This window comes from Hordeum vulgare, chromosome 1H (assembly GCF_904849725.1).
Source record: "Hordeum vulgare subsp. vulgare chromosome 1H, MorexV3_pseudomolecules_assembly, whole genome shotgun sequence".
In the NCBI taxonomy this organism is placed as follows: domain Eukaryota; kingdom Viridiplantae; phylum Streptophyta; class Magnoliopsida; order Poales; family Poaceae; genus Hordeum; species Hordeum vulgare.
The window spans coordinates 175,546,432-175,618,520 of NC_058518.1; positions in this window are offsets into that span (position 1 = coordinate 175,546,432).

The window sequence follows — 72,089 nt, forward strand, 5'->3', positions numbered from 1 at the left end:
CCACTCAAGGCAAGGCCCTCGCGGGAGGCCGAGCCTCGCGAGGAGGAACAACTTCAAGACCCACAGGGGGCCTCCTCGGGACCCCTCCAGAGTGGCGCATATTTCGAGGCGAGGCCCGACCTCAGGAGTCTAGGGGGACACATGGGAAGGACAGACGAGCAGCAGACAACAGGACGGTGCAGTTTCCCTTTTAGTGCAAAGGGGGAAAGGACGCACACGGGTCTCCAGGGAATCTCCCAAAGGTTTTCCATTCTGGTGCTGCAAGGCGACCACCGCCCACCGGCAGGACGGACGCCATCCCTGGACCCTTCCCTACTGCGCTGACAGCCACTTTGTTGGCGAAGACTACTTTTTGACAGGGGAAGCATGTTCCCATGTCCCCCTTTAAAATTGGTCGTTGTGGGATCCCTTCCCACCGAAACGATAAGGGAAGAGGATCGGGGCCGCCACTATATATAAAGAGAAGGTTACTCCAGAGTGGGGGATCCGATCCATTCATTCACCCACGGGCACCACGCAAAGGCCGCCCAGCCTTTGGAGGCCCTCGAGCACTGTATTAGTTCATCCGCCAACCCCCACGAGAGGCAATCCACCAAAGCTGGAGTAGGGTATTACGCTTCTCAGCGGCCCGAACCTGGGTAAACTGCCGTGTTCCGTGTTGTCCTCACCATCGAGTGAGTTCTCTGCCATCCCCATCGAGTAGCGAGTTAGGAGAGGCGAGCCGCAAGAATTCTTTGTATACACCCATGAGTTCAAATCTTTAGGGTTTTGTAGAGCCCAAAATCCGACAATTTGGAATTGCTAATGAAGTGAAAGGTCTAGGTAAACATGCTTCCATGGTTCACACCCAACTAGATCATGTTGCTAAGTCACAAAATGATTTGCTTGCTGAAATGAATGATAATATGAATGATCATGCTATTAGAGTAATGACTACAGGAGGTAGAATGACTCAGCAACTTCTTTACCCAGAAGGTCACCCTAAAAGAATAGAACGGGATTCGGAGATAATTAATGATAATACACCTAGTCCCACTAAGAAGAAAAAGGAAAATAAAAATGATAGGACTTTGCATGCTCCTAGTGAACCTGATATTGAGAAACCTGCTGAGAATCCTAATGATGTTTCTATTTATGATGCAGAGACACAATCTGCCAGTGAACATGAATTTAGTGATAATGATAATAAGAATAATGATGTTCATCTAGAAGATCCACCAGATAGTAATAAGAAACCTAATAATGATGTGGAAATAGAACCCGTTGAAGATCTTGATAACCCACCTCCTACGAATAAATGTTGTGATAAAAAAGACTTTGTTGCTAGAAAGCATGGAAAAGAAAGAGAGACATGGGTTTAGAAACCCATGTGCTTCCCTTGTAAGCCTTGTAAAGGTAAGGACGAGGAAGAATTTGAGCGCTTTGCTGAAATGATTAGACGTGTCTTTTTGCGTGCTCGCTTGACTAATATAGTGAAAATGCCTATGTATGCTAAGTATGTGAAGGATATTATTACCAAAAAAAGTAAAATACATGAAACTAAAATTTTCACTATGCTTGCTAATTATTCTTTTGATGGTGGAGTGCCTAAAAAGTTGGGAGATCCTGGCATTCCCACTATACCTTGGTCTATTAAAAGAAACCATGTTAAAACTGCTCCATGTGATTTAGGGGCCGGTGTTAGTGTGATTCCATTCTCTCTATATAAAGGACTAGGTTTGAATAAGCTTACACCCACTAAGATATCTTTGCAAATGGCTGACAAATCCACTGCTTTACCCATTGTGATTTGTGAGGATGTTTCTGTTGTGGTTGCAAATGTTACTATCTTAACAAACTTTGTTATCCTTGATATGCCGAACGACAACAATATGTCGATCATCCTTTGTAGACCCTTTTTAGTGCTATTGATGACAAGAAAATCAAGATTACTTTTCATGTCAATGGCAAGCAACATACCGTGCATTTTCGGAAGAAGCAAACTTTGGTTGATAATATTAATGTCATTGAGCCTTGTGCCATGGTTATCATTGGAGATTTTCAAATCCGTCGTTCCATTGTAAAGAAGAAATATTACAATCCTATTGTTGGGGAGATGCAAATTCCCATTGAGGTAACCTAGTGATATATGAAAATTCTTCGGTTTCATGTCAACCGGAAATGATTGTTAATAAGACTTTATCAACCTTATTAATGGATGCTTTTTTAAATACATATGACTGATGAATTGAGTATTCACAACTTTCAGAATCACCAGTTTATTCTGTATTCTCTTAGCCTTAGAAAAATAAAATGCCATGATTATCCTGTTTTTTCTGTTTTCCATGCAATAGAAAAATGACCCAAAAATAAAAAGTCTCAGAACGCCACAAAATTTTAACATGATTTTTTCTGAAATATTTAAGAATTTTTGGCATAAAAATTGTAGTAGGGAGGTGTACCTGTAGAACACAAGGCAACAAGGGCGCGACCGCCCCCTCTCGTCATGCCGTGATGCCTTGTGGGCCCCACATGGCTTAACTGCCTCATCAATTTTTCTCATGTCGTCACCTACCTCTAGAAAAAAAAATCTAGCTCTCTCTCTCTCTCGTTCTTCCTATATAAAATGAACTTTTCGATCTCTTTGCTCGGAACTCTGTTTCCGAAATTGTTTGATGAGTTGCTCCTTGGTATGTGTCGTGGGAATGATCCCGACAATAGTACCAGGGGTACGAACGAGGGCCGAAACCTAGCTACGATGCAATGGTTGCACTCAGATGAATGAGTTCGGGCCCAATTCGGGAGTGGTATCGACCCTATGTCTCGAGCCCCCCGGAGGCTAGTGTTTTCTTATGGGAGGTGTGAGATTACAGAATGCTCAACCCTTCTCGAGGAGCTCTTGTGCAAATTATATAGAGTGCGCCACGACTGACCGAGTGCCATTATAAGAGTGAGTTAATGCTAATAACTACGGAAGGTACTAGTAACATCAACTCTAACTTTGGTGTTACTAGTAATGTTGGTTTTCACTGCACTTCATGTGGTAGTTTAAGTCTGTGGCCGTTGCAGTCTCTTTGTCATCCACACCTTGTTGTAGTCCGAGTCTCGAGGCACGTCTGACTGACCGAACATGATCTGAGTGACCTTATGCAACCGAGTGAGAACCTATTTTCCCCACTGAGACCGTGGCTGCACCGGTAGCTTTCAGGACATTCATGTCCATGTGGGGCCTTAGGTGGGTCGTGGAATGCACGTCCGTGGGTCTACCCCTAATGTACAACCCCACTAGTAGCCCTCGAATCGGTTGAGGTTTCACTGGCCGAGTGAAAGGCACTTCTTAGTGTCCTCGATGTCTCGGAGACGCCGGGGTCGTAGCTCGGGGCTACTTCACTCGGACACTCAGTAAACCACTATGGATTCAAGAGTGAAAATTCCCGAGTGTTTGAGCATGTCTACATGCTTGCAATCGGTAGAAATTGTTTATCTTTCGGGAACACAAGTTGTTGATTGAGACGATCGTGAGCCCGGAGCTCCGAATGCCGAGTGGAGAGTTTGGACGGATCCCACTCCCGCTATGGTGAGGGTGATTAGGTCACCCTCTCGTTTATCCGAGTCATTGGGGTCCCATAGAAGGATGAGTCACCGGATGATCGGCTCACCTTGTTCCGTGCCATGGATGTGGAATCCATTTAGGTTATGAGTGAGGCGGTATTTCCGTGTTTTTTGAATTGAGAGAGCGCGCAAGTGGGAGCGGAAACGGCAGCGACATGGGAAGTGGAGGACGTGGTGAGGCGCCCTGATTCTTGTGCCTAAGATATCGCTATCGTGCAGCACACGTGCTGTTCTAGGGATCTTGTGGATCTCCTTCATGTAGGCGAAAGACTCGATGGGGAATCCTCGGGTGGCGTATAAAAGGGGCAAAATAGAGAGAGGAGAGGAGCACGCCATGAGATTCGGGACATTTCCCTCCTCTCCCCAAACTTTGTTGCCGCAACAGAGAGTTCTTCCCCGTCCCCACTCTACTCCCGCCTCGACCATCTTGCTGGGCGACATGGTGAAGGGCGCGACGACGAAGGCCGAGAGAGCCAAGAAGGGTTCATGCGGGTCTTCGTCGAGTGTCGGAGCACTCTCGCCGGGCTGGATCCACGGCGACTAGATGACATCCTGCATCTCCAAGGGACGCCTGCTGGAGCTGGAGAGCGAGGGGATGGTTGTCCCATGGAGCTGGCGACTGCTGGAGGAGGGTGAGTGGGTGCCCGCACCGAGAGGGGACGAGCGAGTGCTCCTTGTCGCCCATGTGAAGAGAGGATTTCTATGCCCCCACATCCATTCTTCTGCGCGTTCCTTGATTTCTTTGGTGCACAGCTTCAACATCTCCCCCCATTGCCATCTCGTACTTAGCTGCTTTCGTGTCTTTGTGTGAGAACTTCCTCGGTTGCTATCCGCACTAGGTATTTTTAAAGCACCTATTTACTTGCCGAGTGATGACGGTGAAGAAGTTTTCTCAATGGGGGGGGGGCAAACGTAGTGCATCTCTGTGGGGGTTTAGGAATACAACTTAGAGGGAAGAGTAGTTTCCTCGAGATGTCCTTCCCCGATTCTGTGAAGGGTTGGCAGGACTCCTGGTTTTATTGCCAGGACGTCCCAGTCGGTGAGGGTCAGTCGGGTCTTCCACCTTACTCGGCTGAGCGAGTCGAGTGGTCTCCTTCTTTGACCGTGTCGAAAGAGGGGAACGTGGATGAAGACATTCCGGTGATCGTGTTGGTTGCACTGTTACGGAAGGGTGTCAACGGGATGGATCATCTAGAAGTCTTCTTTCAGTGGGGGATCCAACCCCTCCATGCTAGATCGCACCCCATGTGGAGGTATGGAGGACCGGATAACCCAACTCGCGTTCACGCGGAGGAGATTGGGGCCGCAGAGTTCGAGAACAAGCTCAAAGCCATAACTCCCGTGCGAGACAACCCTAGGGGCACCAGGCTGGTGCCTCCTTTCTCGAAGGACAATCCGTCGAATGAGGTAAGCTTTCATACGTTCGATCTGAGTGAACTTCATTGTTGTCTTCTGTCTTTGTTTGTAAACTTGTTTTCCCCATTCGGCAGGCCTTTACGACGTTGGTCAATTCCGTGTAGGCGGTCGATCGCACGCCAATTAACGTGGCGAGTGACACCGAGTGTCTAGAGGGCTCTAAAGATGATGAATATGCCGATGATGAAGAGGAGACCAATAAGAGTGATGATGACGATGAACATGGGGACCAGGCAGAATATTCTCCGTCCAATGGTCCCGCTTGAGGCTCGCACCAAGGTGTTCCAGGACCCTGGTGTCTGTGCCGGGGGCGCCAAGACCTCGAGGGTGACAAAACCAATTGTGTCGGCCATGCCGACGTGCAGTTCCAAACGGGGCCAGAGTGAGCCCGAGGTGTCGCTGAAAAAGGCCGCTAAGCAGCCCAAGACCATGACCTCCAAGCCTTGGAAGGCCGTCCCACCGTGCATCAATGTTGACGTGCCAGTGCATTTGGTGTAAGTATTCTTGCCGAGTGGTCTGTATTTATCGATGACGTACCCTGAGTGATGGTTGATTTCCTTGTTGTTTTTGTTGTAGGCCTCATACATCGACTGCTTTGCTGGAGCCCAATACTTCAGATAAAGGACAAGCCGACGCTGATACGTCTCGAACGTATCTATAATTTTTGATGGTTCCATGCTATTATCTTGTCAAACTTTGGCTGTTTTGTATGCATTTTGTATATTTTTTGGGACTAACTTATTAACTCAGTGCCAAGTGCGAGTTCCTGTTTTTCCGTGTTTTTGACTTTTTTCAGGGGAGAATATCAAACGGAGTCCAAACAAAAAAAATCTTCGGAATGATTTTTTCCGGAACAGAAGATACGCAGGGAGCTTGAGAACCAAAGCAAAGGGTCCCGAGGGAGGCCACAAGCCCCCTAGCCGCGGCCTAGGGGGGCGCTTAGCAGGATTGTTGCCCCCCCGTGTCTCCTTTGCCCTACCTCTTCCGCCTATAAATACCCAAAAAATCTGAAACCACGAGAGAGAGCCACGAAAATACTTTTCCGCCGCCGCAAGGTTTTGTCTCCACAACGTCCTATCTGGTGCACGTTCTGGTGCCCTGCCGGAGGGGGGATTCGGACACGGAGGGCTTCTTCATCAACACCATTGCCTCTCCGATGATGCGTGAGTAGTTCACCACAGACCTTCGGGTCCATAGCTAGTAGCTAGATGGCTTCTTCTCTCTCTTGGATCTTCAATACAAAGTTTTCCATGATCTTCATGGAGATCTATCCGATGTAATCTTCTTTTGCGGTGTGTTTGTCGAAATCCGATGAATTGTGCATTTATGATGAGATTATCTATGAATCTTATTTGAGTTTCCTCTGATATCTTATATGCATGATTTCATATCCTTGTAATTCTCTTCGAGTTGTGGGTTTCGTTTGGCCAACTTGATCTATAATTCTTGCAATGGGAGAAGTGCTTGGTTTTGGGTTCATACCGTGTGGTGTCCTCACACAGTGACAGAAGGGGTAGCGAGGCACGGATCGTGTTGTTTCCATCAAGGGTAAAAAGATGGGGTTTATATCTATTGCATGAATTTATCCCTCTACATCAAGTCATCTTGCTTAAGGCGTTACTCCGTTTGTCATGAACTTAATACACTAGATGCATGCTGAATAGCGGTCGATGTGTGGAGTAATAGTAGTAGATGCAGACAGTATCGGTCTACTTGTCTCGGACGTGATGCCTATATGTATGATCATTGCCTTGGATATCGTCATGACTTTGCGCGGTTCTATCAATTGCTCGACAGTAATTCGTTCACCCACCGCAATACTTGCTATCATGAGAGAAGCCTCTAGTGAACACTATAGCTCCCGGGTCTATTTCACATCGTATTTTCAGCCCTACACTTTTACTTTGTTACACTTTCCGCCTTCAGATCTCAACTTGCAATCAATCGTGAAGGGATTGACAACCCCTTTGTAGCGTTGGGTGCAAGTTTGCTGTTTTTGCGTAGGTACTTTGGAGACTTGCCTTGATACTCCTACTGGATTGATACCTTGGTTCTCAAACTGAGGGAAATACTTACTGCTACTGTGCTGCATCACCCATTCCTCTTCAAGGGAAAAACCAACGCAAGCTCAAGAGGTAGCAAGAAGAATTTCTGGCGCCGTTGTCGGGGAGTATCAAGTCAAGAATAGTGTTCCTCCAATGTGTCAATTGCGGGCACCGAGGATTATTCTAAGTGAAGCTTATCCAAGTAAATGTCGCAAACTCATCTCTTGCATTTACTTTTTTGCCTCTCGTTTTCCTCTCCCCCACTTCTGAAAAACAAGAAAATTACAAAAAGTATATGCCTTTTTTTTTCACCCTTTTCTCTCGCTTGCTTTCTGTTTGCTTGTGTTGCCATGTGCCTTCTATATGCTTGCATCTTCGCTTGCTGAAAATCTATTGATATGGATCCTCATCCACTTGCTAATCTCTTTAAGAGATCCAATTATGTTGAAGCAATTTCTAGTGAGTTGAGTGCACTTGACTATATTTATGAAGTTTTGCTTGAGATGCGTGAATCTAAAAATTGTGATGAAGAAATTTATGAAGTGATTCACGAGGGCTCCTTGAATGAAAAGCATGATTTCAATGGTTTCACTATGAATTCTATTAATGTCAACCATGCTAAAAATACGCAAAACCCTAAGGTTGGGGATGCTAGTTTTGCTATGTCCACTACTTGTTGCAATGATCATGATTGGGGTAATGATTTTTCTTTTGATCTTGAAAATTTGTTTAAGCCTCATGATGAATATGATATTTGCAATAATACTGAAAGTGGGTCTAGAGAAGTCATGACTTTAGTTGATGATAATCCCACTATTTTTGAAGAGCGTCAACTTTGCATGCATTTGGATTATGAAAATAATATCCTATGTGATAGCTATATTCTTGAATTTTACTATGATCCCACATGCAATTGTTATGAGAGAGGAAAATATTGTGGTAGAAATTTTCATATCACCAAATCACCTCTCGTTTTGTTGAGATTGGTATTGTCTCTTTCTTCTTCCTTGCATATGGTAACTATTGGTTGTCTTGACAATTTGTTTTCTATAAAATGCCTATGCATAAGAAGTATGTTAGACTTAGATGTGATTTTCACATGCTTTATGATGCTCTCGTTGTGCTTCAATTCTTGTCGTTTGTGTGAGCATCATTGAATTATCAATGTCTAGCTAAGGGCGTAAAACAATAGCGCTTGTTGGGAGGCAACCCAATGAATTTATCTTCGCTTTTTTGCTTTCTGTTTTGTTGTGTCCACACCATCATAATTTTGTTATGATTGTGTTTTTTATGTTTCTTTTTGTGTTTGTGCCAAGTAGAACCTTTATGATCAGTTTTGGTGATGGTTGTTTGATCTTGCTGAAAAAGACATAAGCTTTGCGCTCACGAAATTATTTTTCATTCCTATACAGAAAGAACTTTTGAGTTGAATCTTTTTTATGCTGGTTGATATGCCAATTTCCCAAATTGTCATAATTGTTCAGAATTTTTGAGATACCAGAAGTATATGAAGTATACAGATTGCTACAGACTGGTCTGTTTTTGACAGATTCTGTTTTTGTTGTGTTGATTGCTTATTTTGATGAAACTATGGATAGTATCGGGGGGTACTAGCCATGTAAAAGTGAGAATAAGTAATATAACACCAATATAAATAGAAATCAAGTTTTCTACAGTACCTAAATAGGTGGTAGTTTGTTTTCTTGTGCTAATGATATCACGAGTTTCTGTTTAAGTTTTGTGTTGTGAAGTTTTCAAGTTTTGGGTGATGTTCTCATGGACAATGGGATAAAGAGTGGAAAGATCTCAAGCTTGGGGATACCCAAGGCATCCCAAGCCAAATTCAAGGACACCAAAAATCCTAAGCTTGGGAATTCCCCGGGAAGGCATCCCCTCTTTTGTCTTCAATCCATCGGTAACGTTACTTGGAGCTATATTTTTATTCACCACATGATATCTGTTTTGCATGGAGCGTCATGTATTATAGGAGTCTTTTCTTTTTGTTGTGTCACAATCATACTTGCTGCACACCTTTTTGAGAGAGACATGCATCCATCATGAATTTTCTAGAATACTCTTTGAGCTTCGCTTATATCTTTTGAGTTAGGCAATTTAGCTCGCATGTGCTTCACTTATATCTTTTGAGCTAGATAAATTTGCTCTAGTGCTTCACTTAGATCTTTTTAGAGCACGACGGTGTCATATTTTGGACATATAAGAACTCTCGATCTTCACTTATATCTTTTTGAGAGTGCTCTCTCTGAGTAACTTGGTAATTGGCTTGTGCTATGAACGTAGTCCTGAAGTTGATAGGCATCCAAAGAGGATACAGTAAAAACTTCCATATTCATGTGCATTGATTAGTAAAGAGAAGTTTGATTCCTCTCAATTAGTTTTGAGACATGGATTTGGTATTATTAGAGTCATGTTAGTAGGGTGTTGTGAATCTAGAAATACTTGTGTTGAAGTTAGTGATTCCCGTAGCATGCACGTATGGTGAACCGCAATGTTAGGAAGTCGGAGCATAATTGATTTTTTTATTGTCATCCTTTGTGTGGCGGTCGGGATCGTGCGATGGTTAACACCTACCAACCCTTCCCCTAGGACTATGCGTTTAGCACTTTGTTTTGATTTCCAATAAAACTTTCGCAATAAGTATATGAGTTCTTCATGACTAATGTGAGTCCATGGTATAGATGCAGTTTCACCTTCCACCATTGCTAGCTTCTCTAGTGCCGCGCAACTTTCGCCGGTGCACAAAACCACCATATACCTTCCTCAAAACAGCCACCATACCTACTATTATGGCCTTTTCATAGCCATTCCGAGATATATTTCCATACAACTCACATCGTTCCGTCTCATGACTTGCGCCGTCACTAACATTTTTCCATTGCATGATCGTAAGATAGCTAGCGAGATGTTTCAACGTCATACGCCAAGCTAGATCGTTGCACATCCCGGTACATTGCCGGAGGCATTTCCTATAGAGTCATCATTGCTCTAAGTGTTGAGTTGTGAGTAAATAAAAGTGTGATGATCATCATTATTAGAGCATTGTCCCATGTGAGGAAAAATGAAAAGAGGCCAAAGATGCCCACCAAAAAAAATATGGAAAGAAAAAATGAAAAGAGTCCGTAGAGACCAAATAAAAAAAGAGAGAAAAAGAGAGAAGGGACAATGCTACTATCTTTTTCCACACTTGTGCTTCATAATAGCACCATGTTCTTCATGATTGTGAGTCTTTTGTTTTGACACTTCCATATACTAGTGGGAATCTTCATTATATAACTTAGCTTGTGTATTCCAATGATGGTCTTTCTCAATATTGCCCTAGGTCTTCGTGAGCAAGCAAGTTGGATGCACACCCACTAGTTCTCCTTTTGAGATTTCACACACTTATATCTCTAAGTGCATCCATTGCATGGTAATCCCTACTCATTCACATTGATATCTATTGATGGGCATCTCCATAGCCCGTTGATACGCCGAGTCGATGTGACCATCTCCTCCTTTTTGCCTCACAACCTCCACCACACTCTATTCCACCTATAGTGCTATATCCATGGCTCATGCTCATGTATTTCGTGAGCGTTGAAAAAAGCTTGAGAAAGTAAGAGTGCGAAAACAATTACTTGGCCAATACCGGGGTTGTGCATGAATTAAATTCGTTGTGTGGGGATGATGGAGCATAGCCACACTATATGATTTTGTAGGGATACCTTTCTTGGGCCTTGTTATTTCGAATCTTGTGGCAGGCCACATTAAATTCGTTGTGTGGGGATGATGGAGCATAGCCACATTAAAGGGTCCCGGGGCAGGCCACAAGCCCCCTAGCTGTGGTCGGGGGGGGGGACGCCTAGCAGGCTTGTGGGCCCCCCGTGGCTCCTTTGCCCTACCTGTTCCGCCTATAAATCTCCGAAAAATCTGAAACCACGAGAGAGAGAGCCACGAAAACACTTTTCCACCGCCGCAAGCTTCTGTCTCCGCAAGATCCCATCCGGGGCACGTTCTAGTGCCCTGCCGAAGGGGGGATTCGGACATGGAGGGCTTCTTCATCAACACCATTGCCTCTCCGATGATGCGTGAGTAGTTCACCACAGACCTTCGGGTCCATAGCTAGTAGCTAGATGTCTTCTTCTATCTCTTGGATCTTCAATACAAAGTTCTCCATGATCTTCATGGAGATCTATCCGATGTAATCTTTGTTTGCGGTGTTTGTCGAGATCCGATGAATTGTGGATTTATGATGAGATTATCTATGAATCTTATTTGAGTTTCCTCTGATCTCTTATATGCATGATTTCATATCCTTGTAATTCTCTTCGAGTTGTGGGTTTTGTTTGGCCAACTTGACCTATAATTCTTGCAATGGGAGAAGTGCCTGGTTTTGGGTTCATACCATGCGGTGTCCAAACCTAGTGACAGAAGGGGTAGTGAGGCACGCAACGTGTTGTTTCCATCAAGGGTAAAAAGATGGGGTTTATATCTATTGCATGAATTTATCCCTCTACATCATGTCATCTTGCTTAAGGCGTTACTCCATTTGTCATGAACTTAATACACTAGATGCATGCTGGATAGCGGCCGATGTGTGGAGTAATAGTAGTATATGCAGATAGTATGAGTCTACTTGTCTCAGACGTGATGCCTATATGTATGATCATTGCCTTGGATACCGTCATGACTTTGCGTGGATTTATCAATTGCTCGATAGTAATTCTTTCACCCACCGTAATACTTGCTATCATGAGAGAAGCCTCTATTGAACACTATGGCCCCGGGTCTACATCACATCATATTTTCAGCCCTACACTTTTAGTTTGTTACACTCTCCGCCTTCAGATCTCACCTTGCAATCAATTGTGAAGGGATTGACAACCCCTTTGTAGCGTTGGGGGCAAGTTTGCTGTTTTTGCGCAGGTACTTTGGAGACTTGCCTTGATACTCCTGCTGGATTGATACCTTGGTTCTCAAGCTGAGGGAAATACTTACTGCTACTGTGTTGCATCACCCTTTCCTCTTCAAGGGAAAAACCAAAGCAAGCCCAAGAGGTAGCAGACGCCAACATCCCTTCCTCCAAAGGTAATTCTTGAGATGATTTGTGTTTCATTTGGGACTTGAGATTTTGCCTTGAAATGATCCTTTGAATGCCTGTCAACACGTGTAGGGCCGTGAGATATGATCAAACTTGACCAAACCAGTCCTCTGGTCATTGATGAAGCGTTGAAGCAAGACGTGACTCCCACCCGAGTGGTTAAGCCCTCGATGTTGGAAATATGCCCTAGAGGTAATAATAAAGTAATTATTATTATATTTCCTTGTTCAAGATAATCGTCTATTATCCATGCTAGAATTGTATTGATTGAAAACTCAAATACATGTGTGGATACATAGAGAACACACTGTCCCTAGTGAGCCTCTAATGGACTAGCTCATTGATCAAAGATGGTCAAGGTTTCCTGACCATAGACATAAGTTGTCATTTGATAACGGGATCATATCATTAAGAGAATGATGTGATGGACAAGACCCAAACTATAAACATAGCATATGATTGTGTTAGTTTACTGCTACTATTTTTTGCATGTCAAGTATCTCTTCCTATGACCATGAGATCATGCAACTCCCGGACACTGGAGGAATGCCTTGTGTGTATCAAACGTCACAATGTAATTGGGTGACTATAAAGGTGCTCTACAGGTATGTCTGAGGGTGTCTGTTGGGTTGGCGTGAATCGAGACTGGGATTTGTCACTCCGTATGATAGAGAGGTATACATGGGCCCACTTGGTAATTCAACATCACAATAAGCTTGCAAGCAATGTGACTAAGGATTTGGTCACATGATCTTGTATTACGGAACGTGTAAATAGACTTGCCGGTAACGAGATTGAGCTAGTACCGACGATCGAATCTCGGGAAACTAACATACCGATGGACAAAGGGAATAGCATATGGGATTGATTGATTCCTTGACACTGAGGTTCGACCGATGAAGATCTTCGTAGAATATGTAGGAACCAATATGGGTATCCAGGTCCCTCTATTGCTTATTGACCGGAGAGTGTCTCGGTTGTGTCTACATAGTTCTCGAACCAACAAGGTCCACACACTCAAGGTTCGGTGACGATATAAGCATAATTGAGTCATAGTGTTGGTGACCGAAGGCTGTTGGGAGTTCCGGATGAGATCGCGGATGTGATGAGGAACTCTGGAATAGTCCGGAGGTGAAGATTGATATATAGGATGCAGGTCATCAGAGTCCCAAGTGTTCCGAGGTGTACCAAGGGATTCATGGAGTGCCGAAAGAGGTTTCGAGAGGCCCCGACAATGGTTGGGGGCCTCATGGGCCATGGAGATGGTGCATCGCAGCCCACCAGGGGGCTGGGCGCAGCCCCTCTCCCCAACTCACTTCGGCCGAAGGGGGGGGGGTGGGCTCATACTTGGGGCGCCGATAGCCCGACTTGGGTGGCAAGGCACCCAAGTGGGAGGGGACACTTAACCCTAGCCGCCGCCCTTTCTATCCCTTGGCCGCCGGCCCCTAGGGGGGAAACCCTAGGGCGCCCTCCCCTCTCCCTTCCCCATATATATAGAGAGGTAGAGAGAGGGCAACCACACGCCAATCTTGCCACGGGGCTGCACCTCCTCTCCCTCGTAATTTTTCTCCTCCAAAACCCCACGACGAAGCTGTGCTGAGCTGTTACCACCAACACCTCACCACACTTTCGTTCTGCCGGAGGACTTGGGCTACTAGTTCACCATCGCTCCCGATCGAGGAGGTGAAGGCGTCTCCAAGATGTACGTGTGTTGAACGCGGAGGTGTCGTCCGTTCGGCACTTGATTGGGAGATAGCGAGACGGTTCGTGATTGGATCGCAAAGACGTACCACTACATCAACCGCATTCTTGAACACTTCCGCTTAGCAATCTACAAGGATATGCAGATTCAATCTCTCCTCTCGTTGATGGTCATCACCATGGATAGATCATGTTTGCACGTAGGAATTTTCTTGTTTCCCATGGAACGTTCCCCAACATTTGGTTGCCAAGGTTCTGACTTCCGTGGTTCTCGGGACTACCTCAACTAGGGCATCACTTAGAACTGGTCCATCGCCTCCTCCCATGGCCAATATTTTCTAGCTGGATAATATCCTAGAGGACCAAGAAGGCGCACGCAAGGAAGTCCTGGCTCAACCGGGGTTAATGGTTGGATGACTGAAGGAGGAATATGATGCTAGCGAGGCTGTGGAGAAGAACATCAGGGTTAGTTCCTTTGTACACATTTTTTTGTTTTTGATACCAAGTTGGTTTTCTCCGAGGCACACCCACTGGGTGTTCACTTTCAATGGGGCGCGGTGAGCGCACCCACTGGGTGTAGTCCCTGATACTTCCATTGATTAAAGTAGTCGGCGGTAGTCTTAGTTCCTGTGTTGACTCGAGAGAGGTTGATGGGGTATCGGGCCCTTTGTCCCTCCTCTTATCCTTCTAGTGGGGGCGTGCTGAGTGCACCCATTGGGTGTAGTCCCTGAGACTACCGGTGGCTAAAGCAGACGGCGATAGTCTTACAGTTATCATTTGTGTACTTCACATAATTGTATTTGTTCATGACAGACTACCTACGAGCTAGGGAGCTGTAATGACGCCATGGAGCATGAGGTCAGGACCTGCATCTCAATCTTCGTGCTGAAAAGGCCAAGAGTAAACCCTTGGAATAGGAGAAAGTGTAGTTGAAGGTAAAAGTTTCCCATCCGACTATCTTATGGTTTGACCTTTCTCCCCATCCGACTGAGGATATTTTAGTAGATCGCCTTTCTGAGAGGCTGAAGACTTCTATTTCTTTACTTACCATGAAGGAGGCCCTCGAGAAGAGGGATGCATATGTGGCATCGGCCTGGAAGGAGGCCAATCAAAAAACCAAACTAGCAGAAGCCAATCTCAAGACAATCGAAAAGCTTGAAGAGGAAAACCGACTCTTGATGGTTGCCGCGGAGAAATACATTGAAGAACTTGTCGAGCTAAAGAAGCATTATTCCGAATGGGAGACTAATACATCTCAAATGTATCTATAATTTTTGATGGTTTCATGCTGTTATCTTGTCATCTTTGGATGTTTTATGTACCTTTTATATCTTTTTTGGGACTAACTTATTAATTAAGTGTTAAGTGCCAATTCCTATTTTTTTGTGTTTTTGGCTATTTTCAGATCTGATTATGGAACGGAGTCCAAACGGAATAACATCACCGAAATGATTTTTTACCCGAACGGAAGAAGATCAGGGGGCCTGTGGGCCAAGCCAGGAGGGCTGCAGGGAGCCCACAAGCCCCCACTCCGCCACCAGGGGGGAGGCGACGATGGCAGGGCTTGTGGCCTCTTCTCTCTTGGATCTTCAATACAAAGTTCTCCATGATCTTCATGGAGATCTATCCGATGTAATCTTCTTTGGCGGTGTGTTTGTCGAGATCCGATGAATTGTGGATTTGTGATCAGATTATCTTTGATATATATTTGAGTCTTTGCTGATTTCTTATATGCATGATTTGATATCCTTGTAAGTCTCTCCGAGTCTTGGGTTTTGTTTGGCCAACTAGATCTATGATTCTTGCAATGGGAGAAGTGCTTCGTTTTGGGTTCTACCATGTGGTGACCTTTCCGAGTGACAGTAGGGGCAGCAAGGCACACATTAAGTAGTTGCCATCAAGGGTAACAAGGTGGGCTCTGTCATTGATATGAGATTGTCCATCTACATCATGTCATCTTGCTTAAGGCGTTACTCTGTTCTTTTGGACTTAATACACTAGATGCATGCTGGATAGCAGTCGACATGTGGAGTAATAGTAGTAGATGCAGACAATATCGGTCTACTGTTTTTGGACGTGATGCCTATAGATATAATCATTGCCATAGATGACGTCACGACTTTGCGCGGTTCTATCAATTGCTCGACAGTAATTTGTTCACCCACCGTCTACTTGCTTTCATGAGAGAAGCCACTAGTAAACACTACGGCCCCCGGGTCTATTCACATCTATCGTTTACACCTCCGCTTTTACTTTGCTTTGTTACTTTGTTGCTTTCAGTTCTCACTTTGCAAACAATCTATAAGGGATTGACAACCCCTTCATAGCGTTCGGAGCAGGTTCTTTGTGTTTGTGGAGGCACTTCTGATAATCCTCACTAGATCGATACCTTGGTTCTCAAAACTGAGGGAGATACTTACCACCGCTGCGCTACATCACCCTTGCCGCTTCGAGGGAACACCAATGCAAGGCTCCAAGGCCACGGGGAAATCCTTTGCATATTTGCCTAGGAAGTTCCTAAAGGCGTAGCCGTAGCAGAAGGATCCCTGGTGCCGTTGCTGAGGAGAATCAAGACAAGAACAGTCTCCCGTCAGCACGTGTTTCTAGCGCCGTTGGAAGGTATTTTGTTGCAGTAGCAGAAGTATTTCGGGCGCCGTTGCTTGGGAAGAGAGATCTATCCAAGTGGGTCTCACAAACTCATCTCCTGCATTTACTTTTTTGCGAGTTGCCTCTCGGTTTCCTCTCCCCCACTTCACATTTGCCGTTTTCTTTTGCCTTTCTCCTTCGCCGTTTTATTTTGCTTTTTGCCTTTCCCTTTTCGCCCGCCTGCTCTTAGGTTTGTTCGTGAGAGACCTTTCCTCATGGCCAAACCAAACTATTTCAGAAAATTGGAGGAGATTGAAACTAATGTCAAAGGTTACATGTCTTCACAGTTTGACCAAAATAGTTACTTCCGTAGGGAATTAAAAGAGCAGAATTCCTTTTTGGTCTGTTTGAATAAAGAGGTTGATGACATGGCCAATGATTTCCTTGCACTTAATTCCCAGCTTGCTCATCTTGAAAAATTGGTGGGCCAAATTTCTGACAAGCAGGCTACCTTAGTCAATAAGATGGAAGCTAAACCTGAAATTTGTGATGCAAATCACGAGGATCTTAAAGTGCTTGGTGTGTCTTCTCTTGAATCTTTGTTTTCGCATGTCAAACCTATTTATGGAGGGGCTGGATATGAATCCACTTTGGTTGAAAAACGCCCCAATGATTCGGAGTCCACCCATCTTGATGATAAAGGTGTGGAGAGTGGAGTAGAAGAAATCAAAATTTTGGGTAGTAATGAAACTCCCACTTTGGATTTCAAGGAATTCAATTATGATAATTGCTCTTTGTTTGAATGCATTTCTTTGATGCAATCCATTGCAAACTCTCCACACGCTTATAGCCAAAGCAAAGCCTTTACCGCACATATCGTAGATGCTATGATGAAATATCTTGAAGAGAAGCTCGAACTAGAAGTCTCTATACCTAGAAAACTTCATGATGAGTGGGAACCTACTATCAAAATCAAGATAAAAAACTATGAGTGCAATGCTTTGTGTGATTTGGGTGCTAGTGTTTCCGCGATTCCAAAGTCTTTATGTGATATTCTTGGTTTTCATGAGATTGAAGAGTGTTCTCTTCATTTGCATCTTGCGGATTCTACTTTCAAGAAACCCATGGGAAGGATCGATGATGTTCTTATTGTTGCAAATAAGAACTATGTACCCGTGGATTTTATTGTACTTGACATAGATTGCAATCCTTCATGTCCCATTATTGTTGGTAGACCTTTCCTAAGGACTATTGGTGCTATCATCGATATGAAGGAAGGTAATATTTGATTTCAATTTCCTTTAAAGAAGGGCATGGAGAAATTTCCTAGAAAGAAAATAAGATTGCTTTATGAATCTATGATGAGGGCTACTTATGGTTTGAGCACAAAAGATGATTATACGTGATTCCGTCACCTTTCGCCTAGCTAAGGGCGGTAAACAAAAGCGCTTGTTGGGAGGCAACCCAACGAATCTATCCTTTTTCTTTCTGTTTTGTGTTTTCCACACTTTCATAATTCTGTTATGATTGTGTTTTTTGTGTTTCTTTTTGCGTTTGTGCCAAGCAAAACCGTTATGATTAGTCTTGGGGATGATCGTTTGGTCATGCTGGAAAAGACAGAAACTTTCTGCTCACGAAAAGAATTTTCATTTTTTTTCTGTAAGAGATTTTGAGTTGATTCTTTTTGCTGCTGATTTCTATGCAAATTATTCAGACTGTCGTAATTGTTCAGAATTTTTGAAGTACCAAAGGTATACGAAATATACAGATTTCTGTAGACTGGTCTGCTGTTACAGATTCTGTTTTTGTTGTGTTGGTTGCTTATTTTGATGAAACTATGGATAGTATCGGAGGGTATTAGCCATGGAAGATTGAAAATACAGTAACCCAACATCTTCACCAATAGAATTTAAGTTTGCTACAGTACCTAAGGAAGTGGTGGTTTGCTTTCTCATACTAATGTTATCACGAGTTTCTATTTAAGTTTCGTGTTGTGAAGTTTTCAAGTTTTGGGTGAAGTTCTTATGGAGAAAGAGATGAAGAGTGGCAAGAGCTCAAGCTTGGGGATTCCCAAGGCACCCCAAGAGATTCAAGGATGCCGTAAAAGCCTAAGCTTGGGGATACCCCGGGAAGGCATCCCCTCTCTCGTCTTCAATCCAGCTGTAACGTTACTTGGGGCTATATTTTAATTGACCACATGTTATGTGTTTTTGCTTGGAGCGTCTTGTCTCATAGGAGTCTTTTATTTTTGTTGTGTCACAATCATCCTTGCTGCACACCTAGAGAGAGATACATGCACACACCGTGATTTTGTCGAGCTTCACTTTTATCTTTTGGTAGATAATTCAGCTCACATGTGCTTCACTTATATCTTTTGAGCTAGATACTTTTGCTCTATGTGCTTCACTTATATCTTTTAGAGCACAACAGCGCGTGGCTTGGTAGTTGATCTATGCTTTGAAAGTAGTCTCAAAAGGGGTAGTTATCCAAAGGGATACGAAAACTTCCACCTTCATGTGCATTGAATAGTTAGAGAAGTTTAATTCATCTCAATTAGTTTTGAGTTGTGGTTATGGTAATATTGAAGTCATGCTAGTAAGGTGTTGTGGTTCTACAAATACTTGTGTTGAAGTTAGTGATTCCCGTAGCATGCACGTATGGTGAACCGCTATGTGATGAAATCTGAGCATGATTAGTCTATTGATTGCCATCCTTTGCGTTGCGGTCGGGATCGCGCGATGGTTTATACCTACCAACCCTTCCCCTAGGAGTATGCGCTGAATGCTTTGTTTCGATTACTAATAAAACTTTTGCAACAAGTATATGAGTTCTTCATGACTAATGTGGAGTCCATGGTTTAGGTGCACTTTCACCTTCCACCATCACTATATTCTTAGTGCCGTGCAACTTTCGCCGGTGCACAAAACCCACCATTAGCCTCCCTCAAAACAGCCACCATACCTACCTACTATGGCTTTTTAAAAGCTATTCCGAGCTATATTGCCATGCAACTACCACCATGACATGTGCCACCACGTCTACATCACCATTGCATGATCGTAAGATAGCTAGCATGATGTTTCCATTAATGTCTATGCTATGCTAGATCATTGTCACGGTACACTACCGAAGGCATTCTATATAGAGTCATAGTTGCTCTAAGTTTTGAGTTGAAAGTGTGATGATCATCATTGATGGAGCATTGTCCCATGTGAGGAAATAAAAGAGGCCAAAGAAGTCCACCAAAATAAAATAAAAAAGAGGCCAAAGAGCCCACCAAAAATAATAATAATAAATAGATAAATAAAAAATGAGAGAAAAACAGAGAAGAGACAATGCTACCACTTTTCCACACTTGTGCATATTAAGCACCATGATCTTCATGATTGAGAGTCTCTCGTTTTGTCAGGACCATATAGCTAGTGGGAAATTTTCATTATATAATTTGGCTTGTATATTCCAATGATAGGCTTCCTCAAAATTGCCTTAGGTCTTCGTGAGCAAGCAAGTTGGATGCACACCCACTAGTTTTCTTTAAGAGCTTTGACTTACTCTTAGCTCTAGTGCATCATTTGTATGGCAATCCCTACTCATTCACATTGATATCTATTGATGAGCATCTCCACAGCTCATTGATATGCCTAGTTAATGTGACTATCTTCTCCTTTTTTGTCTTGCAACCTCCACCACACTCCACACCATCTATAGTTCTATAACCATGGCTCACGCTCATGTATTGCGTGAGAGTTGAAAAGGTTTGAGAAAGTAAAGGTGTGAAGTAATTACTTGGCCAATACCGGAGTTGTGCATGATTTAAATTCGTTGTGCAATGGTGATAGAGCATATTCAGACTATACGCTTTTGTAGGGATAACTTTCTTTTGGCCTTGTTATTTTGAAAGTTCATGATTACCTTGCTAGTTTGCTTGAATTATTATTGTTTCCACGTCAATAGAAAACTATTGTTTTGAATCTAATGGATGTGAACATTCACGTCACATAAGAGGAGTTACAAAGGACATCTATGCTAGGTAGCATGAAAGCATCAAAAATTCATTCTTTATCACTTCCCTACTCGAGGACGAGCAGGAGTTAAGCTTGCGGATGCTTGATAGATCTCAAACGTATCTACAATTTTTGATGATTTCATGCTGTTATCTTGTCATCTTTGGATGTTTTATGTACCTTTTATATCTTTTTGGGACTAACTTATTAATTCAGTGCCAAGTGCCAGTTCCTGTTTTTCTGTGTTTTTGGCTCTTTTCAGATCTGATTTTGGAACGGAGTCCAAACGGAATAAATCCCCGAAATGATTTTTTCCCGAACGGAAGAATATTAGTGGGCCTGTGGGCCAAGCCAGGAGGGCTGAAGGGAGCCTACAAGCCCCCACTCCGCCACCAGGGGGGAGGCGGCGGTGGCAGGGCTTGTGGCCTCCCTGAGCACCCCCTGACCTAGGTCTTGCGCCTATATATTCCCTAAAATACAGCAAAAAATCAGGGGAGCCTCGAAAATACTTTTCCGCCGCCGCAAGCTTCCGTTTCCGCGAGATCTCATCTGGAGACCCTTCCCGGCGCCCTGCGGGAGGGGACTTTGGAGTTGGAGGGCTTCTTCATCATCATCATCGCCCCTCCAATGACTCGTGAGTAGTTCACTTCAGACCTACGGGTCCGTAGTTAGTAGCTAGATGGATTCTTCTCTCTCTTGGATCTTCAATACAAAGTTCTCCATGATCTTCATGGAGATCTATCCGATGTAATCTTCTTTGGCGGTGTGTTTGTCAAGATCCGATGAATTGTGGATTTGTGATCAGATTATCTTTGATATATATTTGAGTCTTTGCTGATTTCTTATATGCATGATTTGATATCCTTGTAAGTCCCTCAGAGTCTTTGGTTTTGTTTGGCCAACTAGATCTATGATTCTTGTAATGGGAGAAGTGCTTGGTTTTGGGTTCTACCATGTGGTGACCTTTCCCATTGACAGTAGGGGCAGCAAGGCACACATTAAGTAGTTGCCATCAAGGGTAACAAGGTGGGCTCTGTCGTTGATATGAGATTGTCCATCTACATCATGTCATCTTGCTTAAGGCGTTACTCTGTTCTTTTGGACTTAATACACTAGATGCATGCTGGATAGCAGTCGACGTGTGGAGTAATAGTAGTAGATGCAGACAGTATCGGTCTACTTATTTTGGACGTGATGCCTATAGATATAATCATTGCCATAGATGACGTCATGACTTTGCGCGGTTCTATCAATTGCTCGACAGTAATTTGTTCACCCACCGTCTACTTGCTTTCATGAGAGAAGCCACTAGCAAACACTACGGCTCTCGGGTCTATTCACATCTATCATTTACACCTCCGCTTTTAATTTGCTTTTCTACTTTGTTGCTTTCAGTTCTCACTTTGCAAACAATCTATAACGGATTGACAACCCCTTCATAGTGTTGGGAGCAGGTTCTTTGTGTTTGTGCAGGCACTTGTGATACTCGTCACGAGATCGATACCTTGGTTTTCAAAACTGAGGGAAATACTTACCACCGCTGTGCTACATCACCATTTCCACTTCGAGGGAACACCAACGCAAGGCTCCAAGGCCACCGGGAAATCCTTCTGTCATGGGCTATGTCTATAGGGACTTCCTTGCCAAATATGCAAAGGATTTCCCCGCGGGAGGATCGCGTCAAGTCAGAAGTACCTGCACAAACACAAAGAGCTTGCACGCAACGCTATGAAGGGGTTGTCAATCCCTTATAGATTGTTTGCAAAGTGAGAACTGAAAGCAAAAAGTTAACAAAGCAAAGTAAAAGTGAAAGTGGAGACGATAGTTGTGAATAGACCCGGGGGTCGTAGTGTTCACTAGTGGCCTCTCTCATGAAAGCAAGTAGACGGTGGGTGAACGAATTACTGTTGAGCAATTGATAGAATCGCACAAAGTCGTGACGTTATCTATGACAATGATTATATCTATAGGCATCATGTCCAAAACAAGTAGATCGATACTTTCTGCATCTACTACTATTACTCCACACGTCGACCGCTATCCATCATGCATCTAGTGTATTATGTTCATAAGAACAGAGTAACGCCTTAAGCAAGATGACATGATGTAGATGGACAATCTCATATCTATGATAAAAGCCCATATTGTTACCCTTGATGGCAACAACATGATGTGTGCCTTGCTGCCCCTTCTCTCACTAGGAAAGGTCACCACACGGTATGAACCCAAAACCAAGCACTTCTCCCATTGCAAGAATCATAGATATAGTTGGCCAAATAAAACCCAAGACTCGGAGAGACTTACTAGGATATCAAATCATGCATATAAAAAATTAGTAAAGACTCAAATATAATTCATAGATAATCTGATCACAAATCCAGAATTCATCGGATCTCGACAAACACACCGCCAAAGAAGATTACATCGGATAGATCTCCATGAAGATCATGGAGAACTTTGTATTGAAGATCCAAGAGAGAGAAGAAGCCATCTAGCTACTAACTACGGACTCGTAGGTCTGCAGTGGACTACTCACGAGTCATTGAAGAGGCGATTATGTTGATGTAGAAGCCCTCCAACTCCAAAGTCCCCTCCGGCAGGACACCGGGAAGGGTCTCCCGATGATATCTCGCGGAAACGGAAGCTTGCGGCGGCGGAAAAGTGTTTTCGTGGATGCCCTGATTTTTTCTGGGATTTTAGGGAATATATAGGCGAAAGAGTTAGGGCAGGGGAGCGCCAAGGAGGCCACAAGCCTAGTAGCCGCCGGCCCCCCTGGTGGCGGCTACATGGCTTGTGGCCCCCCTGTGGCTCTCCTGCCTCGGCCCTCAAGTCCCCCGATCTTCTTCTGTTCTAGAAAAAAATATTTCAGGTATTTTATTTCATTTGGACTCCATTCCAAAATCACATCTGAAAGAGTCAAAAACACAGAAAAAACAGGAACTGGCACTTGGCACTAAATTAATAAGTTAGTCCCAAAAAATATATAAAAGGTACATAAAACATCCAAAGTTGACAAGATAACACCATGAAACCATCAAAAATTATAGATACGTTTGAGACATATCAAGCATCCCCAAGCTTAACTCCTGCTCGTCCTCGAGTAGGGAAGTGATAAAGAATGAATTTTTGATGCTTTCATGATACCTAGCATAGATGTCCTTTGTAACTCCTCTTATGTGACATGAATTTTCAGATCCATTAGATTCAAAACAATAGTTTGCTATTGATGTGGAGACAATAATACTTCAAGCAAACTAGCAAGGTAATCATGAACTTTCAAAATAACGAGGCCAAAAGAAAGTTATCCCTACAAAATCATATAGTCTGGCTATACTCTATCATCCTTGCAAAATGAATTTAAATCTTGCACAACCTCGGTATTGGCTAAGTAATTGTTTTCACACCTTTACTTTCTCAAACTTTTTCAACTCTCACGCAATACATGAGCGTGAGCCATGGTTTTAGCACTATAATTGGAATGGAGTGTGGTGGAGGTTGCAAGACAAACAAGGAGAAGATGGTCACATTAACTAGGCATATCAATGAGCTATGGAGATGCTCATCAATAGATATCAATGTGAATGAGTGGGGATTGCCATACAAATGATGCACTAGAGCTAAGAGTATATGAAAGCTCTTAAAGAAAACTAGTGGGTGTGCATCCAACTTGCTTGCTCACGAAGACCTAAGGCAAATTTGAGGAAGCCTATCATTGGAATATACAAGCCAAGTTATATAATGAAAATTTCCCACTAGCTATATGGTGGTGACAAAATGAGAGACTCTCAATCATGAAGATCATGATGCTTAATAAGCACAAGTGTGGAAGGATAGTAGCATTGTCCCTTCTCTGTTTTTCTCTCATATTTTTGGTGGGTTCTTTGGCCTCTTTTTTTTGGTGGGCATCTTTGGCATTTTTTTGTAAATGGGCTTTGCTGGCCTCTTTTATTTCCTCACATGGGACAATGCTCCATCAATGATGATCATCACACTTACAACTCAATACTTAGAGCAATGATGACTCTATATGAAATGCCTTCGGTAGTGTACCGTGACAATGATCTAGCATGGCATAGACATTAATGGAAACATCATGTTAGCTATCTTACGATCATGCAATGGTGATGTAGAAGCTGTGGCACATGTCATGGTGGTAGTTGCAAGGCAATATATCTCGGAATAGCTTTGAAAAAGCCATAGTAGGTAGGTATGGTGGCTGTTTTTAGGGAGGCTATATGGTGGGTTTTGTGCACCAGCGAAAGTTGCATGGCACTAAAGAAGGTAGTGACGGTGGAAGGTGAAAGTGCATCTAAACCATGGACTCAACATTAGTCATGAAGAACTCATATACTTGTTGCAAAAGTTTTAGTAGTAATCGAAACAAAGCATTCAACGCATACTCCTAGGGGAAGGGTTGGTAGGTATAAACCATCGCGCGATACCGACCGCTACACAAAGGATGACAATCAATAAACTAATCATGCTCAAACTTCATCACATAGCGGTTCACTATACGTGCATGCTACGGGAATCACTAAATTTAACACAAATATTTCTAGATCCACAACACCATACTAACATAACTTAAATATTACCACAACCACATCTCAAAACTAATTGAGAGGAATCAAACTTCTCTAACTATTCAATGCACATGGAGATGGAAGTTTTCATATCCCTTTGGATAACTACCCCTTTTGAGACTACTTTCATAGCATAGATCAACTACCAAGCCACGCGCTTCTGTGCTCTAAAAGATATAAGTGAAGCACATAGAGCAAAATCAACTAGCTCAAAAGATATAAGTGAAGCACATGTGAGCTGAATTGTCTAACCAAAGGATATAAGTGAAGCTCGACAAAATCAAGGTGAAGGCATGTTTCTCTCTCTAGGTGTGCAGCAAGGAAGATTGTGACACAACAAAAAAAGACTCCTACGATACAAGACGCTCCAACCAAAACACATAACATGTGGTGAATAAAAATATAGCCCCAAGTAACGTTACCGATGGATTGAAGACGAAAGAGGGGATGCCTTCTCGGGGCATCCCCAAGCTTAGGATTTTACGGAATCCTTGAATCATCTTGGGGTGCCTTGGGAATCCCCAAGCTTCAGCTCTTGCCACTCTTTATCTCTTTGTCCATAAGAACTTCACCCAAAACTTGAAAACTTCACAACACGAAACTTAAACAGAAACTCGTGATATCATTAGTATAAGAAAGCAAACCACCACTTCCTTAGGTACTATAGCAATCTTAAATTCTACTTATGTTGATGTTGGGTTACTGTATTTTCAATCTTCCATGGCTAATACCCCCCGATACTATCCATAGTTTCATCAAAATAAGCAACCAACTCAACAAAAATAGAATCTGTTAACAGCACATCAGTCTGTAGCAATCTGTATACTTCGTATACTTCTGGTACTTCAAAAATTCTGAAAAATTACGGTAGTCTGAAGAATTTGCGTAGCAATCAGAATTAAAAAGAATAAACTCAAAATCTTCTACGAAAAAAAAGAAAATTATTTTCGTGAGCAGAAAGTTTCTGTCTTTTCCAGCATGACCAAACGATCATCCCCAAGACTAATCATAACGGTTTTACTTGGCACAAACGCAAAAATAAACACAAAAAACACAATCAAACAGAATTATGAAAGTGTGGGAAACACAAAACAGAAAAAAAAGTATAGATTCATTGGGTTGCCTCCCAACAAGCGCTATTGTTTAACGCCCTTAGCTGGGCATAAGGTGATGGAATCACGTATAGTCATCTTTGGTGCTCAAACCATAAGTAGCCCTCATCATAGATTCATAAGGCAATCTTATGTTCTTTCTAGGAAAATTCTCCATACTCTTCTTTAGAGGAAATTGAAATCTAATATTCCCTTCCTTCATATCGATGATAGCACCAACATCCTTAGGAAAGGTCTACCAAGAATAATGGGACATGAAGGATTGCAATCTATGTCAAGTACAATGAAATCCATGGGTACATAGCTCTTATTTGCAACAATAAGAACATCATCGATCCTTCGCATGGGTTTCTTGACAGTAGGATCCGCAAGATGCAAATTAAGAGAACACTCTTCAATCTCATGAAAACCAAGAATATCACATAAATACTTTGGAATCGCGGAAACACTAGCACCCAAATCACATAAAGCATTGCATTCATAGTTTTTGATTTTGATTTTGATAGTAGGTTCCCACTCATCATGAAGTTTTCTAGGTATAGAGACTTCTAATTCGAGTTTCTCTTCAAGAAATTTAATCATAGCATCTACGATATGTGCGGTAAAGGCTTTGCTTTGGCTATAAGCATGTGGAGAGTTTGCAATGGATTGCATAAAAGAAATGCATTCAAACAAGGAGCAACTATCATAATTGAATTCCTTGAAATCCAAAGTGGGAGCTTCATTACTACCCAATATTTTGATTTCTTCTACTCCACTCTCCACACCTTTATCATCAAGATAGGTGGACTCCGAATCATTGGGGCGTTTTTCAACCAAAGTGGATTTATATCCAGCCCCTTCATCAATAGGTTTGACATGCGAAATCAAAGATTCAAGAGGAGTCACACCAAGCACTTTAAGATCTTCATGATTTGCATCACTAGAACGCACCCTTTTAAACCATTCATGCCTAGCACGAATTTGGGCGGTTCTTTCTTTGCTCTCATTCATGGAGACACGCATAGCTTTTAATGTTTCATCCAAGTTGACCTTGGGAGGAGCACATCTAACTTTCAAAGCATCAATATCACAAGACATCCTATCAACGCTCTTAGCCAAATCGTCTATTTTGAGTAGTTTTTCCTCTATGGACGCATTGAAAATATTTTGAGAGTTGATGAACTCTTTGATATTACTCTCTAAATCAGAGGGTAATTTGTTGTGATTTCCATAAGTGTTGTTGTAGGAATTGCCATAATTGTTAGAGGAGTTACTAGGAAAAGGCCTAGGAACATAGTTTCCTCTAAAAGCATTGTTGTTGCCAAAATTGTTCCTACCAACAAAATTAACGTCCAAACTAGCGTTGCTACTCTCAATCAAGGAAGATTGTGGCATGTCATTAGGATCTAAAGGAGCATTTCTACTAGCAACCAAATTCATCAACTCGTCCATCTTAGCACTAAGCGAGTTAATTTCTTCTATAGCGTGTACCTTTTTGCTAGCAGGTGACCTTTCAGTGTGCGAGTGAGAGTAGTTGGTCATGATATTGTCTAGGAGTTTTGTAGAGTCCCCTAACGTGATTTCCATGAACGTTCCACCTGAGGCGGAGTCCAAGATATTGCGAGAAGAAAAATTCAAACGAGCATAACAGATTTGTATAATCATCCACAAACTCAAGCCATGAGCGGGACAATTTCTAATCATTAACTTCATCCTCTCCCAAGATTGTGCAACGTGTTCATGATCAAGTTGCTTTAAGTTCATGATATCGTTATGTAGAGAGATAATCTTAGCCGGCGGAAAATACTTGGATATGTAAGCATCTTTGCATTTATCCCAAGAATCGTTACTATTTTTAGGCAAAGAAGAAAACCAAGTTTTCCCATGATCTCGCAACGAGAAAGGAAAAAGCTTCAATTTAATCACGTCATTATCCACATCTCTTTTTCTTTTGCATATCGCAAAGCTCAATGAAGGTATTGAGATGGGATGCGACATCTTCACTAGGAAGGCCAGATAATTGCTCTTTCATAACAAGATTCAGCAAGGCAGCGTTGATTTCATAAGATTCCGCACTAGTGGTGGGAGCAATCGGAGTACTAATAAAATCATTATTATTAGTACTCGAAAAGTCGCAAAGTTTGGTGTTTTGAGCCATGATGACTTCAACAAACCAACAAAAACACAAGCAAGCAAGAAACTGGCAAAGGAAAACGGCAAAAGGCAAAAGAAAACGACAAAGGAGAAAGGAAAAAAGGTAAAGGAGAAAGGCAAATGAAAACGGCAAATGTGAAGTGGGGGAGAGGAAAACGAGAGGCAACTGGCAAAAAAGGTAAATGCAAGAGATGAGTTTGTGACACCTACTTGGATATATCTTGACTTGATCTCTCCTCCCCGGCAACGACACCAGAAATTGGCTTGTTGACGGGAGATTATTCTTGTCTTGATCTTCCTCGACAAGCGATCCTCCTCCCCGGCAACGGCGCTAGAAATCCTTCTGCTACTGCGACAAAAGACCTTCCCTGGCAACGGCTCCAGAAATCCTTCTGTCACGGGATACGCCTATAGGGACTTCCTTGGAAAATATGCAAAGGATTTCCACACGGCCTTGGAGCCTTGCATTGGTGTTCCCTTGAACAGGAAAGGGTGATGTAGCACAACGGTGGTAAGTATTTCCCTCGGTTTGAAAACCAAGGTATCGATCCAGTGGGAGGATCGCGTCAAGTCACAAGTACCTGCACAAACACAAAGAGCTTGCACCCAATGATATGAAGGGGTTGTCAATCCCTTATAGATTGTTTGCAAAGTGAGATCTGAAAGCAAAAAGTAAACAAAGCAAAGTAAAAGTGAAAATGGAGACGATAGTTGTGAATAGACCCGGGGGCCGTAGTGTTCACTAATGGATTCTCTCATGAAAGCAAGTAGACGGTGGGTGAACGAATTACTGTCGAGCAATTTATAGAATCGCGCAAAGTCGTGACGTTATCTATGGCAATGATTATATCTATAGTCATCACGTCCAAAACAAGTAGACCGGTACTTTCTGCATCTACTACTATTACTCCACACGTCGACCACTATCCAGCATGCATCTAGTGTATTAAGTTCATAAGAACAGAGTAACGCCTTAAGCAAGATGACATGATGTAGATGGACAATCTCATATCTATGATAAAAGCCCATCTTGTTACCCTTGATGGCAATAACATGATGCGTGCCTTGCTGCCCCTTCTGTCACTCGGAAAGCTCACCACACGGTATGAACCCAAAACCAAGCACTTCTCCCATTGCAAGAATCATAGATCTAGTTGGCCAAACAAAACCCAAGACTCGGAGATACTTACAAGGATATCAAATCATGCATATAAGCAAAAAGCAAAGACTCAAATATAATTCATAAATAATCTGATCACAAATCCACAATTCATCGGATCTCGACAAACACACCGCCAAAGAGGATTACATCGGATAGATCTCCATGAAGATCATGGAGAACTTTGTATTGAAGATCCAAGAGAGAGAAGAAGCCATCTAGCTACTAACTATGGACCCGTAGGTCTGAAGTGGACTACTCATGAGTCATTGGAGAGGCGATGATGTTGATGTGGAAGCCCTCCAACTCCATAGTCGCCTCCGGCAGGGCACCGGGAAGGGTCTCCAGATGAGATCTCGCAGAAACGGAAGCTTGCGGCGGCGGAAAAGTGTTTTCGTGGATGCCCCGATTTTTTCTGGGATTTTAGGGAATATATAGGCAAAAGAGCTAGGGGAAGGGAGCGCTAGGGAGGCCAGAAGCCTGGTAGCCGCCGCCCCCTGGTTGCGGCTACAAGGTTTGTGGGCCCCCTATGGCTCTCCTCCCTTGGCCCTCAAGTCCCCCGATCTTCTTCTGTTCTGGAAAAAATTATTTTGGGGATTTTATTTCGTTTGGACTCCGTTCCAAAATCAGATCTGAAAAGAGTCAAAAACATAGAAAAACACGAACTGGGACTTGGCACTGAATTAATAAGTTAGTCCCAAAAAAGATATAAAAGGTACACAAAACATCCAAAGTTGACAAGATAACAACATGAAACCATCAAAAATTATATATACGTTTGAGACGTATCATGCCCCACTTGTCGGTGGCCCATCTCTCTCTCCCTCGCTGCCCACAACCACTGACCCGAGGGGCCCGCGCGTCAGGTTCAAACATGACGGCGCGCGCGTGGTAGGCTGGTTGGGTGGCCAATGGGTCGGCCCAGTCCCACGCCAAGCCAGACCGGGGCTGTTCCCCTTTTCTTTTTATTTAAAATTTGATCTTAAATGATTTTTACAAAAATATTTAACTAGTGAAAAATTATGATTCTTTCACTATTATTTTTCTAAAAATGTGTAGTATTTAACAAAACCATTGGATGAATTTTTGTAAAAGTTATTCTGTTTTATAATAATAAAAGGGTTAAATTGGAATAGTTTTGCTTCTGTTATATTTATTTTAAAAATATTATTTCACTAAAACCAGAGATAAATATTTTTAAAGTAACAATATGGATTTATCAGAATTAAACAACATTTTTAAAGTAACTTTGTGATCTGTTTTGGAGTGAGCTACTTATTGCTTTTATTTATTACGACGATAGAAAACCCGTGTGATGAAGGAGTTGGACTTGAAGACTCAGAAGACCCCGGGTACTTAGCTGACCAAGGCAAGCAACCCTTTGACCATGTTTTGAACATATGCTATATTGCATGCTAGTAGAGAAAATATTTCCGTTGCATGTGATCATAAGCATCGGTAAATCATTCAAGTGATGTTATCGATGGCTCCTCCGGAGCACTTGCATTTTGAGCATGATCCTACCACCTATGAGGGTCACGCTAATATCATGTTGACAAGTAGAGCTAAGCATAGTAGCATGAGCATGATGTTGGTATAAATCAAAGGTTTATGAAAACCTCGTCGGGTGCCACTAATGCCCAAGGGTGATGATGAGTTAGGTGGCCACATTTGATGAAGTGGTGCACCGGGTATTTTGTGTGTGTATGGTTTCGGAAATGGGATTAGATTTATGATGTGTCGACCGTCCCAACCTTACATGTACGACCACGTTACCCCTTTTTGGGACGGGGCTTTGTTGATTACTCTGGTCAGTGCTAGAAAAGAGCCTCATTACTAGTGGCGGGAGTGATGTGTGGTCACTCTCGTGATGGGGTCGTGCCAGGTAGGGAGACTATGCCGTTTTTACGTGTTCCAAGCACACCGTTGGTCCCCGCATGGTTGCTACTGTCCAGATTCAGTGCTCCTAAGACGTACAACATGTCGGGTGGGTACCAATCGGGTGGACCTCTTTGTCTAGTATCGTCAGGGGAAAGGCACTGATCGGGTACTTACCTCGGGTATGTTATACCGTGAGTCGTGGGTGACACGGAAGTTTCCCGGATCTCGTGGGTCCAGCGTACTACCTCTGCAGAATGTAAAACTATTCGAATAGTCGTGTCCACAGTCAAGGACAGTTGGGTGGTACTGGTTAAACTGCATCCAGTCGTTTCCATATAAACCAAGTGTGTGTGAGTATGTGGTAAATGATGTTATTATAAAATAGTTGATATGACCAAGTTTGGTGACTTGGCATATAGGGTGAACCTGAGTGTTTAGCCCTTAACAGATATGTTGATATTTGTAACCTGTTCTTCAAATCAACATTCAGCTTATGTTCCACATCCATGATCATGTTTATTTACAACCCAGATGTTATCCGCCAAAGATGCATATTACCTATTATCCTATCAATTGCATTGTTCATATCATGGGCTGTTTGCGAGTACATTCAAAAGTACTCATTGGGTTGCCAATGGTTATATTATTGACCAGACACGGAAGGACCGGAGTTTGGAGAAGAGTATGTCTTCGGAGGCGGCCCTGCGAACTAGGACGCTTCCCAGTCAGAATGCCTGTTGGTGTAGGCTGATGGCATGTGCACCCGCTTAGCCCTAAGATTTCTGCTACTAGTTGTATCAGTGTGATTTGGCCTTATAGGCTCTACCTTGTGAACTTGACAATTCGGTCATGTGATGTAATAATTCGGTACTTGGATGTAAGACTCTTAATATTCAGTATATGTGTGTTTTGTGAGCATTGATCTGTGGGATCACTAAGCACGTTCATTAGGTGATCTCGAATCGTAAGTCGGGGTCCCCACATGGAAATTCTAATTGCACCGGATTTTGCTGAACACGCAGCCCCACAGTGGGATCCATATGTCGTGCGAATGATCCTGACAATACTACCAGGGGTACGAATGACGGGCGAAGCCTAGTTATGGCACAGAGGTTGCACTCGGACGTACGAGTTTGGGCCCCACTCGGGAGTGGTAATGACCCTATGTCTCGAGCCCAGAGGCTAGTGTTTGCTTATGGGGGTCTCAGATTATAGAACGTTGAACCCTTGTCTAGGAGCTTAGGTGTGGCTTATATAGAGTGTGTTAGAGCATATTTCTCCATATGTGGTTTCGGTAATTGATAATAATCCCTATGGCATAATGGTTGCCTTAAGTTATATTTGAAGGATTTGCCCATAGGCACTTCTTGAAGTCCATGTGTTGGTTTCAAAAAATTTATATGATGACCAAGGTGGTATTCAAGGCATTATCCCAAGAATGGTCATAAAGACACAAGGTTGATCAAGACTAAGACAAAGAGCAAATCAAGTTGATGAATACACAAAGCATACAAGATGTACCGAGAGGGATCAAGTGATCCCATGGTATGGTAAGCATTGTCCATTACGCTTCTGTGTACTAACCCATGGTCTTCGTGAGAGGTCTATGTGGGGTTACATGTGTTTCCATGAGCATGCGTCAAGAGGAAGATATCATTCAACCCATGAAGGATGACATCAAGTGGTGATTGTCATCAAGATTGCGGCGTGCAAGTTCAAGTGGAGCATCACGGAAGATGTCATGCTTGAAGCTTGGCGTCCATTGTGGTGGCAATGTACTTGTGAAGATGTGTTGAAGAGTGGCTCACCCATAATGAGTATGGGGGAGCAATCAACTAGTCTTCATCAAGCCAACGCAATCAAGAAAGGTGGTCCATCTTGTGGAATTCAAGATGGACATCATCTAGCTCAAGTGGACTATGTTCAAGGTATAGGTTTGCCCTTGATAGGTTTTTCTTTTTTAGGATAAATTGACGTACTGTCAACGGGGCTCTCAAGTGAGTAGCTTGATCATATTGTTTGTTGAGGGCTCAAACCATTAGCATCCTCACATCATCTTTCTTGGTTCTTGTTTGGTGATTCTCTTTGTGAGTTTTAGAGCTTATGGTCATCTTCAAGACATGCTCAAGTTCATCGAAAACGGAGTCCATATGCTTCTTCTATGATGTTTTCGATGTTGGGAGTTTTTGTCGGTTCCTGATTTCATAGAGGTTTCACATCTCTATATCATTGTAATTTTCATAACTGCATGTTCTTAAGATTTCTTAGTTCAGAGCTTGTCGTCCTGAATCCCAACAAGCTTGTTGTCCTGAATCCAGTAGGCTTGAGTTTGCTCAATTAAGAGCTCGTATGCGAAAGTTATGGCGGTTTTAGTGGCAAGGTAGTTTTTCTCTATCAAGCGGAAGTACCGCCCGGAGTTGAGCGGTACTACCTCTTGGGCGGAAGTACCGCTGAAGTTGAGCGCTACTACCACTTAGGCAGTATTGTCGCTCCCTACTTCCGACCTCACTTCCACTTATGTTTCTAGTTTTTCGATTCTTCTTAACAATTATTTTGGAGAGAAAGTTTGTAGCGTAGTACCGTCCTGAGCGGTACTTCTGCACTATTTCTTCCTTTTGAGTGAGTAGCGGTAGTATTGCTAGGTGGAGCGTAGTACCGCTCCAGCGGAACTACCGCTCCCCGTGTCTCCTGTCTGTTAGCTGCCCGGCCTATACTTCCGTGCAAGTGGAAGTACCGCTTCCCCGAGCTGTACTACCGCTCGTGCACGACTTATGTGCAGAAAACACTCAGATTTTTACCTCTATTTAAGGAGGTCTTCTTCCCCAATGGTCTCCTACCCTTGAGCTCGTATTCCCCCCCATTGTTGTTCTTCAAGCCAGCTAACTCGCAATCCCTCCAATGATTCTTGCTAGTTCTTGAGGGAAAAGAGAGAGGAGATCTAGATCCACATTTCCACCAATCACTTTCTCCTCTATGTGAGGCGAACCCCATGGATCTTGATCTTGGAGTTCTTTGTGAGCTCCTTGTTCTTCCCCTCATATTCCTTCATAGCTTTTGTTGTTCTGGAGGGATTTGAGTGTCAAGGAATTGACTACTTCGTGTGTTCTTGCCATTGCATTAGTTGCATCGGTTTGAGTTCTCCATGGTGATACATGGAAGTGAAAAGTTGTGAAGCTTATTAACCTTGGGTGCTTGGTACCCTGGAGATTGTAATTCGTGGATGCTTTGGCGTCCTAGAAGATTGGTGGTGCCTTAGACCTCAATCATTGTAGTGTAAAGCTCTGGGAAAGCGTTGGGTATCCAATTAGGTTGTGGAGATTGCCCCGAGCATTTGGGATTACCTCGAAGGCATATTCCATTGTGGTGAAGCTTCGTGGTGTTGTTGGAAGCCTCCAATTAAGTTTTGGTGATTGCCCGAACCTTGTTTGTACGGGTTCAGTGACCGCCCTCAAGGGTCCCTTAGTGGAATTACGACATCTTGCATTGTGCGAGGGTGTGAGGAGATTACGGTGGCTTAGTGGCTTCTTGGGGAGCATTGTGGCTCCACAACGCTCCAAAGGGAGATTAGCATCCGCAATGGTGTGAACTTCGGGATACATCGTCGTCTCCGTGTTCCTCCGTTATCTCTTACCTGAGCCCTTTACTTATGCACTTTACTTTGTGATAGCCATATTGTTTCTTGTTATATATCTTGCTATCACATAGTTGTTCATCTTGCTTAGCATAAGTTGTTGGTGCACATAGGTGAGCCTAGTTTTTTTAGGTTTTGTGCTTGACAAATTAAATGTTAGTTTTATTCCTCATTTCTTCAAGCCTAAACCATACTTATTTTAAAGCTCCTATTCACCCCCTCTAGGCGACATCCACGTTCTTTCAGAGTGCGCCACGACCGGCCGAGCGCCATTACAAGGGTGTGTTAATGCTAATAACTATGGAAGTTAATAGTAACAATAGCTCTAACTGTGGTGTTACTCGTAATGTTGGTCTTCATTGCACTTCATGTGGTAGTTTAAGTTTGTGGCTGTTGCAGTCTCTTCGTCATCCGCACCTTGCTATAGTCTGAGTGTCGGGGCATGTCCAACTGATCGAAGATGATTCGAGTGACCTTGTGCAACCGAGTGAGAACTTGTTTGCCTGAGTGAGACCCTGGGAGAGGATATTGATGTCCATGTGGGGCCTTAGGTAGTCCCTGGAATACAGGTCCGTGGGCCTTCCCCTAATGTACAACCCCATCAGTATGTGACTCTTGAGTTCATCCAATTAGTTTTTGTTTTAGTGGTTTATATTTTGCAAACTTTGCTGCACTTGGTGCTACTGAAAATGATCTTGCATGTTTTATTCTTTTCGTTCCAAGTAGTAGTAATGCTTGATATGACTTATTGGTATCCATATGAGTAGTTGCTATCAATCTTGCAAGGTGTTACTCACGTAGTTTTGTGGCCCAAAAATTTCAGAAAATTGTGTGTAGGAAAATGAACTTCTTCATGAGGTGTTATTCAAGGAAGGTTTATTCGAGACGGATCCCTAAGGGAGTTGTTGGGGAGACTCAGGATCGTGAGATTAACATTCTATGCAAAACAGAAGTTTGGCCATGCGAATGGCCACATACCCCCTTCAATGTCAAAGCGGATTTTCATGAAGAATTTGCGCAATTTTCCGCAACTACTGGGCCCACCATCTCCCTCACAGATAAGTGTGATTAATACTATCTCCTCACTAATTCTTTCATGCAATTTTTTTATTTCTCGAGTAGGGTTGATCCTCCCATAGCGCGCTTTGATATGTATGCTGAACATTATGAATTACCTCTTTCTAGATTTTGTGAAATATGCTTGCTTCCCTCTAAAGTGGGAGTGCGTGAGCCTAAGCCCGAGGAATTCGAGGAATTCCTCCTCACCATAACTGTAGGAGAAACTAGAGGCGTATCAATCGCGAGGGCCACTAGTCTGTATTTCCCTACTATGCATTATTTCTCTTTGTTTATAGGAAAATGCATAACTGTTATGGAGGACGGTGGTCGTCTCGGTGCCCCCACTCTTTCTATTTTTGACCGTGCACTTTATAGTGATAACACTTACAATCTAGGAGCTACCAATGCGCGCGACCTAAATTATAACTCAACTAGAGGCAAAATTCATGGCAGCGTTTATGCCACCCACTTGACAAAACATTTTGAGGTTGATTTTCGCCCTAATGATTACCATTTGCCTAAAGTTTATCTTGACCACCAGTCTATGATAGAGCACCAGTTCATTGTGTTGGCTCAGCCACCACAACACATTCATTATAACTTAGTATATAGCCAGAACTCTTGTGATATCATTATGTTGCCCGCACCCTCTTTGTTTAACTTTGATGCCAGGAACAGATACACCATCGTGCCAGCACGCATAATTGCTTACGGGAATGAGTTGGCAGATGGAGAGGCCGAGGCCCAGGCTTGGGATGCTCAGGTTCCTCAACAAAAGTATTTTCCCGGACCTGAAGACTATTATCAGGGGTGATCACCAAGCTAGGCAAATGCCTAAGCATGGGGAGTACATATCTCTCACCGACATTACATTCATGTTCATACACTTCTTGTAAATTGTTGGTGTTCACCCTCGTTCATTGTAAATCTATGTTAGTTTTTTTCCACTTTCTTCTTGTGTGTTTGAAAAACATTAGAAAATCCAAAAATATTTCTCGCTTCTTTTCGGTTTTTCTTTCCCGTTTAATTAGTGATAGTATTAATAGAAATACCAAAAACATTTCCTTCACCTGTTGGGAGCTTTTCCGTGTATATAGTTTTTCTCCTTTTTGTTTTTCCTTTGATTGTTTTATTTCCTTGTGAGAAAAAACAAAAACTCCAAAAATATTTTTGTGCGTTTCTTTTAGTTTCTTTTGTTTTCTCTGAGTTGTCCAAGGACGAAGACCATGATGAGAATGTTGAGTAGCTCTCATATGCTTTGTTGTCGATCTAAAAAAGAGCCAATATTACCATGTCTTCTCTTTTGTTTAAATATGCCTTGCAGATTCCAGCTTAGTCCACGACACACCTGCACTAGGCAATAATGATGATATTTGGTGAAGTGATCGTGGGAAAGTAAACGGGTATGAACTCTTCTTGTTTTTCGTTTTTGTAAATATGCTGGCTTGTTTGATCTTGATTCAGTATATGATGAGTGAACATGTTTATGATGACAATACGATATTATTGTTTCTCATGCCATGCTTAAATAACTAGGAGTTGATAATGATTTATCTTGTGTGTCAACATGCATTAAAATAGTTATGATGTGGTATGGTGGTATGGTATTTCTCTCTGAATGGTTCGAGCAACTTGACTTGGGCCATGTGCAAACATGTAGTTGATTCAAAATCAATGCAACCTTCATGATGTTTAAATTCGGAGTGCTCATATCCCATTCATGCTAATATACAATGTTAATTATTACCAATGCATGTTCATGACTGTTGTTGCTCTCTAGCTGCTCTCTTCCCAATATATTGCTAGCCTTCATCTGTACTAAGCGGAAATGTTGCTTGTGCATCCAAAATCCTAAAGCTAGTTATTCCACATGAGTCCACCATACCTACCTATATGCAGTATTACCGGGCCGTTCCAAGTAATTTTTTCGTGCGCCACCTCTAAATATTCAAACATACATTGCTTTGTGCACTCGTACCGCTCATGGAGTGATGGGGCAATCGATATCTTCCATGCTAAGCAAGTTATTCTCAAGACGGTCATTTATTTACCAGCATCGCACGAGATAGGTTGGTAAAAAGGATGCCCAGTCCTGCATAATCAAAACTGAATTAAAAAAAAATCCTTGGGAAAGTTTATATGTTGGACGACACCCGTGAATTCGGCTAGCCATGGTTGTGTATCAATGGTGGATATGATTAAAACTTTACAATTCTGTTTGGAAACCACCAATAATGAGTTTAGCATGGAAGGTACTGAAAACCTTTTTCTTAACGTTGAGAACACCACTCAAACCATATTTTCAATCCTTCTTTAAAACTTGAGTTCTGGAACCTTTGTAAATCAATGCTTCCCTTTGGGAAGGGTCTATCTATTTACTTTTATGCTGAGTCAACATCCTCTTACTAAAAGCACCAAACCGGAGAGCACTATTGTCATTCTTATGCATTAAGTCTAGATAATGTTGGATATGAGCATGAACTCGATCTTTTCTACCGTGAATTATAATGTTTAGTCGCTTCTTGAACCTCGGAGGTGCTTTGCATTTATGTTTTGCAGTCTTAGAAAGGGCTAGAGAGATACCATGTCACCATATTATATCATGATTGTTTTGAAAAATTGTTGGTATGTGAGATATCTTATTATTGCTTGCTAGTTGGTTATGTACTACCATGATTGAATAGGATGCTTAATTGTTATCATGGATGTGGTTACTTATGATTTGTGATGAAAACCTAAACACTAGCTAAGCATGTATACAACAACAAGAACAAAAGAGTTTGTAATAGTTTTCTTTATCACTTTTAGTTTATCAACTGAATTGCTTGAGGACAAGCCATAAGTTAAGCTTGGGGGAGTTGATACGTCTCCAACGTATCTACTTTTCCTAACACTTTTGTTCTGGTTTTGGACTCTAATTTGCATGATTTGAATGGAACTAACCAGGACTAACGTTGTTTTTAGCACAACTACCTTGATGTTATTTGTGTGTAGAAATAAAAGTTCTCGGAATTGGACGAATTTTTTTGTGAATTAATTCTCAAATAAATAAGGATTTTTGGAGCAAGGAACCACCGGAGGGGGCTGCATCTGGCCCACAAGGCAACAGGGCGGGTCCACCCCTCTTGTCGCGCCCTCATGCCTTGTCAAGCCCACGTGGCTCCCCAACCCTAATTCCACTCGTATAAATTCACATCCTCGAAGAAAAAATCAGAGAAAATATTTCATCGTATTTTATGAGATGGATCCGCCACCACCTCATGTTCTTCCTCGGGAGGGCTGATTTGGAGTCCGTTTCGGGCTCGGAAGAGGGGGATTCTTCGTCGTCGTCGTGAGCAACCCTTCTCCATCAACAATTTCATGATGCTCACCACCGGATGTGAGTAATTCCTAAGTAGGCCTACTAGATGGTGATGAGGTTTGGATGAGATTGATCATGTAATCGAGTTAAGTTTGATAGGGCTTAATCCCTAGTATCCACTATGTTCTGAGATTGATGTTGTTATGACTTTGCTATGGTTAATGCTTGTCACTAGGGCCCGAGTGCCATGATTTCAGATCTGAACCTATTATGTTTTCATGAACATAAGAGTGACTTGGATCTTGATCCGCATACCCCAAGGTGACAATAACTGGGACTCTTTTCGGCGATTGTCGTAGTTTGAGGAGTTCATGTATTTGCTATGTGATAAAGCTTTGTTCCAGTTCACTATTAAAAGGAGGCATTAATATCCCTAAGTTTCCAATAGGACCCCGCCGCCACGGAAGGGTAGGACAAAAGATGTCATGCAAGTTCTTATTGCAAGCACGTATGACTATATACGGAATATATGCCTACATTATATTGATGAATTGGAGCTAGTTATGTGTCGCTCTAGTGTGTAACGGTTACATGATTGATGCCTCCATATCCTTCCATCGCTGATCCATATGCCCATGCTTTACAAATAATGAATTTTGCAAAGTTACTACTGCTCATGTTACTGTCACACGTGCTACTTAATTGCTACTCTTACTGTTATTACTAAAATTTCTCCTATCACTGTTAGTGCCACCACTATTATTTGTCGTGCTACTAAATATTTTGCTGAAGAGAGATAACTCAGGTGTGGTTGAATTGTTAACTCAACTGTCAAGGCCTCTAAATATTCTTTAGCTCCCCTTGTGTCCAATGAATAAATTAGGATGAAATAGTACCCATGAAAATTGTCGTGATCCCCTATACTTGTGGGTTATCAGACCGCACAGGGTGAGGCGCCCCGAGTCGAGGTGGCCATGGTGGTGTGCTATTCCCATTGATCCAGGTGGAGAACCTTGCATTGGAGGTGGCGCACGAGTTTGTGGTGGTGCTTCACCATTGTCCTCACAGCTGGCTGCGACTTCCCAACCCATTTGCCATGGCCATAGAGGGCAGAAGGCTCTTAGGCCCGTGGCTTCGGGCGAAGGACTGCAGTAATGGACCCACCTAGGTGGTGGTCGACCTTTCCCCTGGCAGCACCATGTTCCCGATGCTGGGGTGGAAGTCGCTCGTTCGCTCCCGCGACCTGGGTATGGGGCATCTCCTCTAGTTCAAGTTTGACGGAGCCGTCACGCTCTTCATGAAGTTCTAGGGGAGCTCCGGCAGCCGGTGGAGTGTTGCCTAAAAAGATCGAGTGGCAGCAACCTCAACTCCTCCAGCAAGAGCAATGACGACAATAGCTCCCCCAACGTCAACCTCGAGGGCGACGACTCCGAGAAGGCTCGATGACACTGTAGCCAGATTTTGAAGAAGGGTTGTGCCTTGGCTTGGCTGGTTCGGACTTGGCGATCCATCCGCGAGGCCTCATTTCCGGATCAATTGCCACATCGTAGTGGCAGATCTCCTTATGCGTTTAGATTGTACCAAATGTAATCCTGCAGAAACGCTAAGAAAAGTTGTCGGATACTAATGTCAACTATGCAACTTTATTGTTGTAGATGCTGTTTGGCCTCCAAGTGCAGAGTTTTGTAGGACAGTAGCAGATTTCTCTCAAGTTGATGACCTAAGGTTTATCAATCCGTGGGAGGTGTCGGATGAAGTTGGTCTCTCTAAAAAAACCCTGCAATCAAATACAAGAACTCTATTGTGTCCCGAACACACCCAATACAATGGCAACTTGTATAGGTGGAGTAGTTAGGTGAAGAGATAGTGATACAAGTGTGGTATGGATAGTAGATAGAGGTTTTTGTAATCTGAAAAAATAAAAATAGCAAGGTAGCAAGTGGAAAACAGCAAGCAAAACTTTATCTAAATGCTTGGAAATAAGGCCTAGGGTTCATACTTTCACTAGTGCAATCTCTCAACAATGCTAACATAGTAGAATCATATGATCATTCCTCAACGTGCAACAACGAATCACTCCAAAGTTCATAAGTAGCGGAGAACGTAAGATGAAATTGGTGTAGGTAGTAGAACTACCTCAAAGTTATTCTATTCGATCAATCTTTTGAGCTATTCCTATAAGTGTCACAAACAGCCCTAGTGTTCGTACTAGAATAACACCCATGATACATATCAATCAACCCAAATGTCACCTAGATACTCCAATGTCACCACAAGTATCTGTGGGTAAATTATGCGACATGCATCAAACAATTTCAGATCTATCATATTCAATCCAGCACAAAGAACTTCAAAGAGTAACCCAAGATTTCTATCGTAGAACGTAGTATGAAAACATGCGACCAACCCGTGTGCATAGATCCAGAAGGTCACGAGAATCCACAAGTTGGTGCCATAACATATATCAAGTGAATCACTAGAACACCCCGTTGTCACTACGGGTATACAAATGCAAACCATACATCAATTGTTCTCAAAACAAAATATTCAATCCAACATAACGTGATCTCAAAGGGAGAGATTTAATTCATCACAACAAGATGACAAGGGAAGAACACCATATGATCCAACTATATTAACAAAGCCAGTGATACCACAAGATGGTGCCATCTCCAGAACACGAGAGAGAGAGAGAGAGATCAAACACATAGCTACTGGTACATACCCTTAGCCCCAAGGCTGAAGTACTCCCTCCTTGTCATGGCCTCCACCAAGATGATGAAGATGGCCACCAGAGATGATTTGCCCCCTCCGGCAGGGTACTCGAAAGGCTCCAGATGGTTTTTTGTCAATACATAGAGTTGCGACGGCGGAGCGTAAGTTCTGTCTTTATTTCTGGGGTCTCTGGTATGTATTGGAGTTTGTAGCGTTGGAATCACACCAAACGGAGCCACATAGGCCCACAAGCGATCATGGCACGACCAAGGGGGGCACCATCTTGGTTTGTGGCCCATAGGTGGCTCCCCTATGGTGGTTTTTCGCTCCAATATTGGTTATTTACTCTAGAAAAAAATATAAAAAAAGTTCCAGGCGAATCCAAGAAATTTCCTTTATACACAAAACAACACCATGGCAATTATGCTGAAAAGATCATTAGTCTGGGTTAGTTCTAAATAAACCACATGAAGTGCATCAACACCATATAAAAATATTGTAAACATAGGTGAATATGGCATGAATACTTCATAAACTATCGATACGTTGGAGACCTACCAGCATTCCCAAGCTTAATTCCTACTCATCCTCGAGTAGGTAAATGATAAAAGAAATAATTTATGAAGTGTGAGTGCTAGCATAGTATATAAGTTTGATCAATGATAATTGCAATCACTTTTTCTAACATCATTACAAACAACGTTTTTGTGAAAATTATCATGGTTGAGTAGCAATCACTTCACATGTCATCGTTCAAACAATGCATTCTATTGAAACTTAACAACCCATGTTCTTAGTCACCAAGCAACTTCAAATGCATCATCAATTCTAAGTAAGAGCTCCACATACTCAATCATCATATAGTATTCTATGATTGCTAATACTCAAGGCATATTTTTAGAACAAACAACATCCATCTAACAAAAGAAAGATAGGGGCTTAAAGTTTCGCCTCCCAACATACTTATCATAAATATATTTGTCAACAATGATGAATCATGATCAAATATATTGGCTAGATATATATGTTTGGATATTTCCCCACCACATGGTGCTTGCCAACTAATAGATTGAGGTTGGAATAAGAAGTTAATTCAACATGAAATGTAAGTAACATGATGGTAAATAGATTATCCCTTCGCAGAGGGAAGAAAGGATTTGCGGAGGTGCCAGAGCTCATTGTTTTAAAATAGAGATGAATATGTAAGTTGGGTGGTGTGCCTTTCATGTAAATGTTATGACAAGAGTTTTCAAAATCTTACATGCTAATCACTTACTGGCTGTTCCCAAACAGAACAAAAAATTTCTCCCCATCAACCATTAAAACGCATTCCATGGCTAACCGTATCAACGGGTGCCCTCCAAACATTCAGCTCTCTCGGGGGGGGGGGTTCTTGTTGATTTAGTTTTCTATTTATGCAGGACTGGGCATCCTTTTTACCAGCCTCTCTCGTGCAATGACAAGTGAATAAACACTCATCTTGAGAATAACTCGCTTAGCATGGAAGATATTGACTGCCGCGATCGCTCCATGAGCGGTACGGGCACACAAAACAAATGTTTATTTGAACGTTTAGAGGCGGCACATGCAAATTTAATTGGAACAGTAGTGAAATACAATATGTAGGTAGGTGTGGTGGACTCTCATGGAAGAAACTTGGTTCAAGGATTTTGATGCATAAGTAGTATCTCTACTTAGTACGAAGTTCTCGCTAGCAAAAGGTTCTAAACAAGCACCACATGTCGGAGGATCCATAATATTTCTTGTCCAACTTGAACTATTTGATCATTTTTAAAATAATTAACGGATATTCACAAGCATAAAAGATGTCCAAGATAATATATTTGTATGTGGAAGTTCTTTTTCTTATACTTAGTCATTCATGAATTGCTTGTATGACCAATATTGTGATTGTCAAATTCAATAGATTTTCTTTATAAACCAAATGTGAAACTACTAAAAGGCATAAAGAACATTGATAATTTCAAATTTATTGTATCTCATTAATTCACAATTTGCTGTTAGGATATAAGTGTACCACAAGAATAAACATCAAACTACTCTCAAAAAGATATAAGCGAACAACAATGCATAGTGAAAAAATTAAGTAGCTATATGAGGACTCTCTCTCTTTCAATAAAGATTTTCCAATCTGATATTTATTTCAAAACAGAAAATAAAAAATGCACCCAAGCATAACACATATCATGTGGATAAATAAAAACATAGGTTCAACATAGGCTAACCGATATTTGTTTGATGAAGAGAGGTGGGATGCGTAGCATCCCCAAGCTTAGATGCTTGAGAATTCTTGTAATATTAACTTGGTATGCCTTGGGCATCCCCAAGCTTGAGCTCTTATATCTCTTTCAATCTTATCATATCCCGGTTTAACCTAAGTCTCAAAAACTTCATCCACACAAAACTTGAAAAGAACTCGTGAGATATGTAAGTACACATAAGAATAAATCAACACTTCATGTACCGCAAAGACAAGTTGCATAATAAATTTCAAACATTAGGTACTATATACTATCATTTCCACAATTCATATCCACTAATATAAGCCATGAAAACTCTCGGATAAGTAGATAACAAAAATATGACAACAATCTGTCCAAACAGACTAGTCTATAGAAATCTATTTAAACAATGTGCTTGTATAACTCCAAAAGTTCTGGAAATTTACAATGTGGTAAACAATTTGTATGAGAGCACTATGTCAAACTTTTTGAGGCTTTCCAAGTTCTAGTAAAATCTGATAATTCAAATACTACATAAAAAATTTCTGTTTTTGTACAACACACATCACACATGCTATTCAAGCATTTTAAAGGCAATTCTTGGAGCTTTTTCTTGAAAACCAATACTAGAAATAAGATCTAACAGAGAAAAACAAAATAAAATGATGATCCAAGAAAAATGCATATCACGTGATGAATAAAAATGTAGCTCCAAGGAAGATATACCGATAATGTTGGAGACGAAAGAGGCGATGTCTTCCGGGGCATCCCCAAGCTTAGACGCTTGAGTCTTCCTTGTATATTACCTTCGGTGTAACAACCCAGATACGACGCCCCAGAAGATTCCCCTTTTATTCCATTGTCATCGTATAATTATTTTGTTTTGTGCATTCATTATTGCATCATTTGCATCATCTGTGTTGCATCGGCACCTTGTTGCTGTCATTTTGAAAAGTTGCATTCGTTCGTAGCTGCCAGTTCTTCCCATTCTTGTGTGACCATTTTGAGACCGAGCATACATGCACACGCCCGCGACATCGTTAAATCTTGTTTTTAGAAGTGTGTACAAAACATTCTCGGAGTGGGGGGAAAGTTGGCGTGCAGTCTTAATATAGTATAGGTAGGTCACGTGCCGAATTTCATTGCAATCACAATCCGTTTGATACCCGAACAATTAAACATATAGCAGCTCTTGTCGGTAATTCATTGAACATTTTCAGATTTTAAAAGGGCCGCACTATTTCCCTCTCATCTCAGCCCAAGGGCCTCTACACAGCCTACCTATCCCACCTACCCCACCCCTGTGTTTTGGACCGTCCGATCGAGATACAACGGTCTGAAAACAGATGCAAACTGCCCACCCTAGCCCCCTTGCTATATATAGATGCCTAGCCCTACCCAAAATGGAACCCTAGCTCCCTCCTCGAAATTCGTGCACATACATCCACCAGCTGCAGCCGCCAATACATCTCTCCTCAGCCTCCAATCATGAGGTTGCGAAGCCCAGATCAAGGCCCGCCGAGCCCATCCAGGCTCGAAACCGCGCCGCCGCCGCAGCTCCATGCACAACTCCTCCCCTGTGACAGATAGAGCTCCCCCGAACCGCTCCTCGGCGCCGCACCCTGTCCCCTCACCTCCACCCAAGGAAGCCATTGCGCCATCGGTGACCTTGAGGCTGGCCTTGCTCGTTCCCCGCTTGTTCTTCCTTCCCTTCTCTTCCTATTCGTCACAACTTCTTTGTCTCTATGTCCCCATGAGTAGCTACCATGGACCTTGATCGTAGCCGCTGCCTCGTGGAGTCCCACCAGCCAAGATCTGGTCGGGAACAGGATGAGCCGCCAGCACCGCCCAGATCCGACCATCCCCGGTCGTTCCCTCGCTGCTGACGAGCCGTAGCATCTCCGGCGCTGCTCCGTTGACCTGCGATGCCTCCACAGAGACGACGAGGGCTTCAACTTGCTTCCGTGTAGGCCTCGTGGGCCTCACCCACCGGCCGCGTGGGCCTCTAGCACCTCCAGACTGGCTCGAGCCGACCTCGCCAAGGCCCAGCCAAAGCAGCCTCGCCCCAGCCAACGTCTTGCTCGTGGCCCAGCCGGGCCTCGTCACCGACTAGGCCAAGGCCAACGGTGAGCCCCCGCTTAGTCCCGCCCGTGCGTTGTTTTGATACGTTGCGCTCTCTCTTGCTAGCCTAGTGCGCATATTGCTATATTGCACTCAGTGTACATTATAGAGCCAGAGATCTTAGTCTTAGCCCATGCATGTTTTTTAGGTTCTGCGAATTTATCTATTTAACCAGAGATTACAGAAAAAATGCATTATTTTAAATTGCTCATAATTAAATAACAGTGCATCGGATGGGAAAAATTTATATATGTAAAATGAGTTAAATTTTATATAGTTTCACATTAACCAACTTTAAACCATGATAAAAATGCTTAACCTGCTGTTTGCATTTAATTTGTGCACATGCCATGTTAAAATAATGTATTTCATAACTAATTTCTGTAGCTCCAATTAAAATGATCCACATATGTATCTTGATCAGAAAAATGTGTACAATAACATGGTAGCATTTATTTTACACTTTAACAACTCTAAAATTGTGTTATAGGCAGAACAGTACCAAAATCTTAATTTGCATATGGGGATTTTGCGGAATTATTATTCGTTGTCCCGGACTAATTTAAACTTGTTTATAATTTCCTTTACTTCCATAATATCTTGTTGCATCCATGTTTTAACATGCTTGTGGCTGTTATTTGCATACATTTTGCATTCGAGCCATATCATTTACACCGTAGCTCCGTTTAAATGATCTATATATGTAATTCGACTAGAATGATGTGTAGAATCACATGGTGTAATTTATTTTTCCATTTAATAAATGTAAAATATGTTATTTCAGATCGGGTCATTCCGGAAATGCTCTATGTTGTTTCCGAACTCATTTAAAATGCCTAGATAGTGTAGTTTATTTATGCTTCGGCTCTTGCCATGTTTAAAAATTTTTAATATTGTCGTGTACCCAAACGAGAGTGAACTAAATATTTGAACGCAGAGTTTCGTCAATATGCAACTCGTTGCATGTTGAGCTTCACTTAATGTGTAGGAGTTGATTGTTGTGCCTTGCCATGTCTTCCATAATTAAATGGACATGCATCATATTTGATTGTGCATCATGTCATGCGTATGTTGTGGTCTTTATCTTATGTTGATTGTTTATTTTTGTATTGTTTCTTATCGATAGAGTTACAAAATCACTTCGGAGTGTGAGGATTCGTTTGGCTACATTGGTCCGTCTTCTTCATGGATTCGTTCTTGTTCCAAGCGGGATCACATGCAAGATGATCATTTTCCTAGATAACACTACTATCATTACTATGCTAGTTGTCTCGTTTCTATTGTTGTCTCGGTGCCTATCACATGTCATGTCAAGCCTCCCAACATTGCCATGAAAATCCTCCAACCCCTCCACATCCCAGCAAACCTTTGATTTGCTATGTTACCGCTTGCTCAACCTCCTTATAACATTGGTAGTTGAAGGTGCATATGCTTCCATGTGACAACATGGACATTCTTTTGAATATCACCACATTATTGCTATTTAATTTGATGCACCTACATACTTGGTAAAGAGTGGACGGCTTGCCCTTCTAGCTCGGTGTTTTGTTCCACCTTTGCCGCCCTAGTTACTTGGGGTACCGATGTTATGTTCCATAATTGAGCGCTCCTAACATGCGTGGGGTTGTTATGGGGACCCCCTTGATTTTTGTTTTGGGATAAAACTATTCTGGGAAGGGACAACCTTGGTACTACATTTGCCTAATAACTAATAAGAATAATAGGGACCCGTCGGCACCCGCGGATAATTAATCAACCCTAGGTCCGGTGCTCCTCATGGGTGTTGGCCCAAACCGAGCAATGTCTGGCGCCCCCTGCTCACCAGGGTCTCAGTCAACTCGAAGTCTAGCTCATCCAGTCGTGCCTTGAGAATGAGATACGCGGCTCCTATCGGGTCTGTCGGCACGCATGGCGACCTTGCTAGTTTTGTTTCACCTTTCTCGAACGTCTTGTGCGCAGAATTCCATGGATACTTTAGGCTATCTAGAGGTTGAGGTTTTCCAACGGAATTTCTGAGGAGACTACGGGTCTTCCGTGGTTGAGGTTATTTCATGCAGGTTGTGGTAGTTTGTGATCGACTAGTTGGAGCCCCCCTAGAGGGTTAAATCTTTCTGAGAGCCGTGCCTGTGGTTAGTGGAAACTTGGAAACTTTGTTCAAGACCTCGTCATAGCTAACTTGAAGCAAACTTAATTAAAATATGCCAACGGCAAGCGTAACTGTGACTGTCTCTTCTCGTGAGCTCTAAATCCGAGAGAGGACATAGTGGGGTTATGTTTGACTTGTATGTAGGTGTTGAGGATCATTCATTTGATCAAAGTTAGTTCATGTCCGTTTATGCATAGATCAACCCCCTCTTATTCTTGTACTCATAAGTTAACTACTCAAACAAAATGCTTAGTTGCTTGCTGCAGCCTCACCACTTAATCATACCTCACCCATTAAGCTTTGCTAGTCTTGATACCTTTGGAAATGAGATTGATGAGTCCTTCTGGCTCACAAATTACTACAACAATAGTTGCAAGTATAGGTAAATCGATACTTTGACGTGAACACGATGATTGTTCTATTTGGAGTTTCTTCTTCTTCTTCTTCTTCTTCTTCGATCATAGGATGGGTTGCAGGACGACAGCTTGGGATAGCAAGGATGGACATAGTTTTATGCGTTTGATTTGTTCGTAGTTGGACCGTACTCTTCTGAATGGCCATTTAATGTATGTTTGTATTGAGATGTCCATGATTAGCTTGTGGGGAGTGTAAGCCAATTCCATATACTCATCTCTTCTTTGCATGTACTTGTAACCATATCCATTCTTACGAAATGACGAGATGTGCTACTATCCCTGTCCAGGCCCTCATGCCAAAATAGGGACATGATCGCATCTTGGGTGTTAAAAGTTGGTACCAGAGGAGTACCGACCTAGGAGACCCCTTGATTGATCGAACTTGGCCGAGTCGAGTCGAGTGTAAAAAACTATTTTTACTCTAGTTATATCGGAGAGTATGATTCTTTTTTACATCTCTTCTATGCTCTAGTGTGGAACTACGACTTAGGAATTTTAATTCTACACCTCTTCTCGCTCAAAATGTTTTAGATTCATGCGGCTATTTTGGAATCTATATGATGCTGATGTGAGCGAGTTCTGACCTGGTGCCTCCTGATATAGAGGCGTAGAACTCCAAGGGGTTTTCGGCACATTGTTATCCTTCAACTTCCTTAGTATCTCAGGACGCAGACATTGAAACGCTTCAATACTTTGCTTGGTGGCTAATAGTGCAATGACTTTTCCCCAGTACTGGTGGAGATAGCTCGGATGATCTACCAGGTCTAGTATCGTTTTTTGAAGGTCTAAGGTAGATGAATTTGCGAAACTTCTTGGGTATGTGTTCATAGTTGGGGGAAACGTTTGTAGCAGATTACATTGAGTAGGTTCCTGGACCCGCAACCTGACAGCATAACCAAGAAAGATTTCGTAAATTCTCATGTGGGAATTCAAGTAGTTACCTAGGATTATCTTCGAGCATATGCATGATGTGAGGTTCGGGTTCGACATCTAGTGGTTTGTTTGTTCACGATCTTTTTCCCATAGGAGAGTCTCGACATGCTTCATCAAGGCTTGTAGTTTGCTATGCCTAAGGAGCATATTCAAGCGTCATTTCAATATGACAATTTGATGTACAATCGAGTCCGTGTGAAATTTACCCAGAAAATGTCAAGCAAAATCTGTGTCATATATTTGTTTTTGCCTTAATTTGCAAGCCTCATCCTTTCTTTTGTTGGAGTACGGTAATTTGACTTGCTTCAATGTCAAGTGATGATTTCATGTCTTTGTGAGTGGTGTTCTCATATTTCTATGGGAGTGCTAATTAATTCTTTCGATCAATCAAGCTGTCTTATCAATTATTTTAAACCGGAGTTGTCATGTCAATTCTTTTGCCAATCAGAGTGCTTCTCTTTAATATAATTCAATCTCCCCAATATTTGCAAGATCCATCCTCATATTTTGTTTTCAATCTCCCCAAGCTGTCTTTCTTTTTCCCCACCCTCTCGCCTTTTTTCCTCAATGATTAAATTATCATCCAAGTACCTTTACTTTCGTTGATGCTTCCGCTATCTTTTCAACCATATTGTACCTGGTGATTCATTGTGAAGACACTAAAAAGTTCCAATTTCATCATTCGTCATTCTCGTTTTTCTTCCCCGTGGATTCAGGTCAAGCTCGGTGTTCGTCATATCCTTTTCATTCATTAAATTCTTTCCCATGTTGGTAATGCTTATCCAAGACTCTCTTATTTATTCATTCCTCTCTATTCTATCTGGAGTGCGGAAGAAATCTCAGAAGATTATTTTTCTCATTAAAATCCTTTTAAATTATTTCAAGGCTATCACCTCATCAAGTTTTCATTGGTACGAGAGAACTCTCTCTTTCTTAAAAATTCATTCTACGGTATTTTCTTTTGAGTGGGCCCATAACCCACAGTTTTTCTAGGATCTTACCTAGCTCTTCTAATCTTCTTTGGAGATCTCAAGTTCTTTTCAATTATGACATAAGAATGAAGTCGATCAGTCATATTCCTTTTCCAAGATCGCTTTGAATTATTTCATCGTTGGCTCAATCGTTCCTTATTCATTATTCTAGAGTGTCTCAATAATTCTTGTCGGTGCTTTTGCCATCATTTTGTGCATTGAACAAGAACAAGAACAAGAACAAGAACAAGAACAAGAAGAAGGAGGAGGAGGAGGAGGAGGAGGAAAAGAAGGAGAAGAAAGAGGCGGAGGAGGAGGAGAAGAAGAAGAATAAGAAGAACCAGAACAAGAAGAACAAGAACAAGAACAAGAAGGGGAAGAAGATGACGAACAAGAAGAAGAAGGAGAAGAAGACGAAGGAGAAGATGAAGGAGAAGAAGAAGAAGAAGAAGAACATGATGATGAAGAAGAAGAAGAAGAGGAAGAATAATAGGAGGATGAGGAGGAGGAAGAAGAAGAAGAAGAAGAAGAAGAAGAAGAAGAAGAAGGAGAAGAAGAAGAAGAAGAAGGAGAAGAAGGAGAAGAAGAAGGAGAAGAAGAAGAAGAAGGAGAAGAAGAATAATAATAATAAGAAGAAGAATAAGAAGAAGAAGAAGAAGAAGCATAACCAAGAAAGATTTCAGAAATTCTCAGGTGGGAATTCAAGTAGTTACCTAGGATTATCTTCCAGCAGATGCATGATGTGAGGTCCGGGTTCGACATCTAGTGGTTTGTTTGTTCACGATCTTTTTACCATATGAGAGTCTCGACATGCTTCATCAAGCCTTGTAGTTTGTTATGCCTAAGGAGCATATTCAAGCATCATTTCAATATGACAATTTGAAGTACGATTGAGCCCCTGCGAAATCTACCACAAAAATATCAAGCGAAATCTCTTTTATATATTTGTTTTTGCCTTAATTTGCAAGCCTCATCCTTTGTTTTGTTGGAGTATGGTAATTTGAGTTGCTTCGATGTCAAGTGATTATTTCATATCTTTCTGAGTGGTGTTCTCATATTTCTATGGGAGTGCTAATTAATTCTTTCGGTCAATCAAGTTGTCTTATCAATTCTTTTAAACCAGAGTTGTCATGTCAATTCTTTTCCAATCAGAGTGCTTGTCTTTAATATAATTCAATCTCCCAAATATTTGCAAGATCCATCCTCATATTTTCTTTTCAATCTCCCCAAGTTGTCTTTCTTTTCCCCACCCTCTCGCCTTTTTTCCTCAATGATTAAATTATCATCCAAGTGCCTTTACTTTCATTGATGCTTCCGCTATGTTTTCAACCATATTGTATCCGGCGATTGATTGTCAAGACACTGAAAGGTTCCAATTTCATCATTCATCATTCTTGTTTTTCTTCCCCATGGATTCATGTCAAGCTCGGTGTTCATCATATCCTTTTCATTCATTAAATTCTTTCCCATGTTGGTAATGCTTATCCAAGACTCTGTTATTTATTCATTCTTCTCTATTCTATCTGGAGTGCGGAAGAAATCTCAGAAGGTTATTTTTCTCATTAAAATCCTTTTAAATTATTTCAAGGTTCTCACCTCATAAAGTTTTGATTGGTACAAGTGAAATCTCTCTTTCTTAAAATTTCATTCAACGGTGTTTTCTTATGAGTGGGCCCATAACCCACAGTTTTTTCCAGGATCTTACCTAGCTCTTCTAATCTTCTTTGAAGATCTCAAGTTCTTTTCAATTATGACATAAGAATGAATTCCATCAGTCATATTCCTTTTCCAAGATCGCTTTGAATTATTTCATCGTTGGATCAATCATTCCTTATTCATTATTCTGGAGTGTCTCAGTAATTCTTCGTGGTGCTTTTGCCATCATTCTATGCACTGTAGTCCGAAGAAGTGCTCCTCTTAAATCTTTGCCCATCCTTTTGAAGATTGTCATCTCAGCTTTGTGCTCTCTCTCAAAATGTTTTCGATCATGACAAATTATTTTCATATCTATTCGGTGCATTTATGAGTTGTTTTCATTTCTCGATCCTCCGAAGGCCATCATTTCAGAAGGTTTCTTGGTTCTCACCTCTCATGTTTCATTCTCAAACTATTCTCAATTGTTGTTCCTTCGTTCGTATCTCAATTATTCCAATGCTTCGTTCAATTTATCAGCTAGTGGATCATGATATCATCGTTCTCAAGCATCTCCATTCATTTGTAGTATCCTCTTTCGTTTCAATTCTTACATGTGTTTCGTTGAAGACTTCTTCAAGTTTGTGCCGTATCTCTCTCTTCGATACTTTTCAAGAAGAATAAGTCATATGCCAAAGTCGTTGTTTGTGATTAATTTAATTTGATGAAGTATAAGCATAACTTAATTCTTATTCTTGTTACATCAAGGTGATTTTAATTCTTCTTCCGGAGTTGTTCATGGTGCCAAAATGTTGATTCTAAGTTGTTTAACCTTTCTTTTCCGGAGTTCCAAGCTTTTCTCAAGTATCCCTTCGTGAAGCTTCATCGAAATCTTGCAAGGCCATAATCTTATCCTTTTCATCCTTCATTTTGTTTGATCATCCTTTTGTATATGGAGGTTCTTCATGCTGGTTCATCAAGGAATTTGTTCATTCCAAACTGTTCTTCGAGATTCTTGTTGGAGAGGCTTAAATATTCATTGTCTTGCATTCTAAGTGCAATTCTTCCTCCATTTTCCTTTGAGGTGGTATTATAGCATTCTTGACTCATGAGGAGTCTCGAAGAGAATTTATTTCAACAATGAGATAATTAAACCCATCATTTGTCTTCCTTGGTGCTACCTTGGATTATATCTCACCTTAAGCGTTTCCCTAAGGATCATTGCTCTTATGGTGCTTCTCGATGATCCAATTATTCTCTTATCCTCTTGGTGAAAGAAGTTTTGCATATCTTGTTGCTTCTAAGCAATCATGTTTCCGTCAGTAGCTAGTTGCCACCTCATAATTTTGAGAGGGTTTTCCATAAGCCCACAGCAAGCTTATTATTTTCGTTGTTGATTTTCCAAAAATTCCATTAAATTCTTCTTGTAAGGATGCTCTTCAATTCAATTGTGATAGAATTAGTCATTTTCTTATCTGTTCTTTTCTTTCTAGTGATCTAGCTTATATTCTCTTGATCGGGAGTTGTTGTGGTGTTGTTTTCTTCGACCTTCATCTCGATTTGTCAAGATCATGTTCTTTCCTTGTTTGTTCATTTAACCAGAGTGTTGTGTCCTGTTGTAAAGTTCTTCCGTCTTATCAAGTTCTACCTCATTTTCCTACTGAAGAGCTGCCGGAATTTCTTTTGAATTCTTGCTTGTTCTTCATAATTCTTCATCTCTTTGCAACCTTCAAGATTTATTGGTTTCACCCGTTTGTCAAAAAAGCAACTAAGTTCTACTTCTTCCTCCTCTCTTCATATTCCCCTTTCATTCTAAGATCTTGGGTTCAGATCCCTTGTTAGTGGCGGAGAGTTGTAACATCCCGAAACAAACGCTAAAGAAGATTACCCTTTTATTCCATTATCGTCATATGATTCTTTTGTTTGTCACATTCATCATCGCATCATCCGCATTTCATCGGCACTCTGTTGCCACCATTTTGAAAACTTGCATTCATTCGTAGCTGTTGGTTCTTCCCGTTCTTCTCATGACCGTCTCGATACTGGCGCACACACACACACATGAAAGTGCGTTATATCTGCTAGAGGGGGGTGAATAGGCTATTTTTACAAATTCTTCACTGAGGAAATTCCTAGTGAGGAAATTCCTCAGTTATGAATTGAGTGCAGCGGAATAAGTACTTAAACAAATATGCAAAAGTGACTATAGCTTAGTCCTCAGAGTGAGTTGAAGTGTTCGGTTTGCACAGGTCACGTGAACACGATAACCAGGTAATGAATTGTTGGGGAACGTCGCATGGGAAACAAAATTTTCCTACGCGCACGAAGACCTATCATGGTGATGTCCATCTACGAGAGGGGATGTGTGATCTACATACCCTTGTAGACCATACAGCAGAAGCGTTAGTGAACACGGTTGATGTAGTGGAACGTTCTCACGTCCCTCGCTCCACCCCGCGAACCGTCCCGCGATCAGTCCCACGATCTAGTGCCGAACGGACGACACCTCCGCATTCAGCACACGTACAACTCGACGATGATCTCGGCCTTCTTGATCCAGCAAGAGAGACGGAGAAGTAGAAGAGTTCTCCGGCAGCGTGACAGCGCTCCGGAGGTTGGTGATGATCTCGTCTCAGCAGGGCTCCGCCCGAGCTCCGCAGAAACGCGATCTAGAGGTAAAACCGTGGAGATATGTGGTCGGGCTGCCGTGGCAAAGTTGTGTCAAATCAGCCCTAAAACCTCCGTATATATAGGGGGAAGAGGGGGAGCCTTTCCTTGGGGTCCAAGGAACCCTAAGGGCTTCGGCCGAGCCAAGGGGGGGAGATCTCCCCTTCCAAACCGAGTCCAACTAGGTTTGGAAGGAGGAGTCCTTCCCCCTTTTCCCACCTCCTCTTTTTTTTTCTTTTCTCTTTGATTTTTCTTCCCATGGCGCATAGGGCTCTTTTGGGTTGTCCCACCAGACCACTAAGGGCTGGTGCGCCACCCCCAATGCCTATGGTCTTCCTCGGGGTGGGTTGCCCCCCCCGGTGAACTCCCGGAACCCATTCGTCATTCCCGGTACATTCCCGGTAACTCCGAAAATCTTCCGGTAATCAAATGAGGTCATCCTATACATTAATCTTCGTTTCTGGACCATTCCGGAAACCCTCGTGATGTCCGTGATCTCATACGGGACTCCGAACAACATTCGGTAACCAACCATATAACTCAAATACACATAAAACAACGTCGAACCTTAAGTGTGCAGACCCTGCGGGTTCGAGAACTATGTAGACATGACCCGAGAGACTCCTCGGTCAATATCCAATAGCGGGACCTGGATGCCCATGTTGGATCCTACATATTCTACGAAGATCTTATCGTTTGAACCTCAGTGCCAAGGATTCATATAATCTCGTATGTCATTCCCTTTGTCCTTCGGTATGTTACTTGCCCGAGATTCGATCGTCAGTATCCGTATACCTATTTCAATCTCGTTTACCGGCAAGTCTCTTTACTCGTTCCGTAATACAAGATCCCGCAACTTACACTAAGTCACATTTCTTGCAAGGCTTGTGTGTGATGTTGTATTACCGAGTGGGCCCCGAGATACCTCTCCGTCACACGGAGTGACAAATCCCAGTCTCGATCCATACTAACTTAATGAACACCTTCGGAGATACCTGTAGAGCATCTTTATAGTCACCCAGTTACGTTGCTACGTTTGATACACACAAAGTATTCCTCCGGTGTTAGTAAGTTATATGATCTCATGGTCATAGGAATTAATACTTGACACGCAGAAAATAGTAGCAATAAAATGACACGATCAACATGCTACGTCTATTAGTTTGGGTCTAGTCCATCACGTGATTCTCCTAATGACGTGATCCAGTTATCAAGCAACAACACCTTGTTCATAATCAGAAGACACTGACTATCTTTGATCAACTGGCTAGCCAACTAGAGGCTTGCTAGGGACAGTGTTTTGTCTATGTATCCACACATGTATATAAGTCTTTATTCAATACAATTATAGCATGGATAATAAACGATTATCTTGATACAGGAATTATAATAATAACTATATTTATTATTGCCTCTAGGGCATAATTCCAATAGTCTCCCACTTGCACTAGAGTCAATAATCTAGCCCTCACATCATCATGCGAATTACATTGTAATAAATCTAACACCCATACAGTTCTGGTGTTGATCATGCTTTGCCCATGGAAGAGGTTTAGTCAGCAGGTCTGCTACATTTAGATCCGTGTGGACTTTGCATATATTTACGTCCTCCCCTTCGACGTAGTCGCGGATGAGGTTGAAGCATCGTTTGATGTGTCTGGACTTCTTGTGAAACTGTGGTTCCTTTGCTAGGGCAATGGCACCCGTGTTGTCAGAGAACAAGGTTATTGGATTCAGTGCGCTTGGCACCACTCCAAGATCCGTCATGAACTGCTTCATCCAGACACCCTCCTTAGCCGCCTCCGAGGCAGCGATGTACTCCGCTTCACATGTAGAATCTGCTACGACGCTCTGCTTGGAACTGCACCAGCTTACCGCACCCCCATTAAGAATAAATACGTATCCGGTTTGTGACTTAGAGTCGTCCGGATCTGTGTCAAAGCTTGCATCGACGTAACCTTTTACGGCGAGCTCTTCGTCACCTCCATACACGAGAAACATCTCCTTAGTCCTTTTCACGTACTTCAGGATATTCTTGACCGCCGTCCAGTGATCCATTCCTGGATTACTCTGGAACCTACCTTCCATACTTATGGCCAGGCTAACGTCCGGTCTAGTGCACAGCATTGCATACATGATAGAACCTATGGTTGAAGCATAGGGGACGGATCGCATATGCTCTCTATCCTCATCAGTTGCTGGGCACTGAGTCTTACTCAATCTCGTACCTTGTAAAACTGGCAAGAACCCTTTGTTGGACTGTTCCATTTTGAACCTCTTCAAAACTTTATCAAGGTATGTGCTTTGTGAAAGTCCTATCAGGCGTTTTGATCTATCCCTGTAGATCTTAATGCCTAGAATGTAAGCTGCTTCTCCTAGGTCCTTCATAGAGAAACTTTTATTCAAGTAATCCTTTATGCTCTCCAAAAACTCTACGTTGTTTCCACTCAGCAATATGTCATCCACATATAATATTAGAAACGCCACAGAGCTCCCACTCACTTTCTTGTAAATACAAGATTCTCCAACCACTTGTATAAACCCAAATGCTTTGATCACCTCATCAAAGCGTTTGTTGCAACTCCGAGATGCTTGCACCAGTCCATAAATGGATCACTGGAGCTTGCACACCTTGTTAGCATTCTTAGGATCGACAAAACCTTCGGGTTGCATCATATACAACTCTTCCTTAAGGAATCCGTTAAGGAACGCCGTTTTGACATCCATCTACCAGATTTCATAATCGAAAAATGCAGCTATTGCTAACATGATTCTGACGGACTTAAGCATCGCTACGGGTGAGAATGTCTCATCGTAGTCAACTCCTTGAACTTGTGAAAAACCCTTTGCCACAAGTCGAGCTTTATAAACGGTCACATTGCCGTCAGCGTCTGTCTTCCTCTTAAAGATCCATTTGTTCTGAATAGCCTTGCGGCCCTCAAGCAGTACTTCCAAAGTCCACACTTTGTTCTCATACATGGATCCTATCTCGGACTTCATGGCTTCTAGCCATTTGTTGGAATCTGGGCCCACCATTGCTTCTTCATAATTTGTAGGTTCATTGTTGTCTAACAACATGATTGATAAGAGGGGATTACCGTACCACTCTGGAGCAGCACGTGGTCTCGTTGACCTGCGTGGTTCGACAGAAACTTGAACCGGAGTTTCATGCTCATCATCATTAACTTCCTCGTCAACCGGCATCGCAACGACAGAGGTTTCCCCTTGCCCTGCGCCACCATCCAGAGGGATGAGAGGTTCGACAACCTCGTCAAGTTCTATCTTTCTCCCACTCAATTCTCTCGAGAGAAACTCCTTCTCGAGAAAAGCTCCGTTTTTAGCAACAAACACTTTGCCCTCGGATTTGAGATAGAAGGTGTACCCAACTGTCTCTTTTGGGTAACCTATGAAGATGCACTTTTCCGCTTTGGGTTCCAGCTTTTCAGGCTGAAGCTTTTTGACATAAGCATCACATCCCCAAACTTTAAGAAACGACAATTTTGGCCTTTTGCCATACCACAGTTCATATGGTGTCGTCTCAACGGATTTTGATGGTGCCCTATTTAAAGTGGATGCAGCTGTTTCTAATGCATAACCCCAAAATGATAATGGCAAATCGGTAAGAGACATCATAGATCGCACCATCTCTAATAAAGTACGATTACGACGTTCGGACACACCATTACGCTGTGGTGTTCTAGGCGGTGTCAACTGTGAAACAATTCCACATTGTCTTAAGTGAGCACCAAACTCGAAACTCAGATATTCACCCCCACGATCAGACCGCGGGAACTTGATCTTCTTATTACGATGATTTTCAACTTCACTCTGAAATTGCTTGAACTTTTCAAATTTTTCAGACTTGTGCTTCATTAAGTAGACATAACCATATCTACTCAAATCGTCAGTGAAGGTGAGAAAATAACGATATCCGCCGCGTGCCTCTACGCTCATCGGACCACACACATCGGTATGTATGATTTCCAACAAGTCACTTGCACGCTCCATTGTTCCGGAGAACGGAGTTTTAGTCATCTTGCCCATGAGGCATGGTTCGCACGTGTCAAGTGAATCAAAGTCAAGTGACTCCAAAAGTCCATCGGCATGGAGTTTCTTCATGCGCTTTACACCAATATGACCTAAGCGGCAGTGCCACAAAAATATGGCGCTATCATTGTTAACTCTAACTCTTTTGGTCTCAATGTTATGTATGTGTGTATCACTATCAAGATTCAATATGAACAATCCTCTCACATTGGGTGCATGACCATAAAAGATGTTACTCATAGAAATAGAACAACCATTATTCTCTGACTTAAAAGAGTAACCGTCTCGCAATAAACAAGATCCAGATATAATGTTCATGCTCAACGCAGGCACTAAATAACAATGATTTAAGTTCATAACTAATACTGATGGTAACTGAAGTGAAACTTTGCCAACGGCGATTGCATCAACCTTGGAACCATTTCCTACGCGCATCGTCACTTCATCTTTCGCCAGCCTTCGTCTATTCCGCAGTTCCTGTTTCAAGTTGCAAATATGAGCAAGAGAACCGGTATCGAATACCCAGGCACTACTACGAGAGCCGGTTAAGTACACATCAATAACATGTATGTCAAATATACCTGATTTTTCTTTGGCCGCCTTCTTATCAGCCAGATACTTGGGGCAATTGCGCTTCAAGTGACCCATACCCTTGCAATAGTAACACTCTGTTTCAGGCTTAGGTCCAGCTTTGGGTTTCTTCGTCGGATTGGCAACAGGCTTGCCGCCCCTCCTTGAATTACCCTTCTTGCCATTGCCGTTTCTCTTGAAACTAGTGGTCTTATTCACCATCAACACTTGATGCTCTTTACGGAGTTCAGACTCTGCGACTTTCAGCATCGCAAACAACTCGCCGGGAGAATTGTTCATCCCTTGCATGTTGTAGTTCAATACAAAGCCTTTATAGCTTGGCGGCAGTGATCGAAGGATTCTGTCAGTGATAGGTTCTTGCGGGAGTTCAATGCCCAGCTCAGCTAGACGGTTTGAGTACCAGACATTTTGATCACATGTTCACTGACGGACGAGTTCTCCTTCATCTTGCAAGCATAGAATTTATCGGAGGTCTCATACCTCTCGATCCGGGAGTTCTTCTGAAAGATAAACTTCAACTCCTGGAACATCTCAAATGCTCCATGACGCTCAAAGCGACGTTGAAGTCCCGGTTCTAAGCCATACAAGACTGCACATTGAACTACTGAGTAGTCCTCCTTACGTGCTAACCAAGCGTTTTTAACATCCTGATCAGCCGTAGCGGGTGGTTCATCTCCTAGCGCAGCATTAAGGACATAATCCTTCTTCCCAGCTTGTAAGATTAGCTTAAGATTACGAGCCCAGTCTACAAAGTTGCTACCATCATCTTTCAACTTAGCTTTCTCTAGGAACGTATTAAAATTCAGGGTGACTGTCGCGTGAGCAATGATCTACAACACAAATATATTCAAAGTGGACTTAGACTATGTTCAAGATAATTAGAGTTTAACTAAATCAAATTACTCGCTAAACTCCCACTCAAAAAGTACATCTCTCTAGTCATTTGAGTGGTTGATGATCCACTTACACTAGCTCAAGTCCGATCATCACGTGAGTTGAGCATAGTTTCAGTGGTAAGCATCTCCATGGTAATCATATCATCTATATGATTCATGATCGACCTTTCGGTCTCATGTGTTCTGAGGCCATGTCTGCACATGCTAGGCTCGTCAAGCTTAACCCGAGTGTTCCGCGTGCGCAACTGTTTTGCACCCGTTGTATGTGAACGTTGAGTCTATCACACCCGAGCATCACGTGGTGTCTCGAAACGACGAACTGTAGCAACGGTGCACAGTCGGGGAGAACACAATTTCGTCTTGAATTATTAGTGAGAGATCACCTCATAATGCTACCGTCGTTCTAAGCAAAATAAGGTGCATAAAAGGATTAACATCACATGCAATTCATAAGTGACATGATATGGCCATCATCACGTGCTCCTTGATCTCCATCACCAAAGCACCGGCACGATCTTCTTGTCACCGGCGCCACACCATGCTCTCCATCAACGTGTTGCCATCGGGTTTGTCGTGCTACTCATGCTATTACTACTAAAGCTACATCCTAGCAAAATAGTAAACACATCTACAAGCACAAACGTTAGTTATAAAGACAACCCTATGGCTCCTGCCGGTTGCCGTACCATCGACGTGCAAGTCGATATTATCTATTACAACATGATCATCTCATACATCCAATATATCACATCACATCGTTGGCCATATCACATCACAAGCATACCCTGCAAAAACAAGTTAGACGTCCTCTAATTTTGTTGTTGCATGTTTTACGTGGTGACCATGGGTATCTAGTAGGATCGCATCTTACTTACGCAAACACCACAACGGAGATATATGAGTTGCTATTTAACCTCATCCAAGGACCTCCTCGGTCAAATCCGATTCCACTAAAGTTGGAGAAACTGACACCCGCCAGTCATCTTTGAGCAACGGAGTTACTCGTAGCGATGAAACCAGTCTCCCGTAAGCGTACGAGTAATGTCGGTCCGAGCCGCTTCGATCCAACAATACCGCGGAATCAAAAAAGACTAAGGAGGGCAGCAAAACGCACATCACCGCCCACAAAAACTTTTGTGTTCTACTCGAGAAGACATCTACGCATGAACCTAGCTCATGATGCCACTGTTGGGGAACGTCGCATGGGAAACAAAATTTTCCTACGCGCATGAAGACCTATCATGGTGATGTCCATCTACGAGAGGGGATGTGTGATCTACGTACCCTTATAGACCGTACAGCAGAAGTGTTAGTGAACGCGGTTGATGTAGTGGAACGTCCTCACGTCCCTCGATCCGCCCCGCGAACCGTCCCGCGATCAGTCCCACGATCTAGTGCCGAACGGACGACACCTCCGCGTTCAGCACACGTACAACTCGACGATGATCTCGACCTTCTTGATCCAGCAAGAGAGACAGAGAAGTAGAAGAGTTCTCCGGCAGCGTGACGGCGCTCCGGAGGTTGGTGATGATCTCGTCTCAGCAGGGCTCCGCCCGAGCTCCTCAGAAACGCGATCTAGAGGTAAAACCGTGGAGATATGTGGTCGGGCTGCCGTGGCAAAGTTGTGTCAAATCAGCCCTAAAACCTCCGTATATATAGGGGGAAGAGGGGGAGCCTTGCCTTGGGGTCCAAGGACCCCTAAGGGCTTTGGCCGAGCCAAGGGGGGGAGATCTCCCCTTCCAAACCGAGTCCAACTAGGTTTGGAAGGAGGAGTCCTTCCCCCTTTTCCCACCTCCTCTTTTTTTCTTTTCTCTTTGATTTTTCTTCCTATGGCGCATAGGGCTCTTTTGGGCTGTCCCACCAGCCCACTAAGGGCTGGTGCGCCACCCCCAATGCCTATGGGCTTCCCCGGGGTGGGTTGCCCCCCCGGTGAACTCCTGGAACCCATTCGTCATTCCCGGTACATTCCCGGTAACTCCAAAAACCTTCCGGTAATCAAATGAGGTCATCCTATATATCAATCTTCATTTCCGGACCATTCCGGAAACCCTCGTGAAGTCCGTGATCTCATCCGGGACTCCGAACAACATTCGGTAACCAACCATATAACTCAAATACACATAAAACAACGTCGAACCTTAAGTGTGCAGACCCTGCGGGTTCGAGAACTATGTAGACATGACCCGAGAGACTCCTCGGTCAATATCCAATAGCGGGACCTGGATGCCCATATTGGATCCTACATATTCTACGAAGATCTTATCGTTTGAACCTCAGTGCCAAGGATTCATATAATCCTGTATGTCATTCCCTTTGTCCTTCGGTATGTTAATTGCCCGAGATTCGATCATCAGTATCCGTATATCTATGTCAATCTCGTTTACCGGCAAGTCTCTTTACTCATTCCGTAATACAAGATCCCGTAACTTACGCTAAGTCACATTTCTTGCAAGGCTTGTGTGTGATGTTGTATTACCAAGTGGGCCCCGAGATACCTCTCCGTCACACGGAGTGACAAATCCCAGTCTTGATCCATACTAACTTAACGAACACCTTCGGAGATACCTGTAGAGCATCTTTATAGTCACCCAGGTACGTTGCGACGTTTTATACACACAAAGTATTCCTCCGGTGTTAGTAAGTTATATGATCTCATGGTCATAGGAATAAATACTTGACACGCAGAAAACAGTAGCAATAAAATGACACGATCAACATGCTACGTCTATTAGTTTGGGTCTAGTCCATCACGTGATTTTCCTAATGACGTGATCGAGTTATCCAGCAACAACACCTTGTTCATAATCAGAAGACACTGACTATCTTTGATCAACTGGCTAGCCAACTAGAGGCTTGCTAGGGACAGTGTTTTGTCTATGTATCCACACATGTATATAAGTCTTTATTCAATACAATTATAGCATGGATAATAAACGATTATATTGATACAGGAATTATAATAATAACTATATTTATTATTGCCTCTAGGGCATAATTCCAACATGAATAACTTAAGTGAAGAATTCGAGGTGAGGAATTCAGAGAAAATCTTTAGTCAAATTCTTCAAATAGTACATATCAAAATCATCGACATGCAATTGAGGAAATGAAAGAGTTAAAGAAATAGAATATGTAGCTCGATTAAGACAATGGTTTGATGACTCAGTTCCAACTGCTGCGACAGTTGTACGTCTCGTTTGGAGCTGCTTGGTATTCAAACTAAAGGACACATAGTCCTGGGACACACAGTCCCTACTATAGTTTCCTTGAGCTAAGTACACACAGTCCTTTCCCAACACTCATGGTAAGTCTTGAGGGAAGACTTCCAAACCATTAAAAACTCGGTCACCCGGCGATCCACAATTGTCTACTAGATGCTCTAGATTAGGACGCCTAACCATGTGGAGGATGCACAGTCCTCAAAGGTAACAAGCGTCGGTTCCACATAGGAACAATCTCTTCAGTGATGCTCAATCACTCTGGGTTTTTGGGTTTTGGTTCGGATGTTTGGGGTTTTTACTCACTTGATGATTTTCTCTCAAAGTTCTCGAGGATTGGCTTGCTCTAAATGACAAGTGTCACTTTCTCTTGGATTAGCCAACCAACTAGTGATTGTGTGTGTGAGAGGGGGGGTATTTATAACCTGGGAACATCCCGACATGATATGACATTAATGCCCCCAATGATATGACCTTTGTGTGGATAAGATTGGGGACAGGTGGCGTGCGACGCGGCAACGGTCAGATTTTTCACCTGTGAAAGTCCTCATGTCTCTTATGTTCCTCACTGATAGGCAGTTCGCACTAGCGAAATCCTAACTCCTCAGTTAGTGCAATTTCTTCAGCGACCAGAAGAACTTCATCTCTGTCACTCAAGACTTTGACTAAGATGTGAGAGATTATTAAAGGCTTCACTTGAAAGATTTGGTATGTGTAGGTTTGAGTTGAGCATCATGTGGAAATATTTCCTTATTGCTACCTCGACCCCTTTAATAATACGTTGTTCCTATGACTCAAGAAAGAATAAAATGAAACACAAAGAGTAAATCTTCGAGCTTCAAAGTCTTCAGAGCATTTTCTTCGAGATACAACAAATTCCTCATGTTCAATGTCTTCATGAGGAATAGCAATTTCTTCGCTATCAAAGTCTTCAAGGAATGACCAAAGTCTTCACCCGAAGACATACATTTTTGGGGGTCGATATTCTTAGAACAACTCAAACCCCTCAGCGACTTATAGAGCTTATCTACAATCACAAACATATCAGTCTGTTAACTTATAAGTCTTCAATCCTCCAATATCACTAAGGGGCACTATATGCCCTTACAACACTCGCCCGCAACATCGTTAAATCTTTTTTTTAAAGGTTATGTAAAACATTCTTGGAATGCGTTCAAAGTTGGCGTGAGGTATTAATATAGTGTAGGTAGGACGCCTGCGAAATTTCATCGCAATCGGAGTGTGTTTGATACGTGAACCGTTAAACATATAGCGACACTAGCAGGTCATTTGTCGGATGTTTTCAGATTTTAAAACTCTCGCATGGGCCGCACTATTTCTCTCCCATCACAGCCCAAGATCTTCTACATATCCAACCTAGCCCACCTGGCCTACCCCTCTATTTAGGACCATTCGATCAAGACCCGACAGTCCGAAAACGGATGAAAACTACCCACCCTAGCCCCCCTTGCTATATATAGATGTCTAGCCCTGCCCAAAATGGAACCCTATCCCCCTCCTCAAATATGTGCCCAGCCATCCACCACCCACAGCCGCCAGCGCATGTCTCCTGAGACTCCAGCCACTAGTCCGCGAAGCCCAGATTGGGGCACGCCGAGACTATCCGGGTTTGAAACCGCGCCGCTGCCGTAGCTCCCTGCCGATCTCTTCCCTTGTGCCTAATGGAGATCCCCCGAGCCGCTCCCCGGTGCCGCGTCATGCAACCACACCTCCGGCCAAGGAAGACACCGTGCCATCAGTGACCACGAGGCTGGCCTTACATGTTCCCCGCTTCTTCTTCCTCCCCTTCTATTCCTCTCCCTCACAACTTCTGTGTCATTGTGTCCGTAGGAGTAGCCGCCATGGACCTCGACCTTAGTCGCCGCCTCGTGGAGTTTTGCTAGCCCATATCTGGTCGGGAATGGGATGAGCCACTGCTGTCACTCCAGATCCGGCAATCCCCGGCCGTTCCCTCACCATCGAGAAGCCGGAGCAGCTCCGGCGCTGCTCCGTTGACCTGTGGTGCCTCCACAGAGATGACGGGGGCTTCAACTCGCCTCCTTGTGGGCCTCTGTTGGAAATATGCCCTAGAGACAATAACAAAGTGGTTATTATTATATTTCCTGGTTCATGATAATTGTCTATTATTCATGCTATGATGGTATTAACCGGAAACCGTAATACATGTGTGAATATATAGATCATAATTTGTCCATAGTGAGCCTCTAGTTGGCTAGCTCGTTGATCAGTAGATGATCATGTTTTCCTGATAATGGACATTGGATCTCATTGATAACGAGATCACATCATTGCTAAATGATGTGGTGGGCAGGACCCAATCCTAAGCATAGCACTAGATCGTGTTGTTCGTCTGCTAAAGCTTTTCTAATGTCAAGTATCATTTCCTTAGACCATGAGATTGTGCAATTATTGGATACCGTAGGATTGCTTTGGGTGTATCAAATGTCACAAAGTAACTGGGTGATTATAAAGGTGCATTACAGGTATCTCCGAAAGTGTCTCTTGGGTTGTACGAATCGAGACTAGGATTTGTCACTCCTTGTGACGGAGAGTTATCTCTTGGCCCACTCGGTAATCCATCATCATACTGAGCTCAATGTGACTAAGGAGTTAGCCAGGGGATGATGTGTTACAGAACGAGTAAAGAGACTTGCCGGTAACGAGATTGAACAAGGTATAGGGATACCAATGATATAATCTCGGGGAAGTATCATACATGTAGACAAAGGGAATTGCATACGTGATTCATTGAATCCCCGACATCATGGTTCATCCGATGAGATCATCGTGGAACATGTGGGAACCAACATGGATATCCAGACCCTGCTATTGGTTATTGACCGGAGAGGTGTCTCGGTCATGTCTGCATGGTTCCCGAACCCGTAGGGTCTACACACTTAAGGTTCAATAATGCTAGGGTAATATGGGAATAGTGTACGTGGTTACCGAAGGTTGTTCGGAGTCCCGGATGAGATCCCAGACGTCAAGAGAAGTTTCAGAATGGTCCGGAGGTAAATATTCATATATAGGAAGTGAGGATTTGATCACCGGAAGTGTTTCGGGTGACACCGGTAATGTACCGGGACCACCGGAAGGGTTCTGGGGGTCCATTTGGAAGGGCTACTAGCCCCGAAGAGGTATATGGGCCAAAATGTGGGGGGGGAACCAACCCATATGTTGGCTGGTGCTCCACCAGCAGCAGCCTAAGGCACAAAAAGAGGGGAGGTGGGCTAACCCTAGGTGTGGTGTGCTTGCCCACCCTAGGGCGCCACTCTCTCCACCCCTTGGCCGCCGCCCCTTGCCCTAGATAGGCTGCCGCACCCCTTAGGGTGGGCACCCTCCTCCCTCTCCTCCTATAAATAGTGGAGGCATTAGGGTTGATTTTATAAACAACTTCTCTCTCTCGGCGCAGCCATACTCCTCCTCTTCCTCGTCCTCCGTAGTGCTTGGCGAAGCCCTGTCGGAGTACCATGCAGCTGCACCGTCACCACGCCGTCGTGATACCGGAGCTCTCCCTCAACCTGTCCTCCCTACTTGCTGGATCTAGGCGTTGGAGACGTCATCGGGCTGCACGTGTGTTGAATGTGGAGGCGCCGTTGTTCGGCGCATGGATCGGAATCCACCGAGATATGAATCGCTGCGAGTACGACTCCATCAACCGCGTTCTAGCAACGCTTCCGCTTAGCGATCTTCAAAGATATGAAGATGCTCTACCCCTTTGCTCGTTGTTGGTTTCTCCATAGATAGATCCTTGTGTGACGTAGATTTTTTTTTGAAATTACTACGTTCCACAACAGTGGTATCAGAGCCAAGGTTCTATGCGTAGATTCTATGCTCGAGTAGAACACAAAAGTTGTGGGCGCTAATTTTGTCAATTGCTTGTCTTTACTAGTCTTATCTTGATTCAGCGGCATCATGGGATGAAGCGGCCACACCGAGTTTACACGTACTCTTACGTGAGACTGGTTCAACCGACCGACATGCACTTGTTGCATAAGGTGGCTTGCGCGTGTCTGTCTCTCCCACTTTAGTTGGATAGGATTTGATGAAGAGGGTCCTTATGAAGGGTAAATAGCATTCACATATCAACGTTGTGGCTGTCACATAGGTAAGAAGCGCTCTTGCTAGAAACCCTAATCAGCCACGTAAAACTTTCAACAAAAATTAGAGGATGTCTAACTTGTTTTTGTCGGGTATGTTATGTGATGTGATATGGCCAAAAGTACGTGATGTTATATATGTGATGTATGAGATTGATCATGTTCTTGTAACAGGATTCACGACTTGCATGTTGATGAGTATGACAACCGAAAGGAGCCATAGGAGTTGTCTTAATTTATTGTATGAGATGCAACGCCATGTGATTACTTTACTTTATTGCTAAACATTAGCTATAGTAGTAGAACTAATAGTTGGCGTGACGACTTCACGGAGACACAATGATGGAGATCATGATGATGGAAATCATGGTGTCATGCCGGTGACAATCATGATCATGGTGCCCCAAAGATGGAGATCAATGGAGCAAGATGATATTGTCCATATCATGTCACTATATGATTGCATGTGATTATTATCATGTTTTTCATCTTATTGCTTAGAACAACGGTAGCAAAGATAAGATGATCCCTCATTAAAATTTCAATATATGTATTCCCCTAAGTGTGCACCGTTGCGAAGGATCGTTGTCTCGAAGCACCACGTGATGATCGGGTGTGATAGATTCTAACATTCACATACAACGGGTGTAAGCCAGTTTACACACACAAATCACTTAGGTTGACTCGACGAGCCTAGCATGTACATACATGGCCTTGAATACGGGAGATCGAAAGGTCAAACATGAGTCGTATGGATGATACGATCAACATGGAGATGCTCACCATTGATGACTAGTCTGTCTCACGTGCTGATCGGGCTCGGGCTATTCGACGTGGATCATGTTTCACTTGGATGACTAGAGGGATGTCCATCTGAGTGGGAGTTCATTAGTAATTTGATTATATGAACTTAATTATCATGAAAGTAGTCTAAAATTGTCTTTACAAATTTTGTAGATCCAATGGCCAATAAAAATGTCTCATTCAACTTCAACACGGTCCTAGAGAAAACCAAGCTGAAAGATGATGGGAGCAACTATGTGGATTGGGCTCGTAATTTAAAGCTCATCCTCACTGCTTCGAAGAAGGCATATGTCCTTAATGCACCGCTAGGTTATCCTCCCATTCTCGCGGCAGCCCAGGACGTTACGAACGCCTGACAGTTGCGGAGTGATGACTACTCTCTAGTTTAGTGCAGCATGCTTTACAGTTTAGAACCGGGGCTCCAAACGAATTTTGGGCAACACAAAGCATATGAGATGTTCGAGGAGCTGAAACTTGTTTTTCAGGCTCATGCCCAGGTTGAGAGATATGAAGTCGCCGAGGGAGGAGAATAGTTCTGTCAGTGAGCACATACTCAGAATGTTTGGGTTGCACAACCGCTTGACTCAGCTGGGATTTGCACTTTCGGATGATGCGGTCATTGACAGAATCCTCGAGTCGCTTCCACCTAGCTATAAATGCTTTGTGATGAATTACAGCATGGAAGGGATGGAAAATACTATTCCCGAGTTGAATTCAATGCTGAAATCTGCGGAGGTAGAAATCAAGAAAGAACATCAAGTGTTGATGGTCAATAAGACCACCAGTTTCAAGAGGGGAAAGGGTAAGAAGAACTTCAAGAAAGAAGACAAAGCAGTTGCCGCGCTCGTTAAACCAGTTGCCGGGAAGAAGCCAAAGAAAGGACCCAAGCCTGAGTCTGGGTTCTATTACTGCAAGGGAACTCATCACTGGAAGCGGAATTGCCCTAAGTATTTAGCGGACAAGAAAGCCGGCAATGTCAAAGGTATATGTGATATACATGTAATTTATGTGTACCTTACCAGCACTCGTAGTAGCTCTTGGGTATTTGATACCAATGCTATTGCTCACATTCGCAAGTCTAAGCACGAACCGCGGAACAAGCATAGGCTGGCTAAGGACGAGGTGACGATGCGCGTCGGGAATGGTTCCAAGGTTGATGTGATCGCCGTCGGCACACTACCTCTACATCTACCTTGAGGATAAGTTCTAAAACTTAATAATTGTTATTTAGTACCAGCTTTGAGCATGAACATTGTATCGGGAGCTCGCTTGATGCAAGATGGCTACTCATTTAAATATGAGAATAATGGTTGTTCTATTTATATGAGTGGTATGTTTTATGGTCATGCCCCGCTGGTCAATGTTTTATTCTTAATGAATCTCGATCGTGATGTTACACATATTCATAGTGTGAGTACCAAAAGATGTAAAGTTGATAATGATAGTCCCACATATTTGTGGCACTGCCGCCTTGGTCATATCAGTGTCAAGCGCATGAAGAAACTCCATACAGATGGATTTAGAATCATTTGACACATGCAAAACGTGCCTCATGGGCAAGATGACCAAGACTCCGTTCTACAGAACAATGGAGCGAGCAACCAACTTATTGGAAATAATACATATCGATGTATGCGGTCCAATGAGCATTGAGGTTCGCGGTGGCTATCATTATGTTCTCACCCTCACTGATGATTTTAGTAGATATGGGTATGTTTACTTAATGAAGCACAAGTCTGAAAGCTTTGAAAGGTTCAAGGAATTTAAGAGTGAGGTGGAGAATCAACATGATAGGAAAATAAAGTTTCTAGGATCTGATCATGGAGGAGAATATTTGACTCATGATTTTGGCACACACCTAAGGAAATGTGGAATTGTTCCACAACTCATGTCGCCTCACACGCCGCAGCGTAACGGTGTGTCTGAATGTTGTAGTCGCACTTCATTGGATATGGTGCAATATATCATGTCTCTTACCGATTTACCGTTATCATTCTAGGGATATGCATTAGAAACTGTCGCATTCACTTTAAATAGGGCACCGTTTAAATCTGTTGAGATGACACCGTATGAATTATGGTTTGGCAAGAAACCAAAGGCGTCGTGTTTGAAAGTTTGGGGCTGCGATGTTTATGTGAAGAAACTTCAACCTGAGAAGATCGAACCCAAAGAGGAAAATGCGTCTTCATAGGATACCCTAAGGAAACTATTGGATACACCTTCTATCTTAGATCCGAAGGCAGGTTCTTTGTTGCCAAGAACAGATCCTTTCTAGAGAAAGAGTTTCTCTCAAAAGAAGTAAGTGGGAGGAAAATAGAACTTGATTAGGTAATTGTACCTCCTCTCGAACCGGAGAGTAGCGCGGCACAAGAAAATGTTTCTGAGGTGCCTGCATCGTCTAGAGAAGAAGTTAATGATGATAATCATGAAACTTCAGATCAAGTTGCTTTTGAACCTCGAAGGTCCACAAGGACACGTTCCGCACGAGAGTGGTACGTCAACACTGTCATGGAAATCATGTTGTTAGACAAAAGTGAACCTTCAAACTATGAAGAAGCGATGGCGGGCCCGGATTCCAACAAATGTTGTCACTAAGGGTTATTCACAAGTTCAAGGGATTGACTACGATGAGACCTTCTCACCCGTAGCGATGCTGAAGTCGGTCCGAATCATGTAGCAATTGCCGCATTTTCTGATTATGAAATCTGGCAAATGGACGTCAAAAGGACATTCCTGAACGGCTTTCTTAAAGAAGAATTGTATATGATACAGCCGGAAGGTTTTGTCGATCCTAGAAATGCTAACAAGGTATGCAAGCTCCAGCGCTCCATCTATGGGCTGGTACAAGCATCTTGGAAATGGAGCATTTGCTTTGATGAGGTGATCAAAGCGTTTGGGTTTGTACAGACTTATGGAGAAGCCTGTATTTACAAGAAAGTGAGTGGGAGCTGTGTAGCATTTCTCATATTATATGTGGATGACATATTGTTGATGGGAAATGATATAGAACTATTGGAAATCATAAAGGCCTATTTGAATAAGAGTTTTTCAATGAAGGACCTTGGAGAAGCTGCTTACATATTAGGCATCAAGATCTATAGAGATAGATCGAGACGCCTCATAGGTCTTTCACAAAGCACATACCTTGACAAGATATTGAATAAGTTCAATAAGGATAAGGCTAAGAAGGGGTTCTTGCTTGTATTCCAAGGTGTGGGGTTGAGTACGACCCAACACCCGACCATGGCGGAATATAAAGAAAATA